At 40.0% G+C, this 71,542-nt stretch overlaps 8 protein-coding genes across 11 annotated transcripts; 3 read left to right on the top strand and 5 right to left on the bottom strand.

Annotated features, from left to right (window-relative positions):
• Nucleotides 1-4,403: 4,403 nt before the first annotated feature.
• Nucleotides 4,404-7,336, top strand: LOC137287198 (uncharacterized). Its single transcript, XM_067819381.1, has 5 exons — nt 4,404-4,448; nt 5,034-5,185; nt 5,553-5,660; nt 6,219-6,356; nt 6,645-7,336. Exons 1-5 carry the CDS (start codon nt 4,440-4,442, stop codon nt 6,964-6,966), a joined length of 729 nt encoding a protein of 242 aa, XP_067675482.1. The 5' UTR covers nt 4,404-4,439; the 3' UTR covers nt 6,967-7,336.
• Nucleotides 7,337-9,687: 2,351 nt separating this feature from the next.
• Nucleotides 9,688-12,138, bottom strand: LOC137288217 (uncharacterized). Of its 2 annotated transcripts, none has more exons than XM_067820658.1 (5): nt 12,101-12,138; nt 11,503-11,801; nt 11,039-11,137; nt 10,481-10,630; nt 9,688-10,335 (listed from the first exon to the last, which is right to left on the bottom strand). In XM_067820658.1, exons 1-5 carry the CDS (start codon nt 12,101-12,103, stop codon nt 10,152-10,154), a joined length of 735 nt encoding a protein of 244 aa, XP_067676759.1. In that variant the 5' UTR covers nt 12,104-12,138; the 3' UTR covers nt 9,688-10,151. The 2 variants fall into 2 exon arrangements, with proteins under 2 accessions (XP_067676759.1, XP_067676760.1); XM_067820659.1 differs by having other exon boundaries at nt 11,503-11,798; nt 12,101-12,137.
• A 442-nt stretch (nt 12,139-12,580) lies between these two features.
• LOC137288219 (uncharacterized) lies at nt 12,581-16,378 on the top strand. The gene is made up of 5 exons (XM_067820663.1): nt 12,581-12,658; nt 13,534-13,685; nt 14,297-14,404; nt 15,037-15,174; nt 15,673-16,378. Exons 1-5 carry the CDS (start codon nt 12,650-12,652, stop codon nt 15,992-15,994), a joined length of 729 nt encoding a protein of 242 aa, XP_067676764.1. The 5' UTR covers nt 12,581-12,649; the 3' UTR covers nt 15,995-16,378.
• A 3,571-nt stretch (nt 16,379-19,949) lies between these two features.
• On the bottom strand, nt 19,950-22,993 carry LOC137288218 (uncharacterized). Of its 2 annotated transcripts, none has more exons than XM_067820660.1 (5): nt 22,939-22,993; nt 22,018-22,316; nt 21,549-21,647; nt 20,920-21,069; nt 19,950-20,589 (listed from the first exon to the last, which is right to left on the bottom strand). In XM_067820660.1, exons 1-5 carry the CDS (start codon nt 22,939-22,941, stop codon nt 20,406-20,408), a joined length of 735 nt encoding a protein of 244 aa, XP_067676761.1. In that variant the 5' UTR covers nt 22,942-22,993; the 3' UTR covers nt 19,950-20,405. The 2 variants fall into 2 exon arrangements, with proteins under 2 accessions (XP_067676761.1, XP_067676762.1); XM_067820661.1 differs by having other exon boundaries at nt 22,018-22,313; nt 22,939-22,990.
• Nucleotides 22,994-23,426: 433 nt separating this feature from the next.
• On the top strand, nt 23,427-26,483 carry LOC137287231 (uncharacterized). The gene is made up of 5 exons (XM_067819424.1): nt 23,427-23,469; nt 23,916-24,067; nt 24,446-24,553; nt 25,142-25,279; nt 25,798-26,483. The coding sequence occupies exons 1-5, from the start codon at nt 23,461-23,463 to the stop codon at nt 26,117-26,119; spliced, it is 729 nt and encodes a 242-aa protein (XP_067675525.1). The 5' UTR covers nt 23,427-23,460; the 3' UTR covers nt 26,120-26,483.
• A 3,951-nt stretch (nt 26,484-30,434) lies between these two features.
• Nucleotides 30,435-36,028, bottom strand: LOC137288215 (uncharacterized). The gene is made up of 5 exons (XM_067820657.1): nt 35,977-36,028; nt 34,578-34,882; nt 33,421-33,519; nt 32,006-32,155; nt 30,435-31,011 (listed from the first exon to the last, which is right to left on the bottom strand). Exons 1-5 carry the CDS (start codon nt 35,977-35,979, stop codon nt 30,828-30,830), a joined length of 741 nt encoding a protein of 246 aa, XP_067676758.1. The 5' UTR covers nt 35,980-36,028; the 3' UTR covers nt 30,435-30,827.
• A 3,322-nt stretch (nt 36,029-39,350) lies between these two features.
• LOC137286910 (uncharacterized) lies at nt 39,351-42,108 on the bottom strand. Of its 2 annotated transcripts, none has more exons than XM_067818934.1 (5): nt 42,041-42,108; nt 41,289-41,584; nt 40,819-40,917; nt 40,248-40,397; nt 39,351-40,038 (listed from the first exon to the last, which is right to left on the bottom strand). In XM_067818934.1, exons 1-5 carry the CDS (start codon nt 42,041-42,043, stop codon nt 39,855-39,857), a joined length of 732 nt encoding a protein of 243 aa, XP_067675035.1. In that variant the 5' UTR covers nt 42,044-42,108; the 3' UTR covers nt 39,351-39,854. The 2 variants fall into 2 exon arrangements, with proteins under 2 accessions (XP_067675035.1, XP_067675034.1); XM_067818933.1 differs by having other exon boundaries at nt 41,289-41,587; nt 42,041-42,098.
• A 6,689-nt stretch (nt 42,109-48,797) lies between these two features.
• On the bottom strand, nt 48,798-50,555 carry LOC137288233 (uncharacterized). Its single transcript, XM_067820677.1, has one exon. It carries the CDS (start codon nt 50,553-50,555, stop codon nt 48,798-48,800), a length of 1,758 nt encoding a protein of 585 aa, XP_067676778.1.
• Between the last annotated feature and the right edge of the window lie 20,987 nt (nt 50,556-71,542).

Here is a 71,542-nt window from a genome sequence, read left to right on the forward strand (position 1 = left end):
TATGCAGTAGCCTTTGCAATCATTCGTCACCATTCGCCACTTTCCGTAACCCTTGTCCGAAATAACACGAGTTTGTGGTCACGAATGTGGTTGTAATGATTCGTGCCTACTCGTCCTTTCCGTAAAGTAAAGGGACGAAAGCGGTTGTTATGCATCACACACGCCTTTTAGTGATGACTAATTCTTTATTGACTTAAACTGTTTACATATATGGGGGACTTTAAATGTATGCTTAATATATGAACATGTATTCAGTATAGTGTCCATTATACAAATGTCTTAAAAAGACATTCAAGATTTACAAAGAGAATATTTAGACTTTCATAAGTGTGGAAGTACAACATTGAACAAACTTAATAGATAATAGTTTCTTTAATTCGACTTATACAGAGGCACACAGCATACTCGAGTATGAGGCAAAGCTCCCCTACTGTAATATCGTTTAATAAACATTCACAAATGTTCTTGATTGACACGAAATTCACTCAAGTGTAATGAATAACCAATTTTCAGTTGGTGATCCTAGTTGAAAACGAACAGAGAACAGTGCTTCTGAGAGCAAAGAGTTACCTCCCCTATACCACTTGCTTGAAAAATATAGGCGCCTTTTGTCCCTGCGGTTGATCCCAAACTACTGGAATTAGATCTAATTAAAGTATGCAAATTACCTTTATTTACAGGAATCTTATGTAGTTGTACCGAATAACCAATTTCAATTAATAAGCCAAGTTTTTAATGGTGGGAGAGAGTTACCTCTCTAATGCCAATGCACAAAGCACGTGCCTTTCCTCTCAGAGTTTGACACCGAAACTACAGGAATTAGATCTAAATGACATACGAAAATGTTTCTGACACTACAACAGGCTGGGTGTACTGTTTAGTAAACGTACTCGTGTAGCGGCCATTTGTCACCCTTTGGTAAAATAGTTACACAATAACCATACGGTAGTGAAATTGTCAAGGCGAAAGAGAAATGCGTGCATGCGCGTGTGTGTTTATCTTTTCGTAATTATTAGAAATCGATTTTTCGTAGAATCTCTTTGTCGAAGTTTGTAGCTCTACATTATAGTCCAAATATCAAGTAGAAATCTACTTTTGTGATTGCATGGAGTGCTGGCTTGTTTGTAGATATGAGAGTCATAAACTGAATTAGGAAAACCCGGGAATAGGATTGATTAAATCTTTAGGCTAACAGTAAACCAACGATGGTATCACGCTTAAACTCCCAAGTCGTCACAGTGGGGTTTAATATTATATTTATTACGTATTCAAGGACTTCCCTGTACTTTATGTCAGCTGTTTATTACGCTTGCTCATTTACTTAAAAAGATTTATGATTTGAAAGCAGTGAAATGAAAGCATGAACTAGGAGCCCGTGGTCCATAGTTTCCTCTTCCAAACAAGTGTTTAATGATAAATTGAATATTAACGAAAATCAAATTCTAATTATATGTTAAAGGGGAATTTCTTAACTGGAATTAATTGTTTTATTTAGTTCTAAATTATGCACAAGGTAAATAGTATCTATTTGATGTTATAGTTAATGTTTGACCTTAGAACACTATTGGTGTTTATTTAGTTCTTAAGTGTGCAGTAGGTAAGAAGTAACAGCTGGGAGGTTATTGTAATGTTGGATCTCAAAGCACCACTGGTGTGGCATTTGGTTTTATGTAGTTGTAACGTATGCAGTAGGAAAGTAGTATGTGTTGGAGGTCATTGTTAATTAATGTAGGTGTCGCGTGTGGGACCGTGACAGAGCCACGACTGTCAGCCACGACATGTAATCCGTCACAGCCAGGTCACCTCCCCTCTGACACGCCCAACAAACGCTGCACTTGACGGGGAATAGCAGCTGGTAAGCTGGCCAAACATAAGGGTTATGGTTATCTATAAAATGTGACGTCAGCGGTCGTCATGTTGGCGTCAGTTACGCGATGGATTCATGTCATATGCCTTCCTGAAGAACGAGGTACTATAATGGCCCCATTAATTATCAATACGACAAATGGATTTATCTTTGGAGGAAACGTTGCTGGGAATTCTTAAACCCATCCTCAGATTCCAAGGGATTTGTGAAGTACAATTGCATAATTATGATGTTAAAAATCACTGAAATCACGAATAAACGTGATCAATGCAGTCCGACAGCTAAATGCGTAAACCCACTGACTTCAATATGTGTCAACCCGTAAAGAACTAGACCCGTGAAGGTCCGGGTAGAACAGGCCTTCAGCAACCGATGCATGCCATAAAAGGAGATTATGCTTGTCGTAAGAAGTGACTAACAGGATCGGGTGGTCAGGCTCTCTGACTTGGTTGACACATGTCATCGGTTCCCAGTTGTGCAGATCGATGCTCATGTTGTTGATCACTGGATTGTCTGGTCCAGACTCGATTATTTACAGACTGCCGCCATATAGCTGGAATATTGTTGACTGGGGCATAAAACTAAACTCACTCACTCGCGTAAGGAATAATCAGAATGGTCTATACACAAAGCACTATTCTTCTTGTTGATGACCACGATCACGATCAAAGGTTGTTTGATCATGGTTACAAAATACTAGGCCACAGCGAAGCATGTAAACGGTTTACGACAGACATGGGAAGAGCATGCCGACTTCTTACGTATCAGTGACAAATTGATGACTAATAAAATTCTTCAATTTAATCTGTACCGTATGTTATCGTATTTTTCGAGTGGAAATTGACTAGACACTGCATGCACTGTGGCGACTGACCACGGTGGAGCAGGATACGTTAATCATTGCTTAATTAGGGGATAAACATCATGTGTTTATCGACATTGTAAACACAGAAGTAAACAAAGTGTTTTACTGTCTGCACTCGTTTACATCGACTACGGGTACAGCAGTGAAGTGTCATCAGCAGGCCGTTTCAGCTGCTCATTTGTGACGTCATTCTGACTTTACGTCACAATATGATTTGAATGACGTCACCACTGTTGAGGACTCAACAAAACAATTGTTTGCGAGGTTTCTACGTGTCAATACGCAGAGAATAGTCTTGCAGTTTTCGAGAATCTAATACCATTTGATCATGTTTTTCAACCAATCAGATTACAGAGCACAGTGACTTTTGTTTTACAATAGTGATTCATAAACGATTGTTCTTAAGTCAAAATTTCACAGTCGAGTCAGTTTGTTATAGAGATTAAAGACTATGGGAAGAGATTTGTCATTTGTTCCTCTTGACAAGCTATGTAAAGTGAACCACTTAATATTTATAGTATATAAATTGAGCCCAAACCCTTAATTTGCTGTCATTAAAATTAACCTTGAAATTAATATCGCATGCAGAACGCAACATTAAGTGATGTATGAGCTACAACTACTATACAATCAACTGTCTGTTATATATGTAGACGCTGAAACCTTCTGTAGACTGAAATTGCGCAATTTTAAACATATTAATGCTTTTTACAGTGGACATTTGGGGGTAAAACCCCATTAAATAGCCTCAAAACTATATATAAGTGAAAGCAAGTGGTTTTGTCAGTAGCATAAGCAATTCATATAAGTTATGAAAGATTAAGTCCAGATATTCTGTAAATACTCCGTTGTGTATTCAAGATCTTTCTCCGCCTGGGCTCAGTCTTATGTGCAATGTATATATGGATTGTATCTAATATGTAGGGTTTTACTCACTGAAGATATTAATAAAACATGTTGGAATGTAGCAGTCAAATTGTCTCGGTGGTTTTATTTTCAGGCTATTTTCAAATATTATATGTATACCTCTTTTATTCAAATCATTGTTTGGCTGGAGCATCAGCATATTCAGAGGAACGATAATGACACCATATGAATAACGACGTGTAGTCAGTGACTCCTACAGCTAATTTCAGATATAAGGTGTGTAGATAAATATAGATTATTGACATGTTATGCACTCTGTAAACACGACGACATTCTGCTAGCCTTGGTGATATTTTGTTACAATAATTGAAGGTGCCTCATTAAAATCTTCCAATGAAAACTGTGACGAAATACCCTCTTTTAAAATGCTTGAATTGAACACTATTATCTTGCACAGGTGATGATATTGTTTAGAAAAAAATAATTACATCAAGACAAACAGTAACACATGACGTTTAGGTACTTAATCAAGGTAAAATAAGGAAACACTAAACACATGATTGATGGGCAAATTGTCGCACTTGACTAATTATGTCTCTGTGACGTACAAGGATATACCTTGATTTATCATATGGAACAATCAGGAAACATGTAGGTCATGGATGTCGATTGCGGTAGCTACTGCAGTGGATGACGTACTGACGTCACGGAGTTTGACTGACAGGTGTCACGTGACACGAGGGGGAGCGAGCGAGCCGATAGTATATAATGGGGCACTGTCCAAATCTCAGCCAGCGACTGCGAACACTTCAAGAACTGACCTTCGCATATCATCCTACCATGGGAAAGGTATATATTGATATCTGATTTATTTAAGTGATACGGTTAATGAATTAACACGTATTTCAGATTTAAATTATTTAATATATCTGTATGCATGTTTGTAAAACTGCATATTGCCAGATTAAATGAATATGGTAAAATCCACTATATTTTCAATACGGTATATAACGTTATCTGATGTATTTCTTAGAAAACTTAATACTTTTTACATATATATTTTAGATTTAACGTATTGAGAGCGTTTTCATTGTGTGAAGTTTGATATTGGTGACACAAATGAATATAGTCTTGATGTTTGAGGCAGTTACGTTAAAGGTACCATTTGTCGTTAGAAATACTTTCGCGATACTCCGATTTACACTTTGGTAGAAATATAGCTACAGCGACCAAGGCAGTCATGTTCAATGTTTAATGGACATTACTCGACTGAGCCAGTTATTCTGGAAACTATTAGACCCAAAATCCTTTCCATCAATTGAAAGGTTTCAAATTATTGTCATTAAATTATTGAACGACTCAATATGATGCCCCATTCATTGTGACATAAACGTAAATGCGTACTGTAATAACACGCAATGGTTTATGTTTCAGTTTATATACAGTTTTGTGGCATTAGCGTGCCTCGTCGTCATGACGACGGCCCTTCCCCCTCTCCCAAAGCCGGCCTGCTATTCCCAGCAGCTTTCTTCTGACCAGAACTTTGACCTGAGTTTTGTGTGCAATGATGGAAGAAAATATCCTGAGTAAGTATATTTACCTAACACTGGTTGTTCGGAAAAGCACAGGAAGGGTATTATTTATTTCGTCACAGAAACATTTCCTGTATGGAATGTTTATCAAATTAGATTGTAACGAGTCATACTTCTTCATGATATACGTTTTACCAAATTATACTTGAAATAACAATGTCTGACATTTTCACTGCATAAAACCACTTGCCTAGAAACATACCACATGCCTTTAAGTCAAATTACTTGATATTCGTACATGCAGTTAACGTACCGTTAAGACAAAATACATGGATGTTACTCTTTGTAGGACATATTTTATACTTCGAATGACGATGTTATAACTAAGTCGAACTGTCTGACATACTCACTTTGTCTCCAGACAGGAGATCGAGGAGGCTCTGTTCTACGCCACTGATCACTGGCGTATCTACCTCAACCTGACCTCCACTTGCTTCCAGGACCAAGATAAATACTTCATGAACAAACAGTAAGTGGGACAATTGCAAATCATCCGGTTTAACAAATGTTCGCTATAAGGAATGATTAATGGGCATCGAGTTGTCCCAATGATTACACCGCAAGAATACTGGTTTTCACGTTTCAAAATGAACTTTCAATGGCTTCATGAAAACCTCGTCACTTATGTGAAATACTGACATGGAAGGACATATTGCAATCACTGAAAAAGTGCAGACTGGTGTAACTGTGTTGACTCGTGTTATATTGTGTAATTAGTTCATAGTAGAATGTTAGGTAATTTCTTCTTGATATCCTTGGCAGTGGGGTAAGGTAAAGTGTTTCATGATCACGCCGATTCCCCACAATGTGTGAAGGCCATTTTCCCGTGATGTTGCTGGAATACTGGTATAAGCGGCGAAAGATTATACTCGCTCAATCGCCTTTGTGTCCATATCCAAAATATCACTAAAGCAAACGTATACCTTCTAGAAATTCGCTCTCTTCTTTCAGCCTGCCAACTTGTCCCCAGTACATAACCAGTCATCGCTGGTACTGGTGAATTTTACTATTGTCACTTCCTTTGCAGCTCTGAGCCCAAATACTACAACATGACGAGCGTGTGCAACACCACTCGCACCATGGTCCACACCGTCTACGCCCTGGACGGTCAAGTCTGCTACGTTGTTCGTCCTCACGCCCAGAAAATCTACTACGCCACATGCGGGTACGTACGCAGTAATCGTCATCAAGGCAAAAAAATGTCGGTGCAGTTTACAGGTATTTGCATTTAAATATAAATCAAAGGACGCTCAAAGGAAGACCATATCTTGTACGGTTTGTAACATTGTAACATCATATGTTCATATTTATTGAACATGAAGGTAATTTTGCACATGTCTTTGTGAAATTAGGAATGATTAATGTTAATTCTGATATCAATATACAAATTAACACTTTAGAATTTGGATATTAACTACCTACCCTACTTAATATAAGCCGTTTGTTTTTACAGAGGAGAATGCGACCTTGGCTACGACGGTGTGACTGGCTACCACTGCATTCAACGCGGCATCACCTACCGCAACTTCCTCGGTTACTGCCGTCTCCCCGACCCAGCAGTCTTCCCCGTCACTGACCCCATCTACGCTCTTGACCCCTCCTCCGACGAGTTTTACGACCCCCGTGCTGCCCCACCCACCTACCGCATGCAACACAACCTCCTCCAGAACGGGGCCCACTACCAACCCAAGGGCTACTTCACTGAGTTGAGCGTTACCCTCCCCAGCTACTGTGGCTGCAGGGGATATTTCTGTGCCCAGGACAAGATTCTTTAAATGACGGCTTTATACAAGCGATTGGTACACCATGGTCGTGAACCAATCGTTTACTTCTGTCATTTCATTTTTGACACGTGATGAAGATTTTTAAAACTAAAGATGTTTCAAATAATGGGAATTGCAGGTAATATTTTGCACACAGGCCATTGTCTTTCAAACAATGATTCTATCAAACCTGTAGTCGTGGTCTCATGTTTACAGGTATGTAAATATTTTGCGAATTCCATGTAAATACTTTCTGTAGTAAATTTTGTGAACATGTACATGATCCATTTTTGTACAGTGTAAACAGACATCATCATTGATTGTGCGCGCATGTATATAATGTACAGATGTAATGTGTGAAAATAAAAGCTACCTGAAGATATTCCAGTTTCTGTTCTGATGACAGATGCTCATGTTGTCCACTGTAACTATGCATACAGCTGGTGACACATAATGCAGCTGTTTCAAATATGTCACAGAGCCCGTGAAGATCCAGGTCAGAATAGGTCTTCAGCAACCCATGCTTGGGTTGACCAATAGAAACATATACTTGGAAGAAGTTACATCTTAATGTGATACATTGTAAACTGAGGTACGATAGAAAGTACATGACTAGGATGTTTCCGCTTTAGTGAAAGCAAACGGTCAGCCAAGAACATGTAAAACCTGTGTGACTTAGCTGCTAATTGGAAGCCAAAAAATATACCCGTCATAAACACACGCAACGGCTCGTGAATTGGTCACCTGAACAAATTCGGGCTTAGATGTTATAACGTTAACTGACAATTCTGAGCAAGATGTATGACGATCTATGAACAAGAGCAAGCTTGTCTCGGATGTACTCAAACGTTGTGATATTTGTCAAAGGACGAAGCTGTTGGAAGAGTGAGATTTGTATAAGTTGTTTCAGTGAGATTGTCCTGGGTGAATTGAAGATGCTCGTTACCCCTAACTTCCCATGTTTCCAGCCAAACTAGCAGATTCTTGTTGACTTCATGAGCACGGTATAGACGTTTTTAAAATAGCATCCTGTATAAAACAACAAAAGAAATTCCATAATTTCAAAACATCTCTGCAGAGTCTAAAGTACGATTTCTACTATATCCCAAGCATTAGTATACAAATCACAAGGTGAAGACTAACTTTGACAGAAAGGCATGATACTTAAGGATAACAACTTCTTTCTTTTATCATCATGCGACGTTACGGTATGGTTACGCTTCAGTACCGCTGGCAAGCAAGAGTGACGAGCTGAGGCATTCCTGTCAAGCAAAATTGTTGTTAGTCTCAATGATACATACCCTCATGTTGCGTTGATTAATACCTGGTAGATGTGAATAAGGTTCTCTGCTGTATTACATCGCTCTTGCGTCACAAAGGAATAGGGATTTATAACAAAACGTCGTATCATAATATGATAAAGAAGCTGTTATCCTTAAAGTTTCATACACTTTGTTATCATTCATCCATGTCTACAATGCCGATCAAATAGATTAGACAGGCTGTTAGACTTTCAACAGTACCAATAGGGCGGTCAGTTCATAAAGGATGTGTATTTGCTTAAGGTAAAACATCAGAAGACTTTATAAACGTGTAATTATTTCAGCTGACAGGTTTGCTGACAGACTCCCATGAATGCCTGGATCAATGATCACCCAAAGGCATATTGCCAGAATTGTGGTAATTTTGGTACAGGTTTTGGCATGTTAATGATGCTTGATTAATCAGGTAAATTGTTTTTACATCGTTCTCACTGAAACGTCATCAGACACTGACTCACTTTGGGCGTCATCGTAGATGGAGGATTATAGAACAAAATGTGGGACTAAACACTAAAGCAGTATTGCCGCTTAATCCAAGTTGAAAATTAAGTAGGCTGTATTGTTGGAGAAGGAATACCAGTGCTCAAGGATGTTCTTTAGACCAGTGCTCAAGGATTTTCTTTAGACCAGTGCTCAAGGATGTTCTTTAAACCAGTGCTCAAAGATGTTCAATCAAGGATGTTCTTTAGACCAGTGTTCAAGGATGTTCTTTAGACCAGTGATCAAGGATATTCTTTAGTTGACAGCAGAGATTTTGGATGTGTAAAATAACAATTCGTAAAAATGGTATTGTCGCTAATGATGGTCACTACTCAAAGGGAATTGCGCCTTATGATGACTGTTCGTAAAGATATTATTAAAATTGTTGAGTTGCATTGTTCGGGATATCAGAAAATAATCTTTGATGGAGGCCATATTTCGACTGTGTCAGGCATTTGGGGTAGACATCATCAGTCACTTTGCTCCATAAATGTATGGTCATATACAGTGTAACCGTTTGTAATCTATCTCGCCATGTAACCCTCGAAATTGGGTTAAATGATTGCGTTCGTGATCAGTGGATTTAGGTAGGGGCATGCATATATCTATGCGTGTAAATGCGTGTTCGTCCTGTGATCTGGTTTAACTAGTTAAACAACTGCGGTTAAAAAATTGCGAGCTCCGTACATGGATTCGAGCAACACAGACTTTCTGATCCGAAGTCGGACACCTTGTCCACGCATTCAAAGAGGAAAACCGGCTGATGTGTTCAATATCATATTCTTACAATGTGGAGCACCCGCCAGAGTATGGCGGTACTCAGTATTAAACCCCCCACACTCAGCTCGGAAAGTGCTCAATATTTGGTGAGCTATGCAAGATTGGAAGCATGTTTGAATGTAGTAGTCGTAAATAATAGGTAAACAACAAGTATTATTTCAATTTGTTATATTCTGTACAAATAACATGAAATATCAAGAAAGAAAACACAATTACTATTAGCGGTCTTGTGTTTGCACCATGATGACATGTCCAGGCTATGTACAATATACACAAGCTATTTATATGTGTGTGCATGACATATGTACAAATGGTGTTAGAAAACGGTGAAAGAAATATTTGACAAACCTCGTCAGAATGAATTCTCTCAACTTTTTTAAAGTTTCAAATGTAAAATTTTGTAAAACTGTAATTTGGAAGGTCACAATATATATGTAAAACTCTCTAACCAACAGACTGACAAATAAAACAAATAACAATGACAAATGTGTAAACATTTGAGGGATCTCGAACCTGGATAAGCATAAATGCATGGAGTGATGAAATGTCCATGCGATGACGTCACATTTACGCATGCGTAAAGTTACGACTTTCAAGATGGAGTGTAAACCACGGTTACACAAACTGGTACTTTAGACATTCGTACTTCTTACAGCTGCATCCGGTTGGGATGGTGACGCGGGTTCTGCGGCACTGCTTGATCTCGCCGGGACAGAAGACGTAGATGTCACGTTCAACCATGCCGTCGGGGACGCAGTAGTGGTGTTTCACCTCCATGGTGTCCATGACGCAGCGACCTCTGGAGGAAAAAGAATAAATAATTTGATAATCTGTAACAATAAGCACTACAAAAGACGTACGCGTGCTTTCAATGCTCAACAAAAATATCATTTTGAAGTAAACACCACTGATGAATGAAATGGCGTTTCGGCAGGGTGACGTACCCGCATTGAGCGACCTCCACTCCCTGGGCTTCAGGCATGATGACGTAACAGACCTCTCGACGTCCACTCTGGGTGTTTGTCCACCAGATTCTCTCCAGGAGTTCGGTGTCCTCGGAGCACAGATCCTTGTAGCGGTAGGCGGGGTAATGACTGGAATACCATAAACATTGTCAAACAATTTTATGTATTATAGTTATCAGCGGGTTTGAACAAATGACCAACTGCAGTCTGACACCGAGCAATAACCCAACTTGAGCAGACAAGGTATTGGCAGAATCGAACCAGGTTTCTTGGAGAGACTGACCATTTAACCACAAGGTCAATCCATTGCCTTAATTACACATACGTCATATGGAATTTGGAGATGACAGTTCCTGTTCATCACACAAGTTGGTATTGTTGTCATGTCAGATGAATCACGGAGAATGACAATATATTTTACAAAGGTTAATTACTCGTCACGTAATATGACAACAGTTGGCGATTGACCATGAGAGTGGAATTTGACCTGATCATTGAATAGGCCTTTTACTGCTTCGGGATAACACGTGAACCTACCCAGTGGCGTTCATCTTGTTGTGAAGGTAACAGCCCTGTACCAGCAACATGTACTCCATCGCGTCGGGGTCCTTCTCCAGGGCGCTGAACACACGGTCACTGGAACAAACACCTTACCATCAGTGTCAGTCATCTCGTGCTAATACACTTTGTTATATGGACACGTGTAGAACCTACATGGTAGTCAGATTCAACTTCACAATTTCATAACAAATTTGTTTTTTACAGACTGTATAAACACGGAGAATGGAACCGAAGCGTAGCACATCGGGCAAGCGATGACATTTACCTTTTGGCTATCCTTCAGGTCTCTGCTACCTTCAAGGTATAAATAGCAATGCCAAAGCATATATCAGATGTAGGCATTAGTATCTTTGCCTAAACAAAAACAGACTCATCAGATATCAGCATGATGTGTCTCTTTTTCCGGCAAATGCACCAACAGATGTGATTAAATTACTTACACAGGGTACTTGTAAGACTTGTCGAAACACAACTTCTTCTTGGTAGGCCATTCGTACTGTGGGACGCCATTCTTGTCAAAGTAGCAGACTGGCTGTTTGGTCTTGGCGGAGAGGTGGCCGAAGATGCTGGATCCGTCACGGACGCGGGACCCAAACAAAGAAGACTTTCTGGATTTCAGGAGGCTAGCGAATCTGCTGGATGTGGAACCACCCAAAGAACGCCCATTGAAGGAGGGTCGATTCCACGCCAAGCTGACGGCGGCCAGAGACACGAGAACGCATATTGTCTTGAAAACCTGCTTCAATAAACATGAGAAAGATTTGTTGAGAATGGATGTGAATTCTGAATGTTCCTTTGCATGTAATGCTGTTACATTTGTAACGTCAACTGTTACGTTTACAACAACATCACAATTTTACAGCGTACCTGTCAGATAATATCTGGCATGTGTACACCTATTAAACTATTAAGTATGTAAAATCATATATTTTATACAACTTCTTCTACAGCAACTCTAACAGGTTGTACAATTGATTGGACAATTTGTAACATTTCTTCGAGCATAAATGAATTTCACAATCACATATATACACTCACCATATTTATGAACAAAGGACAAAGTATACTTAAACAGTTACTGTAGCTGTGTATATTGATTTGTCTGACTGGCCACACTCGCTTTTATTCCCTCTCGCATCAGGAGGGCCACATTCCAGCCAATCAGAAGAAGCGTTTATGTGCCTCCCGTCAAGCAGCTGTACTTCCTAAACACAATGGATGCGTTGGATGACGTACCTACATCACGGAAGACAACATGGAATATTATTGGATAACGACTCCTGTAAATACATGCATCATGCATCATAACTTTCCCATTCATCATGCGAATGACATGATTGTGAAAGAAATGCTTTATGTATAAATAAAAACAAAGCCGTTGTAATTAGGTACATAAAATTCATGACAGTTTTGACAAGACTGGCGTCATGGGAAAAATGATCAAAAGCTTACTACTTCCGTATTAGAGTTTTTTATAAGTGATAAGTGGGATTTGGAACGAGACGACAGTATATAAAGAGAAAATGGCCCGTTCTTAGCCAGCGACTGTGAACACTTCAAGATCTGAGCTACACATATCATCCTACTATGGGAAAGGTAATTTACTATATACCTTTGTCTGATTTAGGTTATTGAAGCTGATGATGCCTTGACATGTGTTTCAGATTACAGTGAGTGAGTCAGAGGGTTTAGTTTTTTGCCACACTCAGCAATATTTCAGATAAATGGTGGCGGTCTGTAAATAATTGAGTCTGGACCAGACAATCTAGTGATCAACAACATGAGCAGTCAGCGAGCCTGGCCACCTGATCCAGTTAGTCCCTTGTTGCGACAAGCATAGTCGCCTTTTGTGGCAAGCATGGGTTGCTGAATGCCTCTTCTACCCCGGGACCTTCATGGGTCCCTGATTACAGGGACAGAGTGCATACGTCATGTGTAATGCTGCATATTGCTAACTGAAATGAATGCAGTTCGAGTATGATTACAGTTCATTCATTTGTTTGTTGTTTAACGCTGAACTCAGCAATATTTCAGCTATATGGCAGCGGTCTGAAAGTAACTGAGTCTAGGACAGGCAATCCAGTGATCAACAACATGAGCATCGATCCACGCAATTTGGAACCGATGACATTTGTCAACTTAGTCAGCGAATCTGACCACCTGATCACATTTGGCGCTTCAGCATGAGGTTGCTGAAGACCAATTCTGACCGGAGTTTCTCAGGTCTTTAGATACGGTGCTCACTTCACTTAACGTGTGCTTCACGACTAAACACTACTTTACCTTAGCACTCTTATGTTTATTAGCAGTGGTATTGTGACCAACACGCTTATGTGTATTATATATGTAGAGCTCGTGATGTGGTGAGCATTAACAATAGCTGATATAAACATACTATATATATATATATATATTTTGTAAAATATATGCATACTATAATCAGTCATGACATGTTACCCTTTGTGTTTCAGTTCATTTACAGTATCGCGGCATTCGCCTGTCTCGTCGTCATGACGACAGCCCGCCTCCCTCTCTCTACGCCTACCTGCTATTCCGAGCAACTTTATTCTGACCAGAACTTTGATCTCAGCTTTGTCTGCAATGACGGAAGGAAATATCCCGAGTAAGTGCATTAAAATATTAGAAATAGATGATACTAAACGACCTTCCGTGTAATACCATTTTATTAAACTAGTTTATGATTTGGTATCAAACGAGTGAAAGCGAGTTTAATAAAAATGATATTTCACGGAAGCGTATTTAGTATTCTGTTTATTACTCACCAACATACATTGATAGAACCTGCGGCGAAATAAATTGCCTACAGTGTGAGGACTCTCAGCTTTCCGCGAGTCAGGTAAGGTCTAGTAAAACTGACAGCGACATTAGGATCACATTTCAAGCGGTATTGCACCAGTGTGTCACTGCAGTATCTTCAACGGGTGAGTAATAGACGGATAATGATACTGTAGAGGTCTGCAGTGGACAACCGTTTTGATGTCGTTAGAAAAAACTCGTTAGAACACTACCTACTTACGAACGGTCTATATGAATTAAATCAAGTTAAACGAGCTATATTTGTTCAGAAGTTGCATGTGCCATTTTGTACTTAATATGTCTGAATGTCCTACATATTCACTTTGTTTGATTGCCATATGCCTCAAATTTGAATGAATCACAAAACAGTGTATGTTCGGTTAAGTCGAACTGTCTACACGAATTGTTTGTCTCCAGACTTGAGATCGAGGAGGCTCTGTACTACGCTGACGATCACTGGCGGATTTACCTAAACTTGACCTCCACCTGCTTCCAGGACCAAGATAAATACTTCATGAACAAACAGTAAGTAGCACAAGGATTAGTTTGTGTCAACATTGGCTGGTTTAACAAATGTCCCCATATCATTTACCTCAAATGTATCATAGAACACTTATGTACATTTAAATCGAATTGTCTAATATGTTCGGTTTGTATCCGGGCAGACTGTTTGAACAAACAGTAAGTAGCACATCACAAGGATTAGTTTGTGTCAAAACGGGTTGGTTTAAGAAACATGTCCTCAATACGTAATAATAAATAGCGAGTCATGCTCTTATGATTATATAAAGTCGTTCTCAATATTCACTTCCGGTAAATTGTGTTCCGAGTTTGAGCAAAGGTTCAACATCTTTTTACCATGCCTCCTGGTTTATGCTAAATTTTCTGTATTCTGTATTAAACTGCTGCATTCAGCAAATTACTTTACAAAAAACAAATATCTGACTTAAATATTTGTGTAGCTGCATTCAGTTCATTGCAGAATGTTGACATGTTTCTTCTTCAGATCACGTATTATCATTAAAACAAACAGAAGTTCCCTTGGCGCTTTTCATCGGCATCTACATCTGTACATACCGATTAATCGCTGGTATTGCTTAATATATAAGTATACAAACATGTTTTCTGTGAACCCACGACTGACCTTGACCTTGCAGCTCTGAGCCCAGTCACTATAACCTTACGTGCGTGTGCAACACCACTCGCACCATGGTCCACACCGTCTACGCCCTGGACGGTCAAGTCTGCTACGTTGTTCGTCCTCACGCCCAGAAAATCTACTACGCCACATGCGGGTACGTACGCAGTAATCGTCATCAAGATAAAAAATTGTCGGTGCAGTTTATTAAGTTTCATAAATAAATCCATATTCCTGATGTATTGTTTCATAATCTAAGAATATATAACTTAGAATATACACTATAATAAACAGATATTTGATTTGTACGTTTGATTCATATATATGCAACAGCTACGAATTGAGACACATGGAAGTACATGAAACTGTAGAAGTAGTTTTTGAATGTATATGTTTACAGGTTGTGATATTCAAGGAAGAGCGCCTGAACACCATCGATAGCATATATACTCATTTATTGACTATTAAATAAGTTTACAAGATGTCTAAGACCAGACTAATTACAGTTTATGCCTCGACGGTCTAAATGGTAGTTGTTTCTCATGTCTGATCAGGTCCTGATTTCTTTACTGAGGAGAATGTACCTTGGTTACAACATTGCATAACATAATATAACGTATCTACACTACTAAATACGCCCTATTTGTTTTTACAGAGGAGAATGCGACCTTGGTTACGCCGGTGTGACTGGCTACCACTGCATTCAACGCGGCATCACCTACCGCAACTTCCTCGGTTACTGCCGTCTCCCCGACCCAGCAGTCTTCCCCGACACTGACCCCATCTACGCTCTTGATCCCTCCGTCGACGGGTTTTACGACCCCCGTGCTGCCCCACCCACCTACCGCATGCACCACAACCTCCTCCCTAGCGGCGCCCACTACAAACCCAAGGGCTACTTCACTGAGTTGAGCGTTACCCTCCCTAGCTACTGTGGCTGCAGGGGATATTTCTGCCCTGATGACAAGATTCATTAAATGATAAGTTTATTCATGGGGCTGGCAGAAAAGGGACATATACCAAGAACCAATTGTTTTCTCCAAATTGTTTTCTCCAAACCTCTTTTCAAATACATTTTGAATTCATGTGGTATCTGGCACCTAAAAATTTGTATTCAAATTTTGTTTCTCTGTAACTGTTTTGTATTCTACACTTTATACCACAATGTAATTTTGGTATGATGTTAGCATGTAACTGAATTGTAAATATTTTGCGAATTCCATGTAAATACGTCTTACATTTTGTGACGAACATGTATGTGTTCCATCTTGTACAATGTAAACAGACATCATCGTTGATTGTGCGCGTATGTATGTAATGTACAGATGTAAATATGTGAAAATAAAATCAACATGAATATATTCCAGTTTCTGTTTTGATGGATAATGCTTCTGTGATGACCAATGGAAACATGTACATGGATATAGTTGTGTTTGTTTAACGCTGTCTGTTAACAATCGTATCTGGATCAGACAATCCTATGAACAGCATCATTGGCAATCTACTCAACAGTGCCGCTAAGTAGGCTTGGCACCTCGCCAGACCTTAGTACTTCCGGTGGCAAACGACGTTTCATACCTTTACGAACGGTCTCATTTATGTCATTTGACGAGAGGACCGATAATTCTTGCAGGAATGACACATTTCCGATTAAATCATCCCATAATTAGCTAACTATTACGACCACCAGCAAGTGTGACAGCCAATCTTAGTTGTACACTTGGTCCGGTCTTACATAGTCATATTGGTGGTCGCACAGTTGGGAACTAGAACTGATTCTTGATTAAAAGCTTGTAGTACCTTAAGTAAGTTACGCAAGGGAAGTAGGATACGCCCTGTCTCGCATATCGCAAGTTGTTGCACGCAAAGGGAACTGGGCACCAGCTTAGTGGAAGGCTTCTCGAGATTTAAATGCCCAGTTGGGAAACGATGATATGTACCAACGGTGACATGTGACGACGTCGCATTTTACGACAAGCATGGGTTGCTGAAGACCGAGTCTGGTAATATATCAATCGTTTCCTCAGTCCTGCGATCATTTCTATAATTTTTGTCTCCCGTCAAACATGACCATGGTCAGTGAAACATAATGGTCGACAATCTGAGCACCACACACCTTCCCAGTTGAGAGAGGATCTACAAGATCATAAATATACCATGTCTTACACGACACTGTATCCCTCAGATCACAAGTTATACATTGGAATTTAGACCACTTTGAACATCATTATTTTTGTAATACGTATGAACGCGACTGTGTACATGCAGACACCATTGCTAGTCTCGGGAATGTTTGACAAGAGGAATGACAAACTTTTGAAGCGATCAGCTTTCTTTTTATATCGGAATATTCCAACAAAGTCCAGCCTTTGACGATTATGTTTTACAACTTTTGAAATACTATCAAGGAAGTTGTTTGGTGAAGTCTAAAGTATTCTCGTCTGCACAGCATTGAAAAGATTCCCAATTTAATGCATACGTCACAAACATAATGATCGGAGCGATACCCCTTTGGGCTTAAACCTTTTGTTCCTGTGTTTTATTTGGCGCGCTACTGACTAGCCACTGCATGTGTTTGTGACGGGTGCAGGATACGCTCACGTTTTTGCAAACACTTGGTATCACCAATAATTGGTAGTGATTCTAGAACACTTGCTTTTGATATGCTCGTGTAATGGACTCTAATTTCAGCTGACAATTCAATGATTATGTGACTTTCTCCTATAAACATGTTTCGATTGGTTAATTCTTTGAAGCGGAATTGAGTTCATATTGGCTGAAAAATTAATATAAACATTATGGTTCTTGGTTGCAACGTGACTTAACTCAAGAATATCCAACTACGTGTGAAAACATGAAATAAACCACTGTGTAAAGATGTGATCATCATCATCATCATCATCATCATCATCATCATCATCATCATCATCATCACAACAACAAAAACAAGAACCGATCAACAGCTGACTATATAAATGCAAATTCTGAGCAAATGAAAAGCTCTAATGATGATACAGTTTGCCAAGCATAAAACAGCGCTTCAATATATTTTTTCTAAGATAATATTTACTGACCCGTGCTTTAATTTCACGAGGGATATATGTCCTGTCGACACTTGTACCTCGTGGGTTAGTCAGTGTATTACCCATTCTTCCCACCTATACTACAAATGACAAGTTACAATATTGAACTTAAGATTTCATACTCAATGAATGAGATATATCTGTGAGCATTAATCGTGAAAAATAATCCTCTCTTGTGAGGATATATATCCTGTCGACACTTGTACCTCGTAGGTTAGTCAGTGTATTACCCATTCTTCCCACCTATACTACAAATGACAAGTTACAATATTGAACTTAGATTTCATACTCAATGAATGAAATATATCTGTGAGCATTAATCAAGAAATAATCCTCTCTTGTGAGGATATATATCCTGTCGACACTTGTACCTCGTAGGTTAGTCAGTGTATTACCCATTCTTCCCACCTATACTACAAATGACAAGTTACAATATTGAACTTAGATTTCATACTCAATGAATGAAATATATCTGTGAGCATTAATCGTGAAATAATCCTCTTTTGTGAGTACGAAAACACATGATGGTGCATATGCTTTGAAAACCAGCATTACACGGAATAACATGTTAACTGTAAGACATTTTACGCTGATTTAAGAAACCCAACAAAACCGAAATTGAAGCAGAGGGAATATAAATTTCAAAATTGCAGTATGTGCGCCACAATGTATCTGAAACGCAGACGCAGACTTTCAGAAAACACACGATGGCAAGTTATTAAAGCCGGGATGTCCTATTGCCACAAGGGTACTAATTTGTACATTGACCACATCAGAGGAATCTTGTAGCCTACGAGAAACCACTTGGCCAGTAGTGAAGTAAAGTGTATGAAGTAAAATGTTGTCCTATCCATCATTACCAACAGATAAGAATATCTGTTGGTAGTGATGGGCTGTGAGAGAGAATCTTTCTTCCCACTGCAGTTCAACGGCATAGTTCATTATGCCGAGGTGTTGCTAGACAAATTTACACCCGATCATGGTCATTGGTGTTCCTCAGTTTGCCAAAGTGCATGCTCCATAGTTAAGTTAAACGTCCGAACCCTACACTTAACGCCCGGAAAGCAATGGGAACGTATGTGTGAATGTGCATGAGCATGCGGACGCTCTATGTGTCGGATAATTCAAATTGTATACATAATAATCACATCCATTTATAAATTTGAACTTTTAGTAATTTTTAATTGAAGCGTAGGAGAAATTGCACGTTATTGTCTTTTGTACAGGGTTGCAAAGTATCCATCAATGCTTTTAAAACAACAAAAACAACAATCAGATTATGGTCCAGGTATTATGTGCGGTTAATTCATTGACATGTTATATGCCAGGGGCCCGTTTCACAAAACTCTCGTAGCCTAAGATCTCGTAAGTTTTCTCGTAGCCAATGTACCTCCTATACTGTAATACAGGAGGTACGGATGCTACGAGAAAAGTTACGAGATCTTAGGCTTACGAGAGTTTTGTGAAACGGGGCCCAGAACACGTAAGTTGTTTTCTGCTTTTAATATTGCGTGTCAGGTGCTTGAGATTCTTGGACAGCAGCAGCGAAATCAGCGAACGTTCATCAAGTGGCCATGATCGCTGACTTGGTTGATATACGTCATCAAGTCCTAATTATGTCAGTCATGATGTCAGTCACTAGATTATCTGGTTCAGATTAAATTATTTACAGACTGCACTTGAACAGCTCGAAATTTGCCTTATCAACAAACAGACAGGCCAAAAACTACCTGGCGCCAGGATAGGTATGCAACCACGGATCATTGTAATATTGTAAAACTATTTGAGCATGTTTGTTAATTGGCAAACAACAAGTTTCTTTTAACTTTATTTTATTCAGCATAAATCATTCACTGGAAAGTACCATTCCGAAACATTCTGTTCTCACAATAATTATATATACATGTTATGTACAATATAAACAAACTATTTACATGTGCGCGCATTATATATGTACAGATGCTGTCAGAAAATAATAAAACAATATTTCCTGAGACATTTCCGGAAGCTGTTTGGTTTTTTGGTGAAGTTAAAAATACCATTTACAGATTTTGTAAGGTCAAAATACATGTCATATGAAAGAACAAACAACTTGTTAGAAACAGACCGATACAAAGATATTTACCGACCCATTCAAAGGTGTTTGCAACAGTTACATATTCCTAAACATTAAGTAAGACAGCTCCGAACTGTGTAAGGGTAAACGTCTGTATTTGGTATCCACGAATTGTAGTCACTATTGCGCATGCGTTAAGTTACGCCACAATTACGCATGCGTAAAGTTAGATGGAGTGTAAACCATGGTTTACACAAACTGGTACTTCAGACAGTCGTACTTCTTACAGCTGCAGCCGGTTGGGATGGTGACGCGGGTTCTGCGGCACTGCTTGATCTCGCCGGGACAGAAGACGTAGATGTCACGTTCAACCATGCCGTCGGGGACGCAGTAGTGGTGTTTCACCTCCATGGTGTCCATGACGCAGCGACCTCTGGAGAAAGGAACAAATCATAATAATGTTGATCTTTCTGAACATTGTGTCACAAAAAGGGAACAAAACAAAGAGAGAAAGAATTACTAACATCTAACTATGTTACTACTCTAAATATAATAATTATAATAGAATTAGACGTAAATGCAAGTTGACCATTATGTTGTATATGCATAATATAGCAATAACAAAGATACCGGTCCTCTGTAAAAAGAAATCCTGTGACTTTGATCTGATACACAAACATCCAACCACAACGAACTTGAAGATCAGCATATATCCTATTAAATACTAGATCATATGAAAGAATGCCTGGCCAAGGTGACGTACCCGCATTGAGCGACCTCCACTCCCTGGGCTTCAGGCATGATGACGTAACAGACCTCTCGACGTCCACTCTGGGTGTTGGTCCACCAGATTCTCTCCAGGAGCTCCGTTTTCTCGGAACACAGATCCTTGTAGCGATAGCCGGGGTAATGACTGGAATATGCCACAAATATTGTTAAAGTTTATGCATTACATTTACCAAAGTGTGATCGGAGTCTGACACCGAGTTTCTACAAAAATCCAATTTGTGCCAGCAACAACCAGACAAAGGACTGATAGAATGAAACTAGGTATCTAGGAAAGATCGACCATTTAACTACGAGGCCATTTCATAGTTCATATTTTTGAAACGTCTAGAGTATATGCGCCCGTGCATTATACAGCACAAATTCTTATTTGCCATCAAGTAATTGTTATCATTTCTATGTCACAGCAAGCAAGAATAAAATTGACATTATTTAGATAATAATGCTAACTGTGTAAGTAGGTAAATCAGTGAGTTTTGCATGGCTTTAAACAGCATTTACGATACAGGGACCCTTCAGCTCAGTTTGAAAAGAGTCTTCGAAGTGACGATGAAACCAATTAACAGGGGTAATGACTAGTATTTAAGATGGGCCACCTGTACCTACCCAGTGGCGTTCATCTTGTTGTGGAGGTAGCAACCCTGCACCAACAACATGTACTCCATTGCGTCGGGATCCTTCTCCAGGGCGCTGAACACACGGTCACTGGAACAAACACCTTACGGTCAGTGTCAGTCGTCTGTTTTGTGTTATTGAGACAACGGTAGATCTTTGTTGTTACATCTATATTACAGTTTAACTGATTTTTGTAAATTCAAACCGAAATCTCTCAGCATTATTGAAACAAGAGGATCGAACTCGAAGCAATTATTTTCACTACTTGGGTATCCATAACTTTGTTGAATGAACTAAATGAAGTACAAAACATATCAAAATAACATTAGCAAAGCATATCTCAGAAATACATATCAAGGACATTTACCTGAACTATCAGATACACATTATAGATGATATGATATACTGTGATAGAAAATATGGAAATAACTCCCAGACATTAGACTAATCCAATACTTACACAGGGTACTTGTAAGACTTGTCAAAACATAGCTTCTCCTTGGTAGGCCATTCGTATTGTGGGACACCATTCTTGTCAAAGTAGCAGACTGGCTGTTTGGTCTTGGCAGAGAGGTGGCTGAAGATGCTGGATCCGTCACGGACGCGGGACCCAAACAAAGAAGACTTTCTGGATTTCAAGAGGCTAGCGAATCTGCCGGATGTGGAACCACCCAAAGAACGCCCATTGAAGGAGGGACGATTCCACGCCAAACTGACGGCGGCCAGAGACATGAGAACGCATATTGTCTTGAAAACCTGCTGGAAGACGTGAGGACAACAATTTTGGAAATCTTATATCTTAATTTCTCTTTGCATATTTTTCTGTTGAATTTGAAACAGTAATTACTACTACTACTACTACTACTACTACTACTACTACTACTACTACTACTACTACTACTACTACTACTACTACTACTACGACGACGACGACGACGACGACGACGACGACGACGACGACTACTACTACTACTTCAACGACGACAAATAATGCTACTACTACTACTGCTACTACAACGACGACAACGGCGCAGACTACTAACTCTACGTCGGCGACCACTACTATTACTGTTGCTGCTTCTATTGTAGTTTTTGCTACTGTGGCTGCTTCTATTACTACAACAACAACTACCACTACTACTGATACTACCAAGACACGTTTGAGGTCTCCATTATTTCAGGTTTTCTTCGCAGATTAGGCTAACATTCAGGACAGTAAAACCGTTAGTGCTTCCATGTTTCTACCACTAGCATAATTTGACACAGCGAACACTACATGTGATAATTTGTCAACCACTACTAGCATAAATATACCACTCATATGCAAAATAATCAACTTGCACATTTAGCACAGAACGCATTTCATAAAATATTTACTCACCATATTTACAAACAAAGGACAGACTATGGTAATACTGTTGCTATGACCAGTGATGGCTGACATGCATGGATCTTAAGCTTGCTTTTATTTCCTCTCGCTTCAGAAGGAGGGGCATGTGTCAGCCAATCAGAGTGCCTCGTGCGTCACACGGCAACACTTCTTCCTCAAGACAATGGATGTATTGGTTGACGTACCTACGTCACGGAAGACAACATGAGGTATTAGTAGTTAACGTCTTCTGTATATATACACATACACAGTTTAAGGGTTATTCCTTGGCCATTCATCAGAGACCATGACATATATAGAGATACAAACGAAACTGGTTATTACTGGACGAGACAATTATGAGAAGATTGACGTTATAGACTAATTCATCAACATATGAAGACTGACGTCACGGAGTTTGATTAACAACTATCACGTGACAAGAGGGAAACCAGCCGACGGTATATATTGGGACACTGGTCCAATCTTAGCCAGCGAACACTTCAAGAATTGAGCTTCACGCATCATCCTACCATGGGAAAGGTATATATCGATATCCGATTTATTTAACTGAAATGGTTTTTAAATTGAGATATATTCCAGATTATTCAGAGCATATATCTGCATATGCATGTTTGTAAAGCTACATATTGTCAGATCAAATGAATACGGTGGAATCGCTACATTATTAATACGTTAGAAGTAGTGTTTTTTATTGTTGTATGCTATAGGTGATATACGATTTGAGTATATTTTTGCAAGTGAAAATGTTGAAAACAATTTACAATTGGCTATACGACCGTTTCGTTACCAGTGAGTCACAGGTCGTAATACGATATCTATAGAGATACTGTTTCCTAGGTAGTAATGTTGATTTTTTTTATCCTACCTTATTACGTAAAATCAGGCTAATAAAATATCTCTTTCACCGTGACATAAACATTAAGGTATATGTAACGTAGCCATAACATGCGGTCTTTATGTTTCAGGTAATATACTGTATCGCGGCATTTGTCTGCCAAGTCGCCATGACGGCAGCCCTCCCCCGTCTCCCAGCACCCGCATGCTATTCCGAGCAACTTTATTCTGACCAGAACTTTGATCTCAGCTTTGTCTGCAATGACGGAAGGAAATATCCCGAGTAAGTGAATTTTGCCGCGCCGTTTAGATGGAAGTATATAAGTGAGTGAGTGAGTTTACTTTTACGCCGCTTTTAGCAATAGTACATCAATATCACGGCGGGGGACCCCAGAAAATGGGCTTCACACATTGTACCACTGTGGGGAATCGAACCCTTTAACCACTATGTTAGCCCACGCCCCTAACGTATATAAGTATATGGGGTTCGTATTTCAAAGAATCCGTTTGCAAAACAGAATATGAACTGTCATTTCCACCAAAATATATTAAATGTTTATTGTACCGTTTAGTCAAAATACTTGGTTTTTACACTTTGTGGAACATACATGTCATAAATGCGGTTAAGTCGAACTGTCTGACACGAACTGTTCGTCTCCAGACTTGAGATCGAGGAGGCTCTGTACTACGCTGACGATCACTGGCGTATCTACCTCAACCTGACCTCCACCTGCTTCCAGGACCAAGATAAATACTTCATGAACAAACAGTAAGTAGCACAAGGATTAGTTTGTGTCAAAGTCGGCTGGTTCAACAGATGTCGTTATTTTTTAAGACATGGGTGCTAAAGGCAGTGTCCGATGTGGAGTATCAGGATATATGACTAGCATATGAATGTTATCTTTCTAACGCCTCACAGGCACCTTGGATTTTCCTGGGTTATATTGTGTGCGCACGTGTTTGAGAATAGGCGCTCTATAAATAACCTTCATTATAATTTTTGTTATTGTTAGACACTACAAAATAATATCCATCCGCCTTAAAAAATGAAATGCCTCACACAAACCACAAAAATGTGATAAATGTAGATTTTATGGATTATATAATTAATTGCTGGTAATTAGCAGTGTGATCGGGTCAAGATTGCCAGGACATTTAACACGAAAATAGATAAAACCAAAAACAACACAAGTGTGATTAATTTCATCAGTGTATGAAAGGCCGTGATATATGTTACACTATTCACTGTTTTTTGTGAATGACATTTTACTTATGCTTCTCTCTCTCACTCACTCCCTCTCTCTCTCATATATATATTCTGGAAACGTTACTATTGGCCTTGACCTTTACCTTTCAGCTCTGAGCCCACATACTACAACATGAGCAGCGTGTGCAACACCACTCGCACCATGGTCCACACCGTCTACGCCCTGGACGGTCAAGTCTGCTACGTTGTTCGTCCTCAGGCCCAAAAAATCTACTACGCCACATGCGGGTACGCACATGTTCATGTTTCTAAAACTTTCAGTTTATAAAATAAGGTGGTACGTCATCAGATAAATGATTGTGGTAGTCTGAAAACATTGCGTGAATGTATATATCCACATATCGATACTCCTAACGAATAAAATATCAGTTATGTAATATATCTCGTACAACTTAACTACATTACTGTTTCAACAGAGACGAATGCACCTTGATTACATCACTTTATAGCATAATGACCCGTGAAGATCCCGGGGTACAATAGGCCTTCAGAAAACCATGCTTGCAATAAAAGGTGACTATGTTCGTCGTAAGAGGTGACTAACGGGATCGGGTGGTCAGACTCACTGACTTGGTTGACACATCGGTTCCCAATTGCGCAGATCGATGCTCATGTTGTTGATCACTGGATTGTCTGGTCCAGACTCGATTATTTACAGACTGAGGTGTAAAGCTAAACTCACTCACTCACTTATAGCATAACATTACATATAGTCCATACTTAATACAACCTGTTTGTTTTTACAGAGGAGAATGCGACCTTGGTTACGACGGTGTGACTGGCTACCACTGCATTCAACGAGGCATCACCTACCGCAACTTCCTCGGTTACTGCCGTCTCCCCGACCCAGCAGTCTTCCCCGTCACTGACCCCATCTACGCTCTTGACCCCTCCGTCGACGAGTTCTACGACCCTCGTGCTGCCCCACCCACCTACCGCATGCAACACAACCTCCTCCAGAACGGGGCCCACTACCAACCCAAGGGCTACTTCACTGAGTTGAGCGTTACCCTCCCCAGCTACTGTGGCTGCAGGGGATATTTCTGCCCCCAGGACAGGATTCTTTAAATGATGACTACTTGATGGACCAGTTACATACACATGGTTTCTTCAAGCACTGAATGTTTCAGTATTGAATATTAAGGCACGTTTCAGGTAATTTGCGTTTCTAGTATTATATCATACGCTGGTGATATATTTTTCAAAATATGTTTCACGCATACATATAGTTTCCCCCATTTTAAGCCATATATGCTTCGTCTCAAGTTGACAAATGTGTGAATTGTAAATATTTTGCGAATTTCCTGTAAATACTTCGTATAGTATGTTGTGAATATCTTTGTACAGTGTAAACAGACATCATCGTTGATTGTGCGCGCATGTATATATTGTACAGAAGTAAATATATGAAAATAAAAGTAACATGAAACTAGCAAGTTTTTGTTTTGATGCTGAGTGAGATACTTCAGCCACTATATCAAATGCTCATTTTTACATTGACATATTATTAACTGGAGTTGCTTATTCCCACGTTTAGCAGCCAGTTGTCAAACCTGGATAACGAACTGCAACAGTTGTCCCAGCTCTGGCAGTTTTTGATTCACACCTAACAACTAGCCATTTCCACGTCGTTATTGAATCTTAATTGATTTAATCAACTCCTGTGTATAGTGAAGAAGAGAACAGAATAACAAAGAAGTTTCTTGTCCAGATAGTGTCCACTTGTCCAGGTAGTGGCTTCGCTCGCTGTCTATACAAACTGGACTTGATACCTTCAAACGTATTGAGACAGGCAGCTATCTCTCGTGAAAATATATAAGCTGTGACTGCGTTCATTTTAGTTATAGAAACGCTGTACTGCTGACAGACCAAATGATACGACTCCATCAGCTAACTTCACTGTAGGTTGTATACAAGCGGGAAACATGAATGTTCAAACTATATATCTTAAACTGACTGAAGATGAACACCACTTTTTACTTGTTTGTCCATTATACGTATCACTCAGAGGAAAACATGTACCATCACTTTAATAAGACTATCATCTTCAGAACACGACTTAATTTTCATTATGGTTTAATTCAAGTAAAGTATAAAAATACTTAATAAGGATTCATCAATGTTTGTTTATTGTGCCTTCACTTGTAGGAATGATTTTATAAATGAATAATTAAATCTGTAACTACTAGGGATGGTATCTATTAATATAAAAGTACATATTTTGTACATAATAGGCAGGGGGTCTCTTACTTTGTACATACATTTAAGGAGGGATGTCATTCACACTGTGCATGGTTGTCAAAAGATATCAGCAAAAGACATCACACACCACACACCACACACCACACACCACACACCACACACCACATACCACACGCACACCACACACCACGTGCACTGACAGAGTGGTCATCCGTTAGGACCTAAGTATGGTAACTGGTCAACTAACGGGGTAGGATGTTCATTTTCTATCATTGTGGGTATTAAGGTAGATTAATTCTTATGACATATCAGATCTTGTGTTCTTTGTAGAGATCCGGGCTAAAACAACATGTTTGTGTTCATGGCGACTTACGGGATCGAGTGGTTATGCTTGCTGAATTGATTGCCACATGTCCTAATTGCGTAAATCGATGCTCATGATGTCGATCACTGGTTGACCTCTTCCATTCTCGATTATTTACGGGCCGGGATATATTCCTTAAACATTACTGAGGGACACAGTCTTCACCGAGGAATGCGAATCAAGTGCATTCGAAGCTTATCATGTGTCTGGTACATAGAATCGTCAACAAAATCGTTGATGATCTCGAGTCAAATAGACCTTTCTAAATGTCTCGAGTGTGCTAGATTTAGAAATGAGAAAAGCATTGGGGTTGTGTGATAACCATCAGCCTAATAATAGTATGATGAATATAGAACTTCAGTGTAAACAGATAATCAGTCTTGATTTTCCTCAGAAACAAATTCCGTTTACGTAAAGGGAATAAGGCTGAGCAATGTTTCGGAATGAGCCACTGAATCATCAATGACACCAGGTGTTCACGAAAAGGGTAAGCCCCATTGGTAGTGCGGTCAATTAGAACAATGCCTAAAGATGGAAGTGTTTTTTGACCGACACTGCACAGAGATTCCGAAGCTTATAAGTGAAGTAAAATGTTTGGGAGTAGTTTTGCAACACAAATGGCGTCATGCATACAGCCTGTACGACTTGCATACATTGTACGGTTTCGACTATATCAACAATATGTGTTCATAAATGACTATGAAATAGTGATGAAACAAAATTGTGAAAACATTTACTTTTCAAAAATATTTTCATACAGTGCTTTTATGTTTCTTAACGCTTCTTCTATCCAAAACGATATTTGAATAAAGTGCCTTTTTGAAAATTTGATCAAGAAGTTAATATAAAATGTTAATTCTGTCGTAGATTATTTAGCCCATGTGCTTTTGTAGTCTTCATGTGTGACTCGATTGTAATGTAAAAGTAAAACTCACAGTCGTAGGCATGTTAAGGGATGTTGCCATCATTGAGCAACAAAAGGACTCAACCTGACAAAGCAGATGGCAACCTTCTATATAATATGGCAATAGGTTTAATAAAAGCTTCAGGCATAGCTTTCAAAGTTTTCGTGAACCATTTACGGCATTTACAGACAAACCCTGCCGTAAAATACCACATTTTGTAATAAATGAACCTTTGTTAACCACCGTATGTCTCTTCGTGTCAATACATCACTGAAAACAGCTGAATTGCTAGTTAATGACACCATCGTAATCGGTAGTCTATTGTTTGGTGGAGTTTTTTTCACCGATTGAAGACATAATAATGATCCCAAACAACCCGAACTATACGCCTTGGGTGATTAACACTCACGATGACTGATGTGGATACCGTCATCAGATATTACACAAAGAATTTTAATCAGAGTGATGATAATCGTCTGACATGTTTTGACATTTGGTGCTTGTTTGATTAATCAGATACCATGTACTCAAGTCGTTGTCACTTAATAACTACCGGCAGTGACACACTTGGACGGGTTGTTATATGGAAGCCCGTAGTACAGAGACGTCTGAGAATTGAGGTGAAGGGAGCATAGTGTGAAAGTATAAACGTATTAGCTGACAAAATAAAAAATAATCCGTTAGTTATAAACACCTGGAAATAATACTTTGCACATTCATTGTCACAATACTATTTCGTTCAAGTCGCAAACACTTAGGCTTTGAAGGAGTTGCTGTATTCTCTGTGGGGAAAAAAAGCCTTTGTTTGAGGATGTTATATCAGTCACTTGTCTAAGTTTAGTGCCTGGAAGCCTTGCTAGGTGGCTACTTCCGGTATTAAACTGGTACCCGGCTCCCTTTGCACACACCAACTTGCGATATGAGAGACGGGGCCTAGTTTACTTCCAGTACCAGATTCCCGGTGAGGGACGTATTTTCATGAACCAGTGCTGGTTCCAAATTGCGCGACACTGAAATATGACTTTGCTAGACCGGGCCAAGTGTACAACCATTCTTGGCTGTCACAACTATTGACGAACGTAATATCTGACTAATATGGGGGTGGTTAGATCGGAAGTTGTTTCGGCAAGAATTATCGGTTCGTTATTGTCAACTGACAACCATGAGACCATTCGGAAGTACTAAGACCTCGCGAAGTGCAGTGACTACTTACGATCCCTATCAGATAAGTCGGGCGGAAACTATTATTAAAGGCGCTCCCCTCTTTATATGATTGTCGATGTGTAAAGGGATATTGTGTCTGATGACGACTATTATTAAGTAGATGGACAGACCTACCCTACATTTATGCACATCATTAAAACTGGAACAGTGCGCCAAACTGGGAACTGTGTAAATTTGCAATTATAGTTTTGCTCAAATTCGAAGATTCCATCAACATATCGATCATTTGTTTGTTACTGTTGCACTCTGATCAAACGACCTTTGTTCAAGGGGCGTATGACGCTCTCTGACATCTTCGTAGAAAGAACATACTAGATCTAGCATTGGGGCATCTTTGTCATAAAATCCTAAGGCTATCTGTCCAAAAGAAGTTAAGTGCCGTGACTATATAACATGGTTTGACAGAAATTTAGACTCGCATGCATAAAGAACCAGATGGTCAAGGAGATGCATACAAGTTGTTTCCATGTGAAAGCTTAAACAAAGTCGTAACAGGGGACGATCGCGATCGACCTAGAGTATATCTGCAACAGGAATACCTAGATGTCAAATAGATCATATTGTTCTTGTCATAAATAAGCAAATCGCAAGTTTAGTTTCACTTTGTTTTATTGTGTATCGTTTATTGTCAGTAATGGGAAAATAAACACAGCAATATTGAACCAACATTTTTGTTTTTCACAAGTTGGCACAAGAAAATTGTAACAGGTATCTTGCGAATTTCACAAGTAAATATATGCACTATGTACAATAGAAACAAACTATGTATTAATATGTGCGCGCATGACATATGTACAGATGGTTATAAAATGTTTAAACAAAATTTCTCCCAAATCCTTTAGTATTCCGTAAGATAGCGATATACCTTTTGAAAATATACGTTTAATAAAATGTTTCCAAACTTGCTAATGTATATATGGTTCATGAAAGAACACTGTCACACAAGTTTTACGTCCATGTCAAAAGTGATCGTAACGTTTACGTAAAGATATATGTCTCTACTGAGGATGGGGCCACGTGGATACACCTCTGTTACGCATGCGTAAAGTTACGGCTTTCCAGATGGAGTGTAAACCATGGTTTACACAAACTGGTACTTCAGACATTCGTACTTCTTACAGCTGCATCCAGTTGGGATGGTGACACGGGTTCTGCGGCACTGCTTGATCTCGCCGGGACAGAAGACGTAGATGTCACGTTCAACCATGCCGTCGGGGACGCAGTAGTGGTGTTTCACCTCCGTGGTGTCCATGACGCAGCGACCTCTGGAGAAAGGAACAAATCATAATAATGTTGATCTTTCTGAACAGTATGTCACAAAAACGGAACAAAATAACTCCTAGAAAAGAGAGAAGGAATTACTAACATCTTACTATGTTACTACTCTAAATATAATAATTATAACAGAATTAGGCGTATATGCATAATATTTTAATAGCAATAACAAAGATACCGGTCCTCTGTAGAAATAAGTCCTGTGACTTTGATCTGATACACAAATTTCCTACCATAACGAACTTGAAGATCAGCATATATCCTATTAAATACTATCATATGAAAGAGTAGTGTTTTTGGACCACGATGTTATATATATTCGGCGGGGACACCAGAAATTTTCTTCGGCGTGACGAGTGAACCTTTTCACCACTGGGCTTTCCCCATCGCCCGGTAACAAAACAACGTAAATTCAAATGATGTCCACAGTGATATATAAAGAACTTACATTGTCATAGTAGAGATGAGTGTTAACTGGCGTGCAGGAAAAATTCCTTATTCTATGGAATCCGAGAAGGGACAATGCGACAACGCGACAATGTCCCTTCTCGGATTCCATACTATTCTGACTTGAACAAAAAGTTCCCGAATTATTTTCTCAAGTTGACAAGCCTTTGTATACGTTTCTTATTGATGAAGGAGGATAGCCCTTGTGTCATAACTTCATATTGATTCATAATCTATTGCACGGTCATCATACATGATAGTGCCAATTACTGAATTATCTGGTTCAGACTCACGTTTTTATGGCAGATCGCCGTGGAAGGTGTAATACTGCTGAATGCGGCGCCAAACAAACACATTCTTATGATATAGTCAAACTTGTAAATTGACTCACTCTGACTCTGCCTTTGGCAATGATTTCTTGAGAAAGTGCATTCCGAACACGCACGACCACTACGAACTTGAATGAACACTTTTACCATAAAAATCAGTTCATGAAAGCTGGACATATTTGGTTAGACTGACGACTGTGTGACGTACCCGCATTGAGCGACCTCCACTCCCTGGGCTTCAGGCATGATGACGTAGCAGACCTCTCGACGTCCGCTCTGGGTGTTGGTCCACCAGATTCGTTCCAGGAGCTCGGTTTTCTCGGAACACAGATCTTTGTAGCGGTAGCTGGGGTAATTGCTGCAATGTGCCACAATGATTAGGGTGACCTTGCCTCTTCTACCGTCAACCCAGATAGTAAAAGGAACTGCTTTCTAAAAATATAGAGTTCCCAAACGCTCCAGACAGAGCCTCAGAAGAGATGTGCTCCCGGTGGAGAACCGTGGTGGGCATACTCCTCATCCACACCAACAGATCAGGAGGTACCGAACTAAGACACAATATTAATGGTTAGTTTGACAGAATGGTACCTTGGATGCAAGCTTAACATTGCATAAGCGACGTTCCAATATTTGATAGGATTTTCCTGAGTGCTCAGTGAGCAGCACACTAAACGCCTTCTGTTTCACCTTTCAGGCCATCCCTTCTCTTCTGATCAAGAGTATTAGTAGAGTCATCAAAAATCATGATGAGGTTTAGTCAAACATATTTTTCTGTTCTCAACATGAGTTTTGATATGCTTCACAAGAGGATCACCATACCAGTGTGTGTGTGTGTGTGTGTGTGTGTGTCTGTGTGTGTGTGTGTGTGTCTGTGTCTGTGTCTGTGTGTGAGTGGGTATGTGAGAGGTAACATGGTATCTTTGCATGTGACTGGGAACAGAGTGTATGTGATTGTGACAAGCGATAGTGCGTCAGTGTATGTGGCAGAGGACAGGGTGTCTGCGTACGAGAGAGTTAATAGTGTTTTGTGAATAGAGTTTCTAGAGTGCCCGTACAATTCTACGTTTGATTCCGTGTTAATCAAACCACGCCCTCCCATTAGAATTCTTAAAAATAGAGAATTGCTGGAAGTGCAAGGGTGGTGGCTCTGCTTTGCTTTTTATTTGGTGACAGTAGGACCAAAAGAATACATGTATATGAGGACGGGAACAGTTTTGCAGCTTTGCACCTATGACTTTAAAATGAATGATGAATGTTCAGCTCTGAACTTCAGTTTTAAGTCTACATTTGTTCTCCGAAAATGTCCGAACTATGTCCTTTAGATGGTCATTCTGGATTTTGTTTTCAACCTGTATTCCTGGGTCTGACCTTCTTCCTTAGATGGTCTGAAGTATTATTGGCATCATAAAAATATTATTATTGTTCTTGTTATTATTATTATTATTATTATTGTTCTAACACAATGTTAAGACATTGATGCCTACTGCGAAAGAATAATAGTGGCCCGATTGAGAGAGTTGATTGGGAGAATAAAATTAGCTGAAAGAGGCTTTGAACAATAACTCAGATATATCGCAGCTTAAAAAAGGGTATATCTACAAAGGTTAGATGAGCTATACCTACCCAGTGGCGTTCATCTTGTTGTGGAGGTAGCAGCTCTGCACCAGCAGCATGTACTCCATTGCGTCGGGGTCCTTCTCCAGGGCGTTGAAGACTCGGTCACTGGAACAAACACCTTACAATAACTGTCAGCCGTCACATTCGTGCGTCCTATGTTATATAGACAACAGAAGATCTTTGTTGCTGCATTTTATCCTTAAACACTTTTTTGCATTGACAGCAGTGGAACTCTGCCGTTATTGTTTGTATCTTTGCAGGGTTACTTAACATTAGATGAAACACTGATATTGACCCAGAACTTTACAATCCTGACAGGATTTACCGCTTGACTAACCTGCCTTAGTTGCTAAATTACTTTACAGTATAATTAAAAACACTAAAATGACTAACACTTCCTAGTATTACTTCAAGATCTATTCTTTTATTTTCTAGCAGTAGAAAAATAATAATAATGAGAAATAAGCCGGTGATAGCCGGTGGTGAAGTGTAGAAAAAGATGATGCAGAACCACTCCAGACGTATAATATACATATTAGTTAATAGTTTGGAGTCAGACGTGTCTTAGCTATAGTCTCCCACGATTTGTAACGAACTCATTCATAACGAAGAATACTTCATATAGGTCTTCAGTGTTTTTTTGTGAGGGAGTCTGTTCCGCTCTTCTTGCAGCGCCTAACCAAATTCCTTGTTCACAAAAGTGTGAGCTCTTAGTTGGCTATGGCATTCTATGGAGCATTCTGTGTACTACTCATTGACTGCTGTTAGTTTCAGTATCTGGTGCGTGTTAGTATCATGTAAACACCCCGTGGTGTGTTTGTTTTGCAAACATCCTACGTGTGGCGTAAATGCCTCAATAGAATGTTATATGTTTATATAAGGCGAGTATATGGGGACGAACTCTTCCTTTATTGTATAACACGATGTTTCGGGAGTACTTCTTGCCCCTTCTTCAGGTGATTTAAGTTGCCCAGAAACTTATAAATGCCCCTTAAGAACCTCATATATGTTCTTGTTTGGGATGTTTCTTTGTTGTCAATGCTTGATTTTTTTCTAATATTTGACGTCAGTATACTACTTTGTATCGGACTTTTAATAAAGAGTATATAATGAAAACACACCAACCTAAACTGAACATTCATATGTCTTAATAAAATACTTACACAGGGTACTTGTAGGACTTGTCGAAGCACAGCTTCTCCTTGGTAGGCCATTCGTATTGTGGGACGCCATTCTTGTCAAAGTAGCAGACTGGCTGTTTGGTCTTGGCGGAGAGGTGGCTGAAGATGCTGGATCCGTCACGTACGCGGGACCCAAACAAGGAAAATTTTCTTTTATTCAGGAGGCTATCAAATCTGCTGGACATTGAGCCTCTAAGGGAACGCCCATTGGATGGTCGGGCAGGTCGATTCCACGCCAAGCTGATGGTAGCCAGGGACATGAGAACGCATAATGTCTTTAGAACTTGCTGGAAGAAATAGAGAAAAGTCTTTCGATGGAAGTGTTGATATTCAAAGTTCATCTTGTTGATATACAATCAGTGCTGTAGGTCAATCGATCTGTATTTCACGACTCAAAATGGATCAGACCTACAGTACCTTATATAAATGTGTTTACACACATTCAGGAAATAATAATTATACTTTCTGTGAACAAATGCGTTGAAAATAAACATGGACGAGTTTTCAGTTTCTTAAGTATTTGAACTGTGTAGCAGTAGTGAAAACTCAAGCCTGTTTGGATGGACATAATATGGTTCTTTCATGTATTTTAACTGACACATTCTACATTCTCTATTCACATGAACATATCTACCTTACTAAATAAAAGGTTCGTGAGATGAACATCGGAATGATGATAAACTTACTCTATACGTTTTTACGTTTAACCGTGGTGTTGACACTACTACCGCGAATACACCTGCAACAACAACAACAACAACAACTACTACTACTGCTGCTGCTGCTGCTGCTGCTGCTGCTGCTGCTACTACTACTTCTAGTACTACTACTACTAGTGCTGCTGCTGCTGCTGCTGCTGCTACTACTACTACTACTACTACTACTGCTGCTGCTGCTGCTGCTACTACTACTTCTAGTACTACTACTACTAGTGCTGCTGCTGCTGCTGCTGCTACTACTACTACTACTACTACTACTACTACTGCTGCTGCTGCTGCTGCTGCTACTACTACTACTTCTAGTACTACTACTACTACTACTACTGCTGCTGCTGTTGCTGCTGCTACTACTACTACTTCTAGTACTACTACTACTACTACTACTACTACTGCTGCTGCTGCTGCTGCTGCTACTACTACTACTTCTAGTACAACAACAACTACTACTACTACTGCTGCTGCTGCTGCTGCTGCTGCTGCTACTACTACTACTACTAGTGCTCCCGCTGCTCTTGATTTTGCTTCTGCCACCAATTTGCAGGTCGTCCAAAAAGTAGTTGCCTATTGGATGGGCATTTTGGGTCATATGTACACATCTGTTAAACCGTTCCGAACATAAACAAACATTCAAGACATTTGCATCGTACACATAATTTACTTACCATATTTGCAAACACAAGACGAATTTATGTTGAAATAGTTACAGTAGCCGTGTGCAGCAATGGCTGACTTGCTGGGAGCTTCACGTCTCATATATTCCGTCGCTTCTGAAGGAGGAGCATATTTCAGCCAATCAGAAGCGGCGTTATGATTTAGCGCCTTTCACGTCAAACAGAAACACTTCTTGTTCAAATCGATGGATTCGGTACCAACGTCACAGTGGTTGACTGACAGCTATCACGTGAGAAAAGAGTACCTCTCGGCAGTATAAAAAGAGACATCGGCCAGTAACTATGAACGCTTACGGCATAGACCTACATCCCCCCTAACATGGAAATGTTTTTGTTTATCCGATATTGTTTATACCTTGAAAACTATTTCGTCTATGCGTCATTTAGAGTATATGTGGATGTAATGCATGTGTATAAAGTTGCATCTTGCCAGGTGAATACGACGAACTTCACTACATTCTCCTGTACATGTGAGAAATAGTAGTTTTACTATTGCGATATTATGAGCAATGCGTTGATGCGTATTTTCTCAGAACTACTCCACAGGTAGTACGAGTAATACTAAACGTATAGTTTGGGGACAACTATGATATATAGACTTGAAAAGCTTGATCTATAGTTGTTTGTACAGCAATCGCCTTTGAAAGATTATTGAAGTATGGCGTGTATGTCGTGGAAATTATAAGATTTCATTTTGAAAAATGAAATCCGGCTAAAAACGAACACTAACAACCGGGTGATGCAAGATAATTGCAAAACAAAAATAATGGTCTACGGTGATTCATCGAGTTTCTTCAAAACCGTCAAAATCAACAATGACACCCATGCTCATGTATGGGGCTACTACGTTGTGCACGTGCATAACATGTGTTGTGCAAAAGGGTTGTTATAAAGCGAAATGATGGTGTTCATGAGATGTCTAACTTTGAAACGTTTGTGTATGGTTACACGTCATATCCAAATTGAATGTTTAGGTTCACCTAACTTTATCTGAAGAGTACGTCAAGGACACTGTTGAACTGGGCCATTTATTCCATGCTATGACATAAGCACAGTGTCGTTCAGGAATACACATATAGTTTTTGAAAACTTTCAAAGGTTTCGTATTTTTATTTTGGTATATGTATTTCAGAACGTTTCGTGCTTATGTCACATCAGCGTTTTGGACTTACACAGTGCTCATTGCTAAAACAACAACAACAACCAAAACAAAAAAGAAAAAACAACAACAACAACAACAAAACAAAAACAAACCAAACAACCGAAACAGAACAAAAAATAATTATCCTTAGATATAACACCTCGGTAGCCCATAGTTGAGTGTTCTTGTCATCGACTAAAGTCGAAGTGATGATCTACCCCATATGATTAACTTCCATAGTCATTGGCGTAGAAGTCATAGACCTTCAATCAGAATAAAACACGTTTTTGACATTTAGTACATACTTTGGCATTTAGTACGTTTTTACGATTAATCAGATATGATATGAAATACCTTCAGACACTGACCTTCCTGGTCGTTTTCTTAAATAGAGTATTGTGGTACAAAAAGGTGAGAAATTGAGCTGCATATGAAAGAAATGTCAGTTGTGTGATGTGAAAAATGCAGGACGTAGACAACAAGAAATAGCTTTTTATGTTTACTTATTGGCAAAATCCAACTTCATCAAAGCTAAAAAGGGTTTGTTTTTGAAAGAGAGACTGAGTGTATTCGTCTTGGTGAACTATTATTATTGGCTGAAGACGTATGAAATTGTCACTGAAATAACTATGTTTGAGTGGAGTCGGGTATTTGGAGCTTAAAATAATAATTCTTAAAAAAATATTACATTGTTTGTTGTTTATAATAATGTTAATAATTGAGTCTGGAGTAGTAGTCTAGTAGTTCAGTCATTGCCATCATGAGCAATGATTAATGCTGATATAGAAATACCATGATAAGCATGAACTAGGTCAAGTAGCATCGGCCCCGTTTAGGAAAATGAGGAACTAGAACATGTAATCAGAACAACCATTATAAGCGATACCAAGTAGTGTAGTTCAAGCTTTCCAATCGACCGTTTTCCATTCTGAGACAAGTCCGTCCTGAGGTAAGAGAGTTGGACTGGAAGAAATGAACTTGGCACAGAACAAATGAGTACAGAACATTTTTGTACGCTGAGGCAGGGATATTCGGCATAAGAGGTAGAAATATACCGTTAATTAAGTGTACAAGTCATAGAATTGGCGACATGGTTTACATGGAAGATAGTACACTGTCAGATTTCATGATGGTATTACAAACTATACATATATTATTTAAAATACTATTTCGTTTACAGATAGACATTTTGTTAAATTTTAACATATTTTCTTTTAACATGATGGTTTGAGATGTAAATATTCCGAAGATATCTGAAGAATAGGCAAAGAGCAATGTAATGACATTGATCATCATACATGTCGCGGTAACACATTCTTCTTCCGGTGGAATTTTGTGTCACCTACCTACTTCATTCTATAGATAACCAATGACAGAAAATTCTAAACAAGGGAAATTTACAAACACAAGGGAAAGAGATAAATGTCAAATATTTTTCAAGGCCAAGTTCACTTTTGAATACGCGATAATTGGTAGGGCAAACTTTTCAATCGACCGAGGAAAATTGTTGAAGTTGTGGAAAGAGAGCTAGGTTGAGACAAAGTAAACCAACGTGTGCATACAACTTTGTGATGTGTTGACTATTGCGTTAATATGTGCCAGTGCACGAATGTGATGTATACAGTTAAGAGTCAATGTCGTTCGAAACCTCTCTCCTTAGCTTCCAATCGAGCAGTCAGCCACCACCTCCCCGTGGGACTACATGGAAAGATAATACAAGTAAGCAACTGATGTAGGGACACACTACGCAGTTATTACAGCACCACTTGTCCATTGTCAAAAAACCACTGGATCTACCTCAACTGAAGTAAAAGATTGAATGTCTTTAAAGTATTTTTGTTTGACGAAAGTTCATCCACTGAGCTTTCCAGGTGATCTGTCCAAATAAGAATGATGAAATCACTACATCCTCACACTCAAATTCTTTGCCCGTACCAATAAAGTGTGGAGGTGTATATCTTGAAATTATAATGCAACCAGTAGTTATATGTCAGTGGGACATCGTATGTCTGTAGCATGGTTTATATACCTGACACATTGTACTGTTACAAGACTCCTTGTACTGACTGCATTCTTGGATTACTAAAATGGATATACTGAAAGAGAAATCATTGATGTTTTCTCACCGCAGTCACGATTGAAAGGGGGGTTGTTTGAACTTGAATGTAGGCAGGTGTCAATGTTTCATAAATACCAGTCAATGAAATGAATGAAAAACACTATGTTTTCTTTCAATTTGTTTTATTTGGCATAAATCGTTCACAGGAAACATGATACTTGAACATGCAGTGGATTTTGTGTTTTTTTAAGTTGGCACCAGAAAATGGTAACAAATATCTCGCGAATTCCACGATCAAACATACACGTTATGTACAATATTAACAAACTATTTACATGTGCGCGCATGATATATGTACAGATGGGAATACACAATAGTAGTTTTGTTAAACAACATCGTTACACTTACTGTCATTCAGTGTTCTTCCACAGTCAGAATCTTTTACAAAATATATTGTTGTGGAAGGTCAGGATATTATTGGTCCGTGAGAGAACACTTTTACAATAATTTCCCGTCATGGTCAAAGAGTTCGCAACATTTACCTATGCGTAAACATGTCGTAAGAAATCTCTGTGCGTAAGCATAAATTCCTGTTTTCAGTCGATGCTGTTACGGCACATTTGCGAATGTGTAAAGTTACGACGGTTAAGATGGAGTGTAAACCATGGTTTACACAAACTGGTACTTCAGACATTCGTACTTCTTACAGCTGCATCCGGTTGGGATGGTGACGCGGGTTCTACGGCACTGCTTGATCTCGCCGGGACAGAAGACGTAGATGTCACGTTCAACCATGCCGTCGGGGACGCAGTAGTGGTGTTTCACCTCCGTGGTGTCCATGACGCAGCGACCTCTGGCGAAAGGAAAACAAAAATACCGATGAGGAATGTCGTACGATGTGATGATGATAATAATAGACCTTGTTACAAAATTTAGCAGCGAACTTTGATTAACTCAAACAGCTCAAATCTCAGGTGTGAATATATTCTCAAACAAGCGTAAAAAATTAAACAATTAGGAAAGCTGGACTAATTTGGCCAAGATGACGACTGTGTGACGTACCCGCATTGAGCGACCTCCACTCCCTGGGCTTCAGGCATGATGACGTAGCAGACCTCTCGACGTCCGCTCTGGGTGTTGGTCCACCAGATTCTCTCCAGAAGCTCGGTTTTCTCGGAGCACAGATCCTTGTAGCGGTAGGCGGGATAATGACTGGAATATACCACAGATATTGTATAAAAAGGTTATGGATAATAGTTTCCATAATAATAAATGGCTATCCGATAGGAGTCTGAAACCCGAGTTTCAGCAACAATCCAATTCGAACAGGGAAGAACCAGATAAGGAACTGCAGAATCGAACTAGGTTTCTGAGAGAGACCGACCATTACACCACGAGGATACTTCATCGCTGTTGAGTCTTATGGAATTTGGGGATGAGATCAGAGCTCCTTCCTATTACATAAGTTGGTACTGTTGTCATATTATATCCAATACGGAAATGAAAGAATTACAAAGATTAATTAAATATACTTGTATAACGATGCATACTGCTGGCGAGTGACTGTGAAAGAGTTGAGTTAATGTCCCTTTGAACAGACCTTTCACTGTTTCGGGACAACACGTGTACCTACCCAGTGGCGTTCATCTTGTTGTGAAGGTAACAGCCCTGTACCAGCAACATGTACTCCACTGCGTCGGGGTCCTTCTCCAGGGCGCTGAACACACGGTCACTGGAACAAACACCCCACCATCAGTGCCAGTATTTATACACTTTGTTATATAGACAGCGGTGGAACGTTGCTGCCAAGTATATGGTGCGGTTTAACGCATCTTTGCCGCTTCACTGTTGTGTTTCTTTCTTAAAGTCATACAGATATGGGGATCGAACACGGACTACATAGATATAAAAGCAGGAGACATTTACATCTTGACCATCCAGCCGTACTGTCTAAAGTGTACAGAAATAACGTGCACAATAAAACATTTTTCGGAAATATGTGTAACAACTTTTACCAAAACGGACAGATAAATCTTATGATACAAACACTTATTGGGAAGTGCATACGTATGTAATACAAAATACTCAAAATATATTACTTACACAGGGTACTTGTAGGACTTGTCGAAACACAGCTTCTCCTTGGTAGGCCATTCGTATTGTGGGACGCCATTCTTGTCAAAGTAGCAGACTGGCTGTTTGGTCTTGGCGGAGAGGTGGCTGAAGATGCTGGATCCGTCACGTACGCGGGACCCAAACAAAGAAGACTTTCTGGATTTCAGGAGGCTAGCGAATCTGCTGGATGTGGTACCACCCAAAGAACGCCCGTTGAAGGAGGGACGGTTCCACGCCAAACTGACGGCGGCCAGAGACATGAGAACGCATAATGTCTTGAGAACCTGCTGGAAGTTATGACAGAAAGACTTGTTGACAATTGTTGCTTAAGCTCTTGATTGTGTTTTGCTTGATGATCTGCCCGCGACCTCGTCTCGATTTTTGACTGTAGATTTACAGCTGTTACTGCTAGCGCTATAAGCACAGTTAGTTTTCCCTCACTACCATAACTATCATGCATCTCGAAAATTACTTCAACTAAAATTTCCTACTGATCAAGGCATTAGCATTGTACACGTTACAGTCTAGTCTTCTTAACATATTTACAAATACAATACCAGTCTATGTTCAAATATTCACTGATGAAAATACTTCTATTACCAATGATTAAATATGAGATTGCATTTCCCAGCGTCGTATAAAATGTATTTGCCAGAGAATACTGGGTAAGATGTATGCATCTGTTAAAATATACATATATGTTGAAGACACTGGCATCGTACACAAACTATTCTACTTACCATATTTACAAATACAAGACCAATCTATGTTAAAATAGTTACTGCAGCTGTGTACAGCGATGGTTGACTTGCTGGGAGCTGACGCCTGATTATATTCCCTCTCGGTTTAGAAGGCGGAGCATATTTCAGCCAATCAGAAGAAGCGTTTTGGTTGAGTGCTTCTGACGTCACACGACTACTCTTCTTCCTTAGTATTATCTCACTGCCTGACAGTTGCCTTGTAATCAATCAAATTTGATGAAATTTACAATTATTCTTGACGCAAGCGAATAACAATAAGTAAGAACGTTGCCCTACTGACAGGGTCGGCAGATGACAAATGTTATTTAATGTCAATTCAGTTTATTTTATCTTGGTCCTCTTACGTCGACCAAAGCCGATGTACGAATGCGCATTTCATTTAAAATGATTGTAGGAAAGATTTGAATAGATCAGAAAAAAGCTTTTGAAAAGTTCGTTTAACTTTCTACGTACGAATAGACTGAAGAGTTGTGTCATATATATCATGATCAGTTTCTCGACAGTTTTCTAGTTTTGTTGAAAGAGGTAATATTGACATAGAGAGTTGCTTGTATTACTCACACTGTCCTATTTCATAAACACCAAAAATCGGGATATGTTTTTTAAATCAAATAAAATTTAGGTTTCTTATATTTGCAAAATTTCTTCAAATACTTTAACTCATTGCACACATATTGTTCAAATGAAAATACAAAATGTGATAGAAAATGTTTTTTGGGTATTAACATTGGCGTTTAGCCTGTACTTTCATGGGCAGATTTGAATGTTTATCTCAGTTTTCAAAGTCACTTAATGGAGAAACTATTAAAGATGCATGTTCACTGAAGTTTGGTAAAGTCAAGGGAGCTTCAGCTTATGCTTTTTTCATTATACACAACAAACCTGTATTTACAAGATGCATGTTTGCTGAAGTTTGTTATCGGGGTCAACTTATTGTCGGGGTCAGATAATATATTTTTCATGACCTCGTGATACACACAACAAATCCATATTTTCAAATGACTGGTTTCTAAGACTTTGTTTCCGGGTAAAGGGATGACTTCTTGGACAAGACGTAGAGGTCACACACGTCAAACTGACCTCTGACAAAATGACAAATCACGATACTATCTTATTTGTTACGGCAGTCAGTGTAGATGCCGTATGCACATGCTATAGTCCTTGGAGGCATCTGGTTAAGTACTGACAGATGGCTTATCGTACCACAAGTCAGATATTGTGGTCAATGGCACCATTAACAACTTTTTATGCCAATAATATGTTCTTTTTTAATCTATTATTCATTAGTTACGTTTTATATTGTTTTCGTTGTGCATATATTGTTATACTTGAGAGAAAATATCTGTATCAACAAGACGTCTGTTTCACTTGACACAGTGACCTGGAGGTACTAATTCTTGTAAGAGTATTCTATTTATGTGCGTGTTTGTTTCATGCATAAACATGTAGATGTGTTATTCATTTTTTAAAGTCAATTACTTGGTATTTTTCGTACAACACACATTACTTGCAGTTCTTAACAGACCTGACTATGACCTTAATACCATAGACATAACTGACTCGTAACAACAACAATCTGTGTCAGAAGGGGGCACTATCAATAATGAAGTGTACGTCTACACGTAGTTTGTGATTGTCATTAGTTTTCCTGGTCATTTTTTACACGCTTTTAATGCAAAATGAGTGTGTGACAGATGAGAATGAACATATGGTTCATAACAATATTGTAGCCATGTGATGGCATCGCGGTCAACAAGTACAGTCTAGGATTGTATTTGGTGATAACACATGCTCCATCAACGTGTTTAATGTCAATTCTAAAACCTCACTCTTAACACTGATAATTGACGTCACATCATCCCTTTGTTTCTGCTACTTTTTTGCTTCATGTTTATTTGATGAGTCGCCCTCTGAGAATAGAGCATGTTATGATTTACTCAAGCTAAATCCGTATATAACGTTTGAAAAACTACATGATTGATGGATTCACCACAAATGGATGCAATAAATGTGTCAGAAAGCCACTTACCTTTCTCCTTAGTCATCGCGAGGTGTTTTTAGAAAAAAGAACATGGTGAAAATGACCTTTGCATTTAAGTACATTTGACTTGTTCGGTCTGTCTTTCAGATTTGTACAAAATCGTAAATGTGTGATGTGTAAATGCGTAAATGGTGATGTGTAAAAAAGTAAATAAACAAAACGATAAGCAAAGTCTTCCTTGAACATAGTACGTCACGTCACTTCATGTCACCTACGATTGTGTGAATAATAAACCACAATGACATGACATTAAGAATATATTGAATAAATGAATGTGTGAATGTCCCAATGAGTATTTCGGCATGTGCTATAATACTTTAGGCTCAAAGGTGGTTGTTTCCTTCGAGGGAAATGCAATAAAACGTTTGACTTTATGCTAGTACATTAAATTTGGTTTTCATAAATTGTGTTTACTTTGTAATCTAACTATCACACACAATTTACGGAGAGTTACTGTATTGACCACAAACTTTCAGAATGATGTACGCGTATCAACCATATTTTAGAGAAAGTACATTCAGTTGTTCGTGTGTTTGGTGTCTGGATTCATGGGAGTGAGTGAATGAGTTTTGTTACACGCTGCACTCAGCAATATTACAGTTATATGGCGGCTGCCTGTAAATAATTGAGTCTGGACAAGGCAATCCAGTGATCAACATCATGAGCATCAATTCACGCAATTGGGAACCGATGACATGTCTCATGCAAGTCAGCGAGCCTGACAACCCGATTCTGTCAGTCGCCTCTTACAATAAGCATGGGGTACTGAAGATCAGTTCTAACCCAGATCTTCAGTGGTTCATAGTGTCTGCAAGAAGCCTTGGGCATGAATGACACGGACAGATTGGTGGCTATCGCTGCGGTATTTCGAACCTTACAATCTAAGAGAATGGCGTATACAATGATATTACATCGTTATCAGTTTTTTAATGAGGTGTAAACATTTCCCTAAAAGAACGAATTGTTTTCCAAAATGTTCTTATCAATTTTAATTTGTCAGTATTCATATTCATGCATAAAAAAAGGGTGACCAGTTTAGTGCATATGAATGAAAATGGAAACACGTATAAGAGAGGAAGACAGTAAAATATTTAAAGCTGGTTGTGTCACAATATTAAATGGCTTCCCCAGTGACTAAATGCCCACTGACATTTTCACTAATTACTAACGTTGTGGACGTCTAAGCCTGGAAGAGTTATATCCCCTGGCTATTTAAATCCTCACCTGGACGGCCACAGGTCTACGTCAAGCGTAAACCTCTGTTAATGTTGGGTTGTGTGCTAACTAACTAATATAGGAGCTAATATTTTTATCCTTGTGACAAATTACTTAAAGTATTTTGCAACCAAGTCATTAGCGCCACTTCTAAACGTCGCTATCCATCTTTTGAGCGAGAGAGATTGAAACTTATCCCTAATAAAAGGGACACCAAGTTGATATGGGCTTATTGTCTGTATGTGTTTATCTTAGTCAGCAGCTCGCACAGTAATAGCTTACATATAAACATAAACGGGCGAATGAAGTATTATCATAACGTTGTGTAGGTTATTGCCAAATTTTAATTGCTCCATGTCTGAATACTAACGAATGTTTTTCATGTTTTAACTACATCTAATGCGCATCTAATGTAGCATTATGTATTTATGTTTGTACATACTAGTATGTAGCAACAATACATATGTAATGCCCTGAAACGCTCAGTTTTCACATATTGTACACAGTTCTGAATAGGGACAATGTGATATGATGTTTTTGTCATTTCTACGTGTCTGTAATGAAAGGACAGAAGTATCACAAAAGACAATGCAAATACATGCTTTTATTGTTCTTAATGTGACAAAGTCAATGTGCCCCTTCTACAGAAATACTTAAGAACACGGTATTTGCTACTTAATTCCAATTCTGGCCTGACTAGACTTTGCAAGCCGTGGATGCGCCAGTACAATCCATCTGGACATAACACGGTTGGAAGAGTTATCACCCTTGTTTCTAAAATTCGTTCTTAGTCGCGAAAGTGACAGCGAGTGAGTGAGTTTAGTTTTACGCCGCTTTTTAGCAATATTCCAGCAATATCACGGCGGGGGACACCAAGAAATGATCTTCACACATTGCACCCATGTGGGAAATCGAATCCAGGTCTTCGGCGCGACGAGTGAACGTTTTAACCACTAGGCTACCCCATCGCCCCGCGAAAGTAACAGACAAGTATACTTGAAACTATATATCCTAAAGAGACATCATTCATTGAAAATGCAGGAACAAAGGCTGCAGGTGCTCACGGATCTTCACACGTTGTCTTCCACCTCAGCGTTGGAGAAGACATCCCCTGCCAGTCCATCTGTCTACGGTGTTGCTCGGTGGCACACGTTTTGTTGACACCTACATCTCTATTCCGATCTTCTGGGTCCAGTTCCCTCCTGGCGCAGGCGACTCCCGATGGTTTGGTTGGGTACCGATCTTAGGCCGTAGTGGTGAGTTTCATGTACGAAGTAAGGTTGAATTCATTCCATTATACTAATCCCATCCACACCCAGTGTCCACATCAACAAATACATCCGTAGCACTTACATTTGTAAGCCTTTGATAAACTATGGGTTGCGACAGGTCGTAAAGTTACGAACGCTTTGTGGAAGGGGACCCTGGTGTGTGTTGAAATGACGACTGTGAATCCACATGGAGCTTGTTTTGGCTGGCTCAAACTCGAATATTTGCAGATTGTTGTGGTACATCTTGAATATTTCTGTGTGGACTGTTTAATTTTAAACTCAATGCAATATGTGAACTCAGAGCGATATACTCAGTATTCCGGCGGTCTGTATGCAATCGAGTCAGGATCAGACAATTCGGTGATCAACATCATGAACATCGATCTACGCAACATAACTCGGATATTCAAGGGTTCAGATGTTGTACTGATGTTGGAACACTTTAACCACTTGGATACCATAATCCCCACGGAACTAGGAAATGAGAATACCATCAGTTCAATATATTTTATTTCTAAAATATATATTCCATACATATCAAATAGAGCTGTGCAAAAGCATACAATCAAACCGGCTCTATTACTAAGGGCCAATGGCGGAACTTGCCTGTGGACAACCACAGCCTCATCAAAACCCTCAGATGGATGACTCTGGAACTCTGGACTCCCAGAACAGGTCTGTAAATGCGGTTCAGTTAACACTGGTCAGAGTTTAAAATGCATAACATTACAAAAGTTTACTGTTATAATATAGATGCAAGTGTTCCAGATTTTCGTAATTGCCTCGAAGATTATGTATCTGTTTAGAACAATCGACACGGCGAGGACAGAGACCCCACACACTGATGAACCAACCACACTGCTGTGATCTACACGAAAATGTGTCCAGTTTGTCCTGTAAAATATTTATTTATTCTTAATTATTTATATAGTGAATGCTTCTAAAATAATATCAAGTGTCCTTATTTCATTAATTAAATAACAATATTTCACATAACTGTGGAAAGCAACATGTGTAAAATATGACATACCGTTAAATGCTATGTTCATACCATATCGTTTCCAGCAAGAACCTGGGAACTTTGGAAACGTTCTTGCATCCAGTTATGCAGAACTCGATACAAGCGAAATTCTGATTTATACCCATAATGCCTGCTACAGAATATTCTGGAATCCCTAATAACCTCGAATTAAATTATACATCCTGAGTGAGTATGGGTTTACGTCGTCTTTAGCAAGAATCCAGCAACACTGTGGTGGTTGACATGCTGTTCCCAGCAATCGAGCCCGGTGACTCCGCCTACCTCGTAACTATGTGCCAGGTTTGGAAGCTCGAAGTAGTTTAACATGGTGATGATGTGAGAGCTAGGCACTGAGTGAGTGGGTTAGTTTTACGCCGCTTTTAGCAATACTGTATCAAACGCAGGGAAGGGGACACAAGAAAAGGTCTTCACACATTGAACCGAAGTTGGGAATCGAACAAATGTCTTCGGAATGACGAACGAACGCATTAACCTCTAGGCTTCCCGACAATGGACATTGGGCTATAGTGCTTCCGATATACACAGCTGAAGCTATACCGGGATGAAAAGAACGCGGGTCTACGTATCCATGTCTTGACATGCTTACATTTGTATGCCTTGTAAGAAAGGAGAAGATGGTGGATCAATGAATCTACACAAAGCTGCAGTGGCACTGCGTTGAAAAAAAACCCCATCTCATTACTGTATCGTCCTCTTGTAATATTACACAAATTCAGAATGAATGATTAAGGGTCATGTCAATTCAGAGTTCAAAAAGAATCACAGTTCTTCAGAAATGTTTCATTTTATGAGATTCCGTGTTGATACTGTTTAAGATTCTGATATGGAATGGCACATTTTGTAAATTTTATGCTTTGTATCAATATGGGTAAACGAACTTAGGCATTTGACTTGGCAAGGGAACGTTTAAACTTCTAGATCCAACCATGACGTAGGCCATGTAGTGTATGGAATTTTGAATCTCGATACAAGCGGTTTATGAAATCTGTACCATTGGCCAATGTTATTATGCTAACATCCCCAAACATCCCCACCCACACCCCAAAAATGAATTTTAAAAATGTTGACAGCTTCATCCTTGAAACAAGAACAAAAGTTCTTCGAATACCTTAATCTTGTATAGTCATTCGTGCTTGTCATTCATCGTTGTACAGCATTATACTATTATCAAGAATTCCGTGAAGATAACCCATCTTCCGTCTTGGTATTTACAGGAACGAACGGCAGTTTCGGGTCCACTATCCCCCGCCATCCGAGCTCCACCTTCCTCGCCATATCACTCATGTACGTCTTTTCCCGCGTCAGGGTCTGCTCCTGCCTCAACGACAGACGAACGGGATCATGTGTCCGTCTGACCGGCAGTACGACTTCAGGTCTGTCTGAAGGCGATTCTCGTGGAAGGCTAATGGTCACTTTCCTTGAATTCGGTTTACTTGAGGTGTCGGAATCCCATGAAATATCTCTGGCAGATGACTGTGAATCTGACTCTCGCTCATTCAGATCAGGAGATGAGTCTTCCACACATAAAGAAGCGGTTCTAAAATCTCGAACGTTCTTCCGCCACGGGTCGCCATCTTTACTTTCGTCGTTTTCGGAATCGTTGTTGAAGTCTGACATACTCGGAAGTCTAATCACACCTTCACTATCAACGTCTTTGGAATTGGCTTTTGAGGAATTTGTGGTTTTGACTTGTGGTTGAGATGACCCTGAACGTTTGTTGGGAAGTCGATACTGAAATTTAGCGAAACGTTCTCCTTGTCGCGAGTGCGAATAGGACGGGACAGGTGAACAGCAGTTCCTCATTGAGTCCGTTTCATCATCATCCCTGGAGAATCCCGTAATGAGCAAACGTTTATGAGCAGACGATATGGGATGACTTTGTTTATTGCGGGTCACATTGGTGAACTCGTCTGCGTTTGGGGCCATCGTCAGGAACCGATGCAGACGGAATTCTCGCGTTGTTTTGAAAGAAGAACGTTTAGCACTTTCAGCAGATCTCGTTACATCATCTGTATCTCGTTTCGGTCTTTGAGAACGTTTCTTTATTACAGGAGTAGTTGGATTGATGGTTGTGAAAGATATACTAGTCACCTCTCTCCTGAACGGTAACATGGGTGGAAAATTTACATCCTTCATCGCATCACCAGAGTCTCTTAAGGCGATCTTAGAAGGAGACGTGCTTGGATATCCACTCTGAACACGACGTTCAAACTTCTTTGGACTTTGAACAGGAGAAGCCTCTGCTTCTTTTGTTTGCAAAAATCGAATGACTTGTTTCATGTTGAGCTTATCTGGATCATTATCGTTGATAGGGGTGGTGCTCCTAGGCAGCTGGTTTACATTTAATTTGTACTTCTTATTTTTCTTATTGTCCTTTATAAACCCATCTCTGTGTTTCTGAAGTTCCGTTTCCCCTGGTGTTAAGGTAACCGACCTCCAGAAACCATTCTGAGCATTGAAGTATCGTCCGTCCAACGCCTTACACGGAGAAGGCTTTGGAAGAACCTTCACAGTTTTTTGAACGTCTATGGTCGATAAACTGTCACATGAAGATTCCGACAATTCAGGCGTTCGAATAATAATTTGATTAGTCACAGAGTGGTCATTTTCTGTCGTCTCTGACGGGTTTGCCACACGGGAATTATATTCCGATCTTGCTCTTTGAGGAGGAGCTGTTATCCCAGTTGATGAATGTTCTCTAGGCCTTCGTTCTGATGACACGCGACGGGGTTTGGCTCCGTCCCTCCTTCCGTGAGGCCTCGTTACGGCCAGGGTGGGGAACCCCCTAGCCTGGCCATACCCTCGAGTATTTTCTGCATTTAGAATAGGACTCTGGGATGCATTGTTGCTTGAGAAGGGCATCAGTTGCAGTACAGTCGGTTGCCAGTTGTCAGTCATCAAAATGGCAGCACTCATCTTGTCCATGGAGCCTCTGTTAAGCTTTGCTACAAATTCATGACGAGTAACGATGTTTCCTTATACACGCTATGCACCCATGGGTCTCTAAAGATGTTCCAGTATCACTTTCATTTGTACATCGCAGCGCTTGTGATCATTTCTGCACAACGGCGTGCTTCCTGATCCAGACATCGTGGAAATTACAGACAGGTAGACAACTCGTCGTTGTTCCTATAAACAGAAGATGGGACATACAAGTTAGTTTGTTACATTTACATCAAGCAAAATGTTTTGTCAACGTCAACGGGAACGTCCTGGAGGTTTAGCATTAACGAAAATGACACATAATTATATAGAACTGGAAAATAGAAAATACCCATTGTCATTAAAACAATTAGATATGTTATTTTTTTAAATGATTAAAATGATTAGGAAAGAAACCCAAGAAAAAGATCCTTGTTCTTAGAGCATATTACTGATGGTAAAGCCGTTAATACGACATGATATTACCGAAATGTTGCCCAGAAGAGCACTAACACCCAACCCGACTTCTTGAATGCGTTCATTATAATTTACCAGTGCATACACCCCACTCATACATTAACCTGCAAGTATTCCAGTCCATCAATATCACGAAAACAATTCAAGCACAGAGGATCTATCACCATGCCGTGGACATCAAGGTCTGAATTGACAACAGCACAAGATGACCTTCTAAGAAAACCACAGAGTGAAGCCACTCTAACCGCGGATGCTCCAAACATCTTATACTGAGTAGGGTCAACAAGGGTCACTCACCATGGTGTGTAATAATACACAGAGTGTTTTAAACAATCTCATCTCCTTTCCCACTCAACCCATTTCCCGTATGAAGCTGTCCCAACTACGATAGATCATTTAAACGGCTAATTACAAATACAACAGAGCATTTCTGTATTGTTTGCCATGTGTTATCAGTTTACCTAACCCTTGAACCTTCAGAAGGAATCTGTGTTGAAACAAGGCGCAACGATCAAGAACACCATCGATCAGGAGAAATACCTGTGTCGTTCTGACGTGCTGTTCTTTTGTCCGTTAATGTTCTTTGAGAACAAAGTCGTTGATGAGAGCTGTCGGTCGAGGTCGGAAGAAATAGGGAGACTTTATTGAATACCTGTCGACTACACTACAAGATAATGACATACAAATCCTCGAGTAGCCGGGAAAGTGGGTCTGTCTCTCTGTCCGTCTACGTCAAGATCCCAGTTAGCGTGACATGATCAAAAGGCTCTAACAATACCAGATGGAATGAAGTAACAAATACCAGTACTGCTGTAACATAAACAATTACTAGTAACGAACAACGTTATTCTGTGACGTGGATCTATATCTAAACGTCGCTTCATGATGAAATAATCTCACAATCTCCTAAATTACCAAACAAGTAGGTAAACAATAGGTAAATTATTTTGAGAGAAGGCCATACTTGGGGTCTTATCTGGTCACGCTTGGAGAAAATGTTCCTTTGGAGAGAAAATATCCCATTCATAGAAATCTGAATGACAAAGTCCTCTTTTGTAGTAAATGATAATAAAGAAACCTTAAAATTCGTTGCAGTGTGTGAGCTGCTAACGCCAGGATATGACATTACATTCTGCATACGTCATCCCCGATGACGAGACGTTTTTGTTTTTGCTGAAGATTACCAATTTAATGAATCGCAAAAAGATTTACTTTCATGAATGATATTACCCATGTTTATTTGGTCAGGTTGGTACGAAAATCACCAATCACTCCATCGGCTGCATGTTCAGGTACATGAAAGGTTGCAGGTCTCTTGTCTCAGTGGGGAGCTGTGACTGGTGACGACGATAACATATAGAGGACAGGCTTTCGGTAAGCGGAGGGAAATGCATATACGCCTGCAATAGTAGTACAGATATATCCCTATGTTTAACTCTAGTAAAGCTACAAACACAGACGGAGACTCCACGATCACGCAACGCCTTGGAACATCTACTACTGCCAGCGCACCTGCATTCGGGCCTTCGCTGAGGGGAGCTTAATGCATACACGATTGCCAATAACTCGGTTTTAGTACAGTCAACATTCCTATGTATTTCTGCTACTACTGCTTCAACTCTACTTGACGATGACCCACCTATATCACAACGCCAACGAACATCTACCTTCCTACATGGCTGAGCGCACCTGCTACCTAGTCGCTTATCTCAAACATTTGACGCTCGGACACCCGTGTTTGCCAGATATAATGATAGCAGCAAATCCATTCAGGATATGAATGGAAACATTACGTCTGAATAGGGTCTGTTTGGCCAAGTCAATCGCTAAGACAGACACCCGGCTGTGCGTGTTATTGAACTGCGTGGTAGTCTTTGTGGCAAAAAGTTGACTGGAACGTCTGGAAATCTTCACCAAGTACTCTGCGATTTGTACAGGCTTAATGTTAAGCATTTGAATCTTAGCATATGAGTTTTCGTATTCGTCACCTGCTGTTATTAGATCTATTGGCTTATATTTAATTCTACATAAACATCAGTAGTAACGCTTGTGGGCACGGCTGACTTCTTCGTCTAAAGCGTAATTATTCGCTACCTACAGGGTTCAACCCTTTCGTTCAGTTGAAACCTGTAACTGTACGTTATCCCTTATTCGAATCCAAATTGTAAAGAACAACAGACAGTTGATTTTCATGGAGCTATCCATATTCAAACATTACCCGTTCGTGCATTTTGAGTGACCTAGTGATTAACGTCTTCCACTTTCTAGCAATATTCCAGCAATCTCAGGACGGGGGACACCAGAAATGGACATTGTGCCCATGTAGGCAATCGAACGCGGGTTTTCGCCATAACGAGAGAACGATTTAACCACTCAGCTATCCCACAGACCTAATATATTTAGATATTTTGTATCAACCACTAAATTGCTTCAGTCGACTTCCAGACAAGGGGATCCTTTCATGAAGCAACCGTTGCTAAGATTAGCCTTAACTCCTCAGCATCTTAGCTACTTACGATCACCTTTGTGCTTTGTGAAACGATACCAGGTTTTGGGGTTGCCACACAAAAGACACACAACAATGATGAATTAAATACAATTAACCTTAAAAAGCCGATAAAACGAATATCGAAAGTACGAGTTTAAGTACAGTAAGATATCACCACTTTATGATGCATGAACATCCGTCTCCATGGCAACACTGGCCAGACTTTGGAGTATTTGGACTCTCTGACCCATCCAGGCTTATTTATCACGTTGTGATGTCAGGGTCCGAGAGGATGTTGATGTGAAAAGGGTGACAATCCCCCACTACAATCCCCTACTAAGACACTACGCACACAACAATACGGGTCAAGGAGTAGAGATATGACAGTACAATAAAGTTAACGATCATGTATTTTATAGGCTCTAAACCGTCGACTTAGTCTTAGAGGTTCACCGATCCAATAAAAACAGGAACTAATCCGACTCGATGTCTCTCTCCGTTAAGAGAGACAAAAGCTAGTCACGTGGGAGGCCACATATGAAGAATGTAAATCAGCAGTATTACTTCTAAATTCTTCTAAATGTTCGCGAAGCACTCGGAGCGGCATGGCTCACTTCTTTATCTCGTAGGTGAACTCGCTCCATTGTGTATATGTCACGGGTACATCCGCCATCAAACATGGCGGTACACTTTCACTAACCCGACATTTTCTGTCCCCGAAAATCATTGACATAATAAAAACTGATCATTCGCTGAGATCACTCAAATATAGCATTCCACGAGACACGTCCGTCAAGGTTTTCAGGGACACGCATGGATCAATCGAGTCACAGTATTAAGCAACAATCTCTTGTCGCCATAACGTCTGTCAAACATTATTGGACTAATATCAAAGGCGTTTCAAGTCAGACGGAATATGAACTAATTATATAAAAAAAACAACTCACGTACCTCCCATACAAAGCCGATGAGTCACTTTAATAAGAACAGATAAAAACACAGTAATCGATAACAGCACCGACCTATTATCCACACAATGTGCTGCTTTGTTGTAGGAGTCTTGGTTACCTAATACACCCGCTTTAAGTCTGAAACTACTCTAGTAATAAAAGTCTTGCCCCGAGACAAATGGAATGTTTTGTAGGAATCAGAAGAAGATAGAAGCTACTGACTGGAAATACCAATGTGAGTTTTGTTGTTTTGCTTAACCTCCATCAGTGAAATGTGTTTTTCGTAAGGGTGAAAAACACAGGTGATATTGTTATTGAACGTCCAGAAACACCTCACTTCACCAATGTAAACACGCCCGGAGTTACATGTGATTTTTGTTTAAAAGGATGGACAAATCTTCAATACTATCTAAATACATAGTTTTGCAACCGATAGGGAATACAAGAAACGAAATGGTTGCTACGCGCCTGTACACTGCTGGGTAGAGAGAGGGAGTGAGTGAGTTTATTTGTACGCCGTTTTTAGCAATAATCCAGCAATATCACGGCGGGGATACCAGAGTGCGCTTCACATGAGTGGCCAAACGAACCTAGGTTTTCAGCGTGATGAGCTAACGCTTTAACCACTACCCGACCGGCCCACTGGATAGAGGGTCGGCCCGGAGAGCGGAATGGTTGTCATACGAAAATACGTAAACTTTTTAAACGTGTTATGTCTTCAACGGAAGCTAAGAACATCGCTGGTTGGAGTCAGTACGACGGGTGTAGTATGTTATCTATGTTAGACTGGGGAATATATGTGAGTTGACAGCATCAAACTGAAGTCCGGACCAGTTAAATGAGGCGCCTCCCGTTTGTGGCCCCTTACGACAAGCATAGTCGCCTTTCATGGCAAGCATGGGTTGCTGAAGGCCTAGTCTACCCGGACCTTCACGGGTCTCATTATGTCAGTGGAGCAATGTTGAAGTTTATGTCTCCCTAACTGCACCTAAAGCATAAAGCATTTCTTCCACACAAAGGTCACGAGGCTGCACCCTATAACGAAATATTTGCTAATAATTATTCGCGTGTAATATCCACAACAGATGTCCCATCAATGATTTTTTACTTCTCGCCATGTAAATTTTGTTTTTACTGCATTATCAACAACAGAATGTCAAACCATTCGATAACACGCTCACAGCCACTCCTTGTGCAACACAACAAGGCTACAAAATCACTTGAAGTAAAACAGAAATGAAACACCATTTGCCTGAACGTGACGAATTCAAAGAAAATTCAGGTCCCTCAATTACCCTGTGACCAATGGAAGTCGGGCCTTCGGTTCAAACAAACAATCTAATCGCTGCGGGGTTTCGATCTATCGAACAGGTTTGCAATAATGAAATGCTCAGTGCAACGGGAATCAATAGAGACTTATTGGTGCGACGTGTTGTAGACATGCTTGTGACATTAGTGTAGTGCCGAACTGTAGTGATACGCAAATGTCCTGAGTGAGTGAGTGAGTGAGTTTAGTTATACGCCGCACTCAGCAATATTCCAGCTTTATGGCGGTGGTCTGTAATATTCGAGTCTAGTCCAGACAAGCCAGTGCTCCACGACCGGACACCATGCACATGACCAACAAGACCATTTACAAGCGGAAAGACCATGCACATGACCAACAAGGCCATTTACAAGCTGGAAGACCATGCACATGACCAACTCGCCAACAGAGAGTGTAGAACTCTACTAGAAAACATGTCACGCCGGTGAAATATCCCTCTTATAACTACCAGCAGTTCTTTTCCCCTTTAAGGGCAGATGTCAGCCATATCGCTCCGTGAACTAATAAAAAGGCCACTTACAGCACAGGGCGATAAGCACAGGTAACTGGGTATCTGAGATACCGCGTTACCAGGGTGGGGTGGGTGTACGAGTGGGCTGGCTGTGTTAAGAGGGCCCAAATAAATGTATATTTCAAACGATGGAGACTTACAGAACACCTTTATGCTCAAACTGAACCGTAACATAAAATTTGCTTTGACACTGCAGCATCGTTTTTGGTAGAGTAATATTGACTGTGGAGAGGCACTATATCCAATATTACTCTTTAATAAAGTGAAACAAATCACATACAAATATTTGGAATAACATCCATTAAAAGACAAAAACAGTGTCAGAAGTTAAATATAGTGTTATTTTTTCATAACTATTACTCACTAGTCAAACACGTGAAACAATTTCTGGGTTTTGAACTGATTAGTGAGTTCGGTTACGAGACTTATGTCTATGATGTTTGTTAGCTGTAATTCCCAAAATGTTTATGTATGCAGACTTTGTCTCGTCGAGTGAGTGAGTGAGTGAGTTTAGTTATACGCCGCACTCAGCAATATTCCAGCTTTATGGCGGTGGTCTGTAATATTCGAGTCTAGTCCAGACAAGCCAGTGCTCAACAGCATGAGCATCGATCTGCGCAAATGGGAACCGATGACATGTGTTAACCATGTCAGCGAGTCTGACCAGCCGATCCCGTTAGTAGCCTCTCACGACAAGCATGGACGCCTTTTATGGCAAGCATGGGTTGCTGAAGGACTGTTCTACCCAGGACGGGTGCAATTGCGTGGAAGCTGAAAGCTTAATTCAGTGGTGGAGAGGAAGACCATCGACATCACTATTACCCAAGTGACCGTTGTCAACATGTGTTAGTTTAGTTTTAGCAATATTCCTGCAATATTACGGCGGAAGACACCAGAAATGGCTTCACGAATTGTACGGATGTTAGGAATTGAATCCAGGTCTTAAGCTCCACGACCGGACTCCTTCACTGCTAGGCTTCATCGCCAGTGATTGTAAAGTTGCATACTGCCATGTGACGGGAAGGATAGGTTGGAAAGCACGGGGACAAACCAAGAAAAATATGTGTAAGGTCAACACGAACTGTTTGTTTTGTACAACTGCACTCATTAATATTCCAGCTGTACACATAACCACAACACACGAAGATCATACAACGTGAAAAGAAAAGAAACTTTATGGATTACTGGAAGTTATATCTGCTTTGCATTCACGATTAAATTACACTGATATTTTACGAACGTCAATGCTGGAGAAAAATCACCTCAGGTATCTGCCGGAGCAGATTATATTGTTTGTATGAGCGAAAGTAGCAGTGAACATGATAAAATGGATCAGTGATATGTATTGTCAGCAGGAAGACCATGCACATGACCAACAAGACCATTTACAAGCAGAAAGACCATGCACATGACCAACAAGACCATTTACAAGCAGGAAGACCATGCACATGACCAACAAGACCATTTACAAGCAGGAACACCATGCACATGACCAACAAGACCATTTACAAGCGGAAAGACCATGCACATGACCAACAAGACCATTTACAAGCAGAAAGACCATGCACATGACCAACAAGACCATTTACAAGCAGGAAGACCATGCACATGACCAACAAGACCATTTACAAGCAGAAAGACCATGCACATGACCAACAAGACCATTTCCAAGCGGAAAGACCATGCACATGACCAACAAGGCCATTTACAAGCTGGAACACCATGCACATGACCAACAAGACCATTTACAAGCGGAAAGACCATGCACATGACCAACAAGACCATTTACAAGCGGAAAGACCATGCACATGACCAACAAGACCATTTACAAGCGGAAAGACCATGCACATGACCAACAAGGCCATTTACAAGCTGGAAGACCATGCACATGACCAACTCGCCAACAGAGAGTGTAGAACTCTACTAGAAAACATGTCACGCCGGTGAAATATCCCTCTTATAACTACCAGCAGTTCTTTTCCCCTTTAAGGGCAGATGTCAGCCATATCGCTCCGTGAACTAATAAAAAGGCCACTTACAGCACAGGGCGATAAGCACAGGTAACTGGGTATCTGAGATACCGCGTTACCAGGGTGGGGTGGGTGTACGAGTGGGCTGGCTGTGTTAAGAGGGCCCAAATAAATGTATATTTCAAACGATGGAGACTTACAGAACACCTTTATGCTCAAACTGAACCGTAACATAAAATTTGCTTTGACACTGCAGCATCGTTTTTGGTAGAGTAATATTGACTGTGGAGAGGCACTATATCCAATATTACTCTTTAATAAAGTGAAACAAATCACATACAAATATTTGGAATAACATCCATTAAAAGACAAAAACAGTGTCAGAAGTTAAATATAGTGTTATTTTTTCATAACTATTACTCACTAGTCAAACACGTGAAACAATTTCTGGGTTTTGAACTGATTAGTGAGTTCGGTTACGAGACTTATGTCTATGATGTTTGTTAGCTGTAATTCCCAAAATGTTTATGTATGCAGACTTTGTCTCGTCGAGTGAGTGAGTGAGTGAGTTTAGTTATACGCCGCACTCAGCAATATTCCAGCTTTATGGCGGTGGTCTGTAATATTCGAGTCTAGTCCAGACAAGCCAGTGCTCAACAGCATGAGCATCGATCTGCGCAAATGGGAACCGATGACATGTGTTAACCATGTCAGCGAGTCTGACCAGCCGATCCCGTTAGTAGCCTCTCACGACAAGCATGGACGCCTTTTATGGCAAGCATGGGTTGCTGAAGGACTGTTCTACCCAGGACGGGTGCAATTGCGTGGAAGCTGAAAGCTTAATTCAGTGGTGGAGAGGAAGACCATCGACATCACTATTACCCAAGTGACCGTTGTCAACATGTGTTAGTTTAGTTTTAGCAATATTCCTGCAATATTACGGCGGAAGACACCAGAAATGGCTTCACGAATTGTACGGATGTTAGGAATTGAATCCAGGTCTTAAGCTCCACGACCGGACTCCTTCACTGCTAGGCTTCATCGCCAGTGATTGTAAAGTTGCATACTGCCATGTGACGGGAAGGATAGGTTGGAAAGCACGGGGACAAACCAAGAAAAATATGTGTAAGGTCAACACGAACTGTTTGTTTTGTACAACTGCACTCATTAATATTCCAGCTGTACACATAACCACAACACACGAAGATCATACAACGTGAAAAGAAAAGAAACTTTATGGATTACTGGAAGTTATATCTGCTTTGCATTCACGATTAAATTACACTGATATTTTACGAACGTCAATGCTGGAGAAAAATCACCTCAGGTATCTGCCGGAGCAGATTATATTGTTTGTATGAGCGAAAGTAGCAGTGAACATGATAAAATGGATCAGTGATATGTATTGTCAGCAGGAAGACCATGCACATGACCAACAAGACCATTTACAAGCAGAAAGACCATGCACATGACCAACAAGACCATTTACAAGCAGGAAGACCATGCACATGACCAACAAGACCATTTACAAGCAGGAACACCATGCACATGACCAACAAGACCATTTACAAGCGGAAAGACCATGCACATGACCAACAAGACCATTTACAAGCAGAAAGACCATGCACATGACCAACAAGACCATTTACAAGCAGGAAGACCATGCACATGACCAACAAGACCATTTACAAGCAGAAAGACCATGCACATGACCAACAAGACCATTTCCAAGCGGAAAGACCATGCACATGACCAACAAGGCCATTTACAAGCTGGAACACCATGCACATGACCAACAAGACCATTTACAAGCGGAAAGACCATGCACATGACCAACAAGACCATTTACAAGCGGAAAGACCATGCACATGACCAACAAGACCATTTACAAGCGGAAAGACCATGCACATGACCAACAAGGCCATTTACAAGCTGGAAGACCATGCACATGACCAACTCGCCAACAGAGAGTGTAGAACTCTACTAGAAAACATGTCACGCCGGTGAAATATCCCTCTTATAACTACCAGCAGTTCTTTTCCCCTTTAAGGGCAGATGTCAGCCATATCGCTCCGTGAACTAATAAAAAGGCCACTTACAGCACAGGGCGATAAGCACAGGTAACTGGGTATCTGAGATACCGCGTTACCAGGGTGGGGTGGGTGTACGAGTGGGCTGGCTGTGTTAAGAGGGCCCAAATAAATGTATATTTCAAACGATGGAGACTTACAGAACACCTTTATGCTCAAACTGAACCGTAACATAAAATTTGCTTTGACACTGCAGCATCGTTTTTGGTAGAGTAATATTGACTGTGGAGAGGCACTATATCCAATATTACTCTTTAATAAAGTGAAACAAATCACATACAAATATTTGGAATAACATCCATTAAAAGACAAAAACAGTGTCAGAAGTTAAATATAGTGTTATTTTTTCATAACTATTACTCACTAGTCAAACACGTGAAACAATTTCTGGGTTTTGAACTGATTAGTGAGTTCGGTTACGAGACTTATGTCTATGATGTTTGTTAGCTGTAATTCCCAAAATGTTTATGTATGCAGACTTTGTCTCGTCGAGTGAGTGAGTGAGTGAGTTTAGTTATACGCCGCACTCAGCAATATTCCAGCTTTATGGCGGTGGTCTGTAATATTCGAGTCTAGTCCAGACAAGCCAGTGCTCAACAGCATGAGCATCGATCTGCGCAAATGGGAACCGATGACATGTGTTAACCATGTCAGCGAGTCTGACCAGCCGATCCCGTTAGTAGCCTCTCACGACAAGCATGGACGCCTTTTATGGCAAGCATGGGTTGCTGAAGGACTGTTCTACCCAGGACGGGTGCAATTGCGTGGAAGCTGAAAGCTTAATTCAGTGGTGGAGAGGAAGACCATCGACATCACTATTACCCAAGTGACCGTTGTCAACATGTGTTAGTTTAGTTTTAGCAATATTCCTGCAATATTACGGCGGAAGACACCAGAAATGGCTTCACGAATTGTACGGATGTTAGGAATTGAATCCAGGTCTTAAGCTCCACGACCGGACTCCTTCACTGCTAGGCTTCATCGCCAGTGATTGTAAAGTTGCATACTGCCATGTGACGGGAAGGATAGGTTGGAAAGCACGGGGACAAACCAAGAAAAATATGTGTAAGGTCAACACGAACTGTTTGTTTTGTACAACTGCACTCATTAATATTCCAGCTGTACACATAACCACAACACACGAAGATCATACAACGTGAAAAGAAAAGAAACTTTATGGATTACTGGAAGTTATATCTGCTTTGCATTCACGATTAAATTACACTGATATTTTACGAACGTCAATGCTGGAGAAAAATCACCTCAGGTATCTGCCGGAGCAGATTATATTGTTTGTATGAGCGAAAGTAGCAGTGAACATGATAAAATGGATCAGTGATATGTATTGTCAGCAGGAAGACCATGCACATGACCAACAAGACCATTTACAAGCAGAAAGACCATGCACATGACCAACAAGACCATTTACAAGCAGGAAGACCATGCACATGACCAACAAGACCATTTACAAGCAGGAACACCATGCACATGACCAACAAGACCATTTACAAGCGGAAAGACCATGCACATGACCAACAAGACCATTTACAAGCAGAAAGACCATGCACATGACCAACAAGACCATTTACAAGCAGGAAGACCATGCACATGACCAACAAGACCATTTACAAGCAGAAAGACCATGCACATGACCAACAAGACCATTTCCAAGCGGAAAGACCATGCACATGACCAACAAGGCCATTTACAAGCTGGAACACCATGCACATGACCAACAAGACCATTTACAAGCGGAAAGACCATGCACATGACCAACAAGACCATTTACAAGCGGAAAGACCATGCACATGACCAACAAGACCATTTACAAGCGGAAAGACCATGCACATGACCAACAAGGCCATTTACAAGCTGGAAGACCATGCACATGACCAACTCGCCAACAGAGAGTGTAGAACTCTACTAGAAAACATGTCACGCCGGTGAAATATCCCTCTTATAACTACCAGCAGTTCTTTTCCCCTTTAAGGGCAGATGTCAGCCATATCGCTCCGTGAACTAATAAAAAGGCCACTTACAGCACAGGGCGATAAGCACAGGTAACTGGGTATCTGAGATACCGCGTTACCAGGGTGGGGTGGGTGTACGAGTGGGCTGGCTGTGTTAAGAGGGCCCAAATAAATGTATATTTCAAACGATGGAGACTTACAGAACACCTTTATGCTCAAACTGAACCGTAACATAAAATTTGCTTTGACACTGCAGCATCGTTTTTGGTAGAGTAATATTGACTGTGGAGAGGCACTATATCCAATATTACTCTTTAATAAAGTGAAACAAATCACATACAAATATTTGGAATAACATCCATTAAAAGACAAAAACAGTGTCAGAAGTTAAATATAGTGTTATTTTTTCATAACTATTACTCACTAGTCAAACACGTGAAACAATTTCTGGGTTTTGAACTGATTAGTGAGTTCGGTTACGAGACTTATGTCTATGATGTTTGTTAGCTGTAATTCCCAAAATGTTTATGTATGCAGACTTTGTCTCGTCGTTGTATGGTTGAAATAGTGCCGATGAGACGTAAACCCCAACTTAAGTCACCTGCAAACTGGGAAAGAATTTGAATATACAAACACTATGTCTCACTATTTGTATACATCATATCATAACTGTAATCTATAGCAGTGAGATCGACACATGAATAAAATATATGTATTCTGATCGCGGGATAAATATTGATAGAGGATTTGTTGTCTGTTTGCGCGAGGACATGTTATTACACCAACACAAATATCCTTGTGAGTGTTCAATTTCTTATCAGAGAGAGGACAAATACAAAGGTAACAACAATGCACCATTCATAAGAATAGCCGTTCGTACGTTGTATGATATATATGTCTGAAACCGAACCACGATTTAGCAGTTGAAACCCCTTTTTAGTAACCCAATATAGCTATTGTAATGTAAATACGTTTTTTATAACAGGATCACCGTATGTAATGTGCATCAACACAACGATTTTGTTGCCAGCCGGGTAATATTCTATGACAGACACATGAAATTAGTCGATCTCTTCTACCTAAAAACAAAAGGAGATCTAGGAGTGTTAATCTATAGACGTATATGTTATCAACTGTTATTTACAATATGGAATAAGACACAGTGACTTTGACTGCATTTAAAAATAACCAATCGCTATTGCACCAAAGTGCTTAAACTTCTCAGTGATAAACCGATGTTAAAGTGTTAACGTTTTGCTGAACTGATACCTGCAGACATAGCAGGACAGGAAAATAGTAATGTGACAGTTTGATACAGTTTGACATAACAGGTCGGGTTTCAGTATCATTTTTGCAGGCATTATTGACAGGTCCGTTAAATAGACAATAAGCAGCAGGTGGTCCCTCGAGTAGAAAGCAGGATTCTCACGGACAGACATGGACAAAGTGGTTATAACAGTACAGGTGATTCTGATTACCTAATTTATACACCTACCTAATTTATACACCGTTTACAAATACTGACGAACAGATAAAAATATTAATCGCTCTCATGTATAAAAAGGACAACTATTATAAGCTTTGTATTTCAAAGAAGAATTCATATATACCATCTGTTTTTATCACTGGTAATACTCAAAACACGACAATAACCCCAAATACACGTGACTGAAACTTTCTATAACTATAACAAATCTCTCCTGAAGAGAGAGTCTGCTGTGCGATATTCGTACAATCACCAAATGAACTGCATGCGATATGGACAGTTATCACATGACAAAACAAAACAATCAATGATACCTGTTAAGCGCGTACAGCTGATTCTCACATATCCATGGGGTGGAAAAAGTGCATCTTGTCTGACACCACGCGTTACACACCACACGTAACCATTGAGCTTTCCCTTATACCCCAGGGAAGGGCAAGTCAATACACACACGCGTGTAACCTAATATCCGGGTTGTCACCGAACCGTGTGCTGTCACCAGCCACACAAAGAATTGACTATTCACTGACAGACAAACTTCAAACAAGATTGAACTATTGATTTGCCTCGTCTTTCAAGACTGCCGTAATTATGAAGTCACCTTTTCAGTTTTTGTGTTGTTCAATCTAGCCATTGTGTCACAAAGGCTAAAAAAAGACCCATGTTTAGTCGATTTCTCCAAATGATGTTTGTGTATGACCATGTTCAAAGGGAATGGTGCAATCAGCTGAGAGTAGGCGACAAAACAAAAGCTCAGACCCGAAGCCTCATAAATCTAGTAGTTTAGTGAATAGCTTCAAGATTTGTTTCTTAATTAAAATATTTTTTTACCAGAAATGTATATTTGCTAGTGTGATCAAGAGCAAACACAACACTGTGATTAAAGACTGATAAATTGTAAATCACTCTGGCAGTGGAGTTCATTGTCTTGTTAGCAGTCAATAAGGACTTAAACATTAAAACAGGTTTGGGATGTATAAATAAAAGTCACAAAAACCTTCACATATTTCCCGGTTATGGCCTGAACAATGTGTTCCATGCTTCGTGAGGAGAATAACTGACTTGCCTTTGCATGTGTTTGCGACCTTGTGACAGTGGCAGGAGCCGCTCATCAATCCGAGAACATGTGGCATCATGAATTCATAGACACATGCTTAACATTTAGTCAGAATCATACACAAAGTTCCTTTTATAATTATGGAAAAATCTGACATTTATTTGAGGTACAGATCTATTCTGACGTCCTGGGTCTATCAATTCCCGGTCCATCCCAATCATGCAACGACACTATTACCATGTCGGTCAAAAGAAAGTTTACACCATTTCGGATAGCTAGAAATACACAATGGTTATTCCTTTTAGGAAACAATGTCTCCGGGTTTTTTGTGTAGTCTTGATAACGTAGTTTTAGTGGTTTGGTAATATCAAAATTTAGAGTACATATTTTCTTTAGTTATTTTATAAGGACTATAACGATACACCTTCTACACCTTCATAGGATACAATAGGGATACGATATAAGATATTCCTGCTGCACAGAAGATAGTCAGTGACACCACATAGTACAGTACAAATGGGCTTCGCACATTGTATACATATGGGGAATCGCACCCAGGTCTTCGGCGTGACGAGAGAACGCATTAACCACTGGGCTACCCCACTGACCCTGAAAAGTAGAATATCACTGAATCTGGACCTCACACTGATAACACCTAATCCACAAAATTGTAATTACTCTCACATCGCTCAGTTAACGGGCAAAATACAAAACAAATGCCAAACGCGAAATATAATCTTTCTTCATGAAATATAATATTTCTTCATGCAGGAAATAAGGCTATTCTTTTCTCCTTCAGTATCGCCAAATCGTTGATCTCTTACGCACAATCCTCATTGATGTCAAGAGTTTGACAAAGAGTCCTGAGAAGTCAAGACGTGGGCATTATGATCACCTAACTCGCTGAAGTTGGGTGGGCAATGGGTCAGCGAATGTCCGTCTCTTAATCAATGAAACAGTTATTTCGGGATGAGATTATTTATTATCCCATTAACGTTCACCAGGATTTACCATAACAGCAGTGCTATGATCAAAGACACATTATATATGATACATCAAGACGCATTATACCCGCCACGTTTGACAATGCTTATGTCAGTGTAACAAATACGATTTTTTAGTGATAAAGTAAGCTACCCTAGCTGTTGTAGTCGATTTGTCTCCAAAATGATAACGATGAAATTAAAAATAATTCAAAATCGGAAATATTCTATTAATGTCAGTCCGGTACATTGCAATGAATAAGCTGTGATGCTGAAGTTAAGCACGATTAGTCATGGGGAGTCCACGAATAGATGACCGTGTTTGGCAGCATTACTCCTGAAAGTTCGGGCTTCAGTCCTGCCCTACAACGAAGCACACGTGACACATGTGGTCTCCTCTTGAACAAGCAAGTTTGTTATAAACTGCCTCTGTTAAAAAACTGGGTACCTGGTGGGATAAGCCCTATGACCACGAACCTTCTTGCGCTTTATCCAGGGTAATAATGCACATTACTCGCTGTGTGCTCTTATAGCATGACCCTGGGTGTGGAGTTCAGCGCTGTATAAGCGACCTTATGATGCTTACCCGATAATATCTGTTGTTTGTTATTTTAATGTCCATATATCAACTTTGGATGCAGCCACTTTCGACCGTGTTTTAATACATATACGATCTTAACGTCTAGGGTATCCAAAAGAGCAGATTCCATTATTCGTTAAAGACAAAACAGCTGTGAAAATGGATCTCTGAAAATCACAATGACACCAGGTGTCGTGGTGCAGTTTACAGCATATTGGAACGTATGATAAATGTATGGCGGTAACAAATCTAGAAATGCAAACAAGAGATTGAACCAAAGATTATCTTTCACGCCTGTGGGACGCAACTTAAACACAACGAAATTTAGTGCATGCACAATGCCATTTAGAATGTGGTCAGTTGTGAAAGGTTCTACATCGGATTACACTTTCTGAGTAAAGTACAGATCCTAGTACTTTTGTTGGGTTGTTGTGCATTAGCCGAGACAGTCAACCGAGCCGTCCATGCCCCCTGCGTCATAAGAAACCAGTTGAGCAACCAGTGGCAAGAAGCAACTAAATTGTATACGAATGGATTTGATATTCACGTATTTACTAAACAGGTTTTTCAAGTCGTCCAGGTATATCTCATCATAATATCATGACCAAAGCATCTAAAATCCCGGCAAAGAATAAACAACAATAGCAGCAGCAACGACAAGAATAACAACAACAACAATAAACCCAAAACAAAACAAAACAAAACAAACAAACAAAAAAAACAAACAAAAACACACGTGCTGAACGGTCAGTTAAATTCATACCGACTTTTGGTTTCCTTTCAGATGACGTTGTACAAAACGATCTTATCCTCTAGGTGACCGCAACTCCCATACTTTAACATAGACTTACGACTGCGTAGCGCTAAGGTTGTTTAGTACAACGAGACCCTGATCCACAGAACAGTACTTACTTTCTCGACGTGAACCACACCATACGAGGGTAACAATACATAGACATAACGTGTAAATATGCAAGATTGTGTCCGCAGTAGACATGTGCTTTCCAGCATGAATGACAAAATATATAAGGCAAACTGATATTGATTGGAATCATCATTGTAAGGCGTCACATATTGCCAAGCTATCACAACAAATCCCTGGAAGAGCAGTCACATGTTGAATAACACACATTCAGATCTGCCATAACTGTTGCAATTAACACCTGTTGCACAGGTGGCAAACGACAAATGGAGCGTCAAAGCAAGTGTAACACGGATGCCTAATTAGTTTTCCTGCTATATGAATAACGCCTCCATTGTATATTAGCCCCTTGGCTGACAAAAGCACGTCTTGTCCTTATTAGCAGGTGTCGATCAACAGATTGATCCCTAAGAACATGTCACATGTCGCCTCTGGATAAAACCTACAGATATTTATGTCCGCAACTCCCCAAAGCATCAAAGTCTGTCTACAAGATGATCATGAACAGAAATGTTCATGATCAATTCCTCATTCCTTTTATGATTTCTAATAAAAAAAGAAATATGTGTGATCATGCGTGCGTGTTCTGTTCAAACGTTTTGAATGTGCCGTTTATAAAAAAAATGAGTTGTCAAAATTCTCCTGATCCATTTCTAAACTTGCCATTTTATTTTGAGCCATATAATAAGCAGTTGTGTTGTACAGAATTTGCATCCTTGCTTTTCACTGAGATAGATAACACCCTGTTCAATGTTTAATCACAGGTATAGTTTATGATTCAAACTGCATCAAACTGGTCATCATTTTTAGCAATAATTGTGGAAGTTTATTTATCACAATGACATATGATAAATATCTAAATGATACTTTCACAGTTATATCTTTGCGCACCAGAAACACACATATTTGTGCAAGCCGATAAATAATATGATTTTATATAAGTTGTATGAAAACTCTTCGTTTTGTTCTTAACGGTATTCCGCTATTTCACGACTACTCTATCCATCACAGATTCTCGAAGAATATAACTAGCTTGCATCGTACATGTGCTTGAGTATTTTAGAGAAGTGACGAAGTTGCAATCATGTTGTGCAGCCTTCTCACGATGAGCTGGCACTGAAATACTATTCGTTTTCAAGCCTTCGAAAAAAGTAGCTACCTCACTTCAATAATTTTCCCTTGTGTTCAGCCGACTGAGGTGAGAAACTATCTGGCAAACACATTTTCCCTTATTTACTCACCAAAAGAAACACACGAACCCTCATCGAAAGTAGAACTGAACTTTTGACAAACTGTATTCACTGGAGGCAGATATACCTCTATTCCTGATGACTTCAAAATTCACCCCTAACCTATATACACTAATTCGCCCATTGCCCGCTGAGCTAATTCAGATACATAATGTGTCCCGCATGGTTCCCCTTGGTGATGTAATACGATGTGTCGATTTTCCCTTTAGCCTTATGTGCCTATAGTGTATGGCATCGCGACGTTACCATCGAGCAGCGTGAGGAGGGATTAACAGTGTACCTGTTGTACTGTGCATCAACTCTTATACCCGGTAGACATGGAACACTGACATCAACAAGCACATGGAGTAAGGTGACGAGAAGTGGTTTTAACGTGACGTTCAAGATTAAACCCGTGCAGCCGTATACTAGCATGTATGTGGAAGTTCTTACTTTCGCGCGCGTGCTTGTGTGCTTGCGTGCTTCTGTGTGCACTTGTGCCAGTTTTATAGTACTACTTCATACAAATCAGACAAGTAGTTTCATGACTCCAAGCCGAACAAATGTCTATTGGTGTAGCGGGGGCAAGGACCGAACCAGTGGACTTCCGCTTCCCGGGCAGATGTTCTACCAACGACACCACAAACGCGGTCGCAGGACACACGCAGTCTCAGATTCATAAAACAGAGTCATACGACAATAAAGAAAATACTGAATTTTACGAACGCTCTTGATTTGTTTTTCAACATCTTGGAACACCGATCTGCCATAACTGAATACAACACGGGCAGTAACATTGGAATACGCTCTGACTGGAAGGAACGAAACAGTAAAAACTCTTTGCAATAAGAAGCGGTTATTGGATGTTTATATAAACACCTTCTGTAGGTGCATTCCACTGCTATATGAACAGGTACATAATGCCGTTGACCGGCTCAGTCACTCACAATGCATGTCAGTGCTCTGTAACAAACACGTTGACATTTCAAATGACCAACTGACCTTCTGTAATATATCTTTAGTATTGTTATATATTGTCAGTGGTATGTAGTTGATAACTGTACCGGAGTGGATTCAAGAACATACGGGGCCGTTTTTCTGATTTGAATCAGTTTCTCAGTACTTTATAGTGATACTTGAATATATCTTTGTTGTCTGTTTGCCCTAGTTCCCCTAAAAGTCACCCTACAAGGTACTCAATAGCCACAGGATACAATATTGGAAGTAGCATATGAACACAGCTTAATAAAAGAATCAGAGGCCCTGATTCTGTAACCTTCCTTTATACATCAATATGAAAGGAGAAGAAATTCAATAATCAGTCGTCGTCCCGGCCAAACAACGTTGACGATGTTGTCAGCAATCGCTTACTACAAGAGGTCGCATCCACGCTTCAAAATGACAATCCCGTGAAACAGGATTAAAGTATTAGGAATACCATTACACACACGTGTAATCCCTTGCTGAGATTAGTGCCCAGGTACCCCGGTCTGTGCGCAGATCAAAGTGCTGATTGAGACTGTAGAAAAGGACTAACTGTTAAGTCAAGAGCTGGTTGGATCAATATCTGCCAAATTTATGACTTAAGGTTCGACGAGTCAAAGGAGGGTATAGATCTACTGAATGTGGCAGAGGACAGATGACAGTTGAGCAGCTTGTGTGTTACCTGAAGAATGTGGGTGAGTGAGTGGGTGAGTTCGTTAGTGAAGTGGAAGACTAGGTAGATGAGTTTATGCGCGAGTGTTTGTGGAGGGTGAGTTTGTTAGTGAAGTGGGAGACTAGGTAGACGAGTGTGTGTGTGCGTGTTTGTGGAGGGTGATTTTGTCAGTGAAGTGGGACAGGAGAGATGATTGAGTGTGTGGTCATCGTGGCGTGTGGTGTGGTGTGTGTGTGGTGGTGGTGGGGTGGGTGTGTGGGTGTGTGTGTGCGTGTAGGGTGAGTGCGTCGGTGGATTGATATACATTTTATGATGCAAGGAATACTCGAAGGAACATCACGCTATCCATGCTTCGAAACAAGAAGAGTATGCCCGATAACTCATAGTGTATTCAGGATTCTGTCGGGATCATAGGCTGAAACCTCTTAGGCGTTTGCTCAGTCATTCACTGCAGCCAGTAAGAGCACCATAATAGCAATTTATGTTGAGAGCTGTATTCGCGGGATCACATACATTACATGAGGTAAACTGTTAGACACGGAAGAACTCTGTGATGTATAGCCTGACATAAATCGACTGATCGTATTATCTCCCAGGCATGTTGGGTTAGTTAGAACGAGGTTCAGACAGATTTAGGTGATGGGTAAAATGCTATTTTCACATACACTATCAGCGTGTCCGGACAACGGGTTTGTTAGGCTTCAGCTGTTTCAGCTTGTTTTATCGGGAAATATACACCAACACACATGTTACAGTTTAAGAAGTAGAGACACTTATATGCTTTGAATGCCTTCACAAATAATACGCATATCTGTTGTTGCAACACTCTTAGAAGACCATCACTATACACTTGTCGTTTCTATGAGATCTATGAGGACGTGTTGCCATGCGTGTTCCTATTTGATATTAAATAGGATTTAATATAAAATTTTAGAATCATTGTTCACCTGGTTTAATGTATTAATTAGATCTGGTGATCGTATGGTACTTGCTGGTGATTTAGTATAAGACTGAAATAAATTGCTGTTAATATCGTTTGGTTAGATATGATATTAGTTGATGTTTGGGAGGGCGGTTGTTCCTGTTCTAGGTGACTATAGCTGATACGTAATGCTATTGGAGGTTTACGTATTGTTTAAATAAGTTGCCACTTAGGTTCATAAAATGATGTACCGTACTTCCATGATTTACTGAGTGTTGTTAAATCTTCGAAACTGTCGTCCGCGTTTCGCTTGTCACACACAAAATACAAATACATATACAAATCCCATTGTGATTCGCATGTGACCATGA

The sequence above is a fragment of the Haliotis asinina genome, chromosome 6 (genome assembly GCF_037392515.1).
Source record: "Haliotis asinina isolate JCU_RB_2024 chromosome 6, JCU_Hal_asi_v2, whole genome shotgun sequence".
In the NCBI taxonomy this organism is placed as follows: Eukaryota; Metazoa; Mollusca; class Gastropoda; order Lepetellida; family Haliotidae; genus Haliotis; species Haliotis asinina.

Excerpts from the sequence above, each read along its gene's own strand:
- LOC137287198 (XM_067819381.1), top strand. Across the intron at positions 5,186-5,552 it reads GATGGAAGAAAATATCCTGA|ACAGGAGATCGAGGAGGCTC; the intron begins GTAAGTATATTT and ends CTTTGTCTCCAG. Across the intron at positions 5,661-6,218 it reads AAATACTTCATGAACAAACA|CTCTGAGCCCAAATACTACA; the intron begins GTAAGTGGGACA and ends CTTCCTTTGCAG.
- LOC137288217 (XM_067820658.1), bottom strand. Across the intron at positions 11,138-11,502 it reads AAGTCTTACAAGTACCCTGT|TGACCGTGTGTTCAGCGCCC; the intron begins GTAAGTAATTTA and ends TGTTTGTTCCAG. Across the intron at positions 10,631-11,038 it reads AACAAGATGAACGCCACTGG|TCATTACCCCGCCTACCGCT; the intron begins GTAGGTTCACGT and ends ATGGTATTCCAG.
- LOC137288219 (XM_067820663.1), top strand. Across the intron at positions 13,686-14,296 it reads GACGGAAGGAAATATCCCGA|ACTTGAGATCGAGGAGGCTC; the intron begins GTAAGTGCATTA and ends GTTTGTCTCCAG. Across the intron at positions 15,175-15,672 it reads ATCTACTACGCCACATGCGG|AGGAGAATGCGACCTTGGTT; the intron begins GTACGTACGCAG and ends TTGTTTTTACAG.
- LOC137288218 (XM_067820660.1), bottom strand. Across the intron at positions 21,648-22,017 it reads AAGTCTTACAAGTACCCTGT|TGACCGTGTGTTCAGCGCCC; the intron begins GTAAGTATTGGA and ends TGTTTGTTCCAG. Across the intron at positions 21,070-21,548 it reads AACAAGATGAACGCCACTGG|TCATTACCCCGGCTATCGCT; the intron begins GTAGGTACAGGT and ends GGCATATTCCAG.
- LOC137287231 (XM_067819424.1), top strand. Across the intron at positions 24,068-24,445 it reads GACGGAAGGAAATATCCCGA|ACTTGAGATCGAGGAGGCTC; the intron begins GTAAGTGAATTT and ends GTTCGTCTCCAG. Across the intron at positions 24,554-25,141 it reads AAATACTTCATGAACAAACA|CTCTGAGCCCACATACTACA; the intron begins GTAAGTAGCACA and ends TTTACCTTTCAG.
- LOC137288215 (XM_067820657.1), bottom strand. Across the intron at positions 33,520-34,577 it reads AAGTCCTACAAGTACCCTGT|TGACCGAGTCTTCAACGCCC; the intron begins GTAAGTATTTTA and ends TGTTTGTTCCAG. Across the intron at positions 32,156-33,420 it reads AACAAGATGAACGCCACTGG|CAATTACCCCAGCTACCGCT; the intron begins GTAGGTATAGCT and ends GGCACATTGCAG.
- LOC137286910 (XM_067818933.1), bottom strand. Across the intron at positions 40,918-41,288 it reads AAGTCCTACAAGTACCCTGT|TGACCGTGTGTTCAGCGCCC; the intron begins GTAAGTAATATA and ends TGTTTGTTCCAG. Across the intron at positions 40,398-40,818 it reads AACAAGATGAACGCCACTGG|TCATTATCCCGCCTACCGCT; the intron begins GTAGGTACACGT and ends GGTATATTCCAG.
- LOC137288233 (XM_067820677.1), bottom strand. The coding sequence starts at position 50,555 with ATGGACAAGATGAGTGCTGCCATTTTGATGACTGACAACTGGCAACCG.